Below are 72,089 nucleotides of genomic sequence, written 5' to 3'. Positions count from 1 at the left end.
GTTTAGTAAAGCCCATAAACATCCAAAACAGATGATATAATAGCATGAATACTTCATAAATTATAGATACGTTGGAGACGTATCAAGCGTCGGCCTAATAGCGCAAGAGGAGAACATCAGGAAGAAGCGACTGAACCAGGAGCAAGAACAAAGTCAGGGCGAGGTGCTTACTGGTCAACGACGGTGTAGTCCCGCGGCCTCTTCACAAGCACGGAGCCTAGGGGCCTCGCAGCCTGGGGCGCTGGTGCGTGAGTCCCCGGAGCAGATGAGGTCGCGGCAGCCGGCCCGGTGGCAGCACCTGGCGGGGACAGAGCAGGGGCCTCGCCTCGGGAGATCAGCGCTGATCTGCTCTTTGTCGGGACCCCAGGCGGCGGCTTCTTCGAGGGGGTGAACTTGGACCTCGTGGTGACCCCAGCAGGGGGCAGGACCTCCCTCACCAGGTGGTCGCCGGTGTCGTCGTCGTTGGGTAGGGTGCAGAGGAGATCGGCCTTACGCGAAGGGGAGGTCTCCCCAGCCCCCTCCCAGGTCGCCTCCGAGTCCTGCTCCTCCTCCTCATCGGAGTCATCGGAGGACACCATCACCGGAGCCGTCACCACCGGGTCCTCGAATGGCGCAGGCGGCACAAGCCCTTGCCCGTCAAAGGCGGGCATGGCGGCAGCAACCTTCGCCCCATCGGGGCGGCGGTACAGGGGAACGTGCGTGTTAGGCGGATACCCCAGATCGTCCCCTACCAAGAGGCCGATAGCCGCGGCCAGATCCTCCTCCGACAAGGCATCCGGGCGCAGGCGGAGGTCGTCCTCCTCGTCCCCGAGCTTTCACAGGGGACGCGAGCACGCCTGGAGTGGAGCTACAAGCTGTGCCAGGAATTCCTTGACGATCATGGCCCCCATCAGCTTTGCCACCTTCGGGTCATCAGGCTTCAGGTCGGCATTCATCTTCTCTAGCACCTGCTCCACCTCGGGGTCGGTGAGCCTCGCGCGGAACCACCCGTCGTGAGGCATGGGCATCTCTGTCGGTAGCACCAACCGAGGGTGGGAGCACTTGGCGTCCATGAGGACCCACTTGCTCCTGAAGCCCTCGGCCTTCTTCCCGGCCTTCGAGATCGCGTTGCTCCCGGTGGCCGCGACGATGTTGGCGCACCCCAAGCAATGACCGTCCTTGTTCCGGAGGAAGAAGAAGTGGCGAAGCAACGCCACGGACAGCATCACCCCCACGAATGCCTCACAATAGAAGGCGAAGATGGACAAGAGGAGGGCGGAGTTGGGATGAAGATGAAGGGCATGCAGCTTGTAGTGGCTAAGGACGGCGTAGAAGAAATCGGAGAAGGGGGGAACCAGCCCTGCGACAACACTACTCACAAAGAAGGGATAGAAGGTGCTGCTTGGGGCTTCCGGCTCGGCGGAGCCAACCCGGAGCATGGTCTTTCCCTTCTCGTTTCTGCCCTCTGCCGTCATCAGGAGCATGGCGGCGAGGTTCTTCTCCGAAACGTTGGGCGCCTTCAGAGCCGGCTCGTGCCAGGCAGGCGGAAGAGTGGACTCTGCCTTGCCGGACGCCATCGATAGCAGGCTCGAAGGGGAGTTGGCGCAGATCTGGAGTCTTTCGGAGCAAGGAGCAAGAAAGGGGATCTGGAGCAAGACGAAGAGAGGCAATGAAGGGACTGCGGCGCGCGCCAGCCTTTTGTTAGTCAGGGGCAGTTGCCGAGGCGGCATGAGGAAACGGAGACGCTCATGTCCTGTCAACCGCCACGCGTCAATCAAGGCCGCAGGCGGTTGGGGCCCGTGGCGCTCCGCACTTGCCCTTTGGCTTCGCCTCGAAGCCAAGTACGAGTGTGCCTTGGGCCCGGGGGCTACTATCGGCGTTCTGGGAATGGGGGTCCCTAGACTTGCCTGCCTGCGGCCCACGGTGTGGCTCCACCAACGGCCTGGTACGGCCCATCTTCATCGACAACCACTCAACGACACAAGACCTCCTCAGGGGCAGCCTCACTAGGCTGGCTCGCAAGGAGCGGAGCTATCAAGGCAGGGGGCACCTCGCGAGGTCCACGTGATGTGAGCCATGACGACTGAAGCCAGGCGGGCGCCGGCGGGTGCAGAGCACCTGTTTCCTCTTTGGTGCTAAAGGGGCAAGCGTAGGCAAGGAGTCCCGAGGCATCAGGCAAAGGTTTCCATATCGTTGCAACAAGACCAAGACCAGCAGGACGGCAGGACAGAGGTCACCGCGGAGCCCACGGTGGCGTCACCACCAGAGCCTTTGGCAGACGAAGACCACCTTTTGTCAGGATAACTTGTACTAGTTGTCTCCCTTCAAAATTGTCCGTTGTGGGATCCCTTCCCACCTACTATTTGGGAATAGGACTGGGGACTCTATAAATAGGACTAGCCACCACCGTAGGAGGCAACTCGTCTTGGACGGATCATTCAGATCATCCACACACACACCCAAGCTCACCGAGCTCAAGAACACCTCTCCTCAGGAGGTTGTTCTTCCCTTGTACTTGTTCATCCCCAGCCTACAAGGCAATCCACCACACCACACTGGAGTAGGGTATTACACCACAACGCTGGCCCGAACCAGTATAAACTCTTGTGTCCCTTGTTCTTTGGGTTCGGCGAGCTAGGCCTTGAGATCATTGTGCGAGCGGGCTAGGGAGAGAGAGATCTTCATGCGCACCTAGTGTTCGAACCTCAAGGGTTTGCTGAAACCCACAATCCAACAAGCAAGGCTAAATGAAGATAGTCAACATAGCTCTCTAGTTGATGACCGCAATTCCCCCACACCACCATCACAGGTGCTTGCTCTTACTTGGCAGTGTGATATGTGGTTGCATGTTCCATATGGTGTCTACCTTGTAATGCTTCTAATTAGGGTAAATTGCATCTACTTAGTTAACACATTATACTTGTGAATATGACATGCCTTCCTGTTTTTGGTACATACTACATCTGCCTATCACACCATGTTCTTACATCAAACTACTTTTCTTGTGTATCCTGCATCTATCGCTTATGATGAGACAGTCATGCCCGTGGGTTAGTATGAGACGCGCTAATCTTATAAAGAGTGCAGTTTCATCCTCTCCACATGATTCTCAAGAAACAGCAAGCCTAAATGAAGATATTGAATGTAGCTCTGTACTTGAAGACCGCAGTTCCCCTACACCACCATCGCAGGTGCTTTCTCTAACTTCGCGGTGTGATATGTGGTTGCATGTTGCATACGGTGTCTAGCTTGTAATGCTTCTAATTAGGGTAAATTGCATCTGCTTACTTTACACATTATACTTGTGAATATGACATGCCTTCCTATTTTTGGTACACACTACATCTATGTGTTAACCATGTTCTTACATGAAACTACCTCTCTTCTGTATCCTGCATCAATCACTTACGATGAGACACCTTTATTCGTTGCATGTTGCATATTATTTCTAGCCTGTTGCCATGTATTGCTTCTAATTTGGTCAAATACATTTGTTAGCCCACCCTTTTAATTTTGGGTTAATTAGATTTATGCCCCTACTTGTGTCCCACTCGTCTGTTTTACCCCTAATTCCCAAAAGTCACCAGTTCTGTCCAAGTCACTTTGATCCTCTTATGCTTTTGCCCTTTGACCGTTTGACCGTCAGTTTGAAAATTTCATAACTAATTCATATAAAATAAAAAAAATGCAAATAAGATACCAAAATGTTCAGAAAAACATCACCTATATGTCAGTGTCATTTGCATTCATGAAAAAAGTGTTGGAAAGTGCACATCCTAGTTTTAGCGCTTTTGATACCACCATGAATAGTAAACTCTAAAAAAATTCAAAAAAATTCAAAAAAAATATGGTGGCAAAGAACGACAAGTGATTTAAGTGCTTGCCAAGTTTCATTAGGGAACGACATTCGTGGAAGTCGTGGCAAAAAAAATCTATTTTGGATTGTTGATTGTTTTTTTTTGCCGCGGCACCCACGAATGTTATTCCCTGATGAAACTTGGCAGGAACTTAAAACATTTGTCATTCTTTGCCACCAAATTATTTTTGAAATTTTTTAGTTTTTACTATTCATGGTGGTAGCATAAGAGCTAAAACTCGGATGGGCACTTTCCAACACTTTTTTCATGAATGCAAATGACACTGACATATAGGTGATCTTTTTCTGAACATTTTGGTATCTTATTTGCATTTTTCTTATTTAGTATGAATTAGTTATGAAGTTTTCAAATTGACGGTCAAACGGTCAAAAGGAAAAAGCATAAGAGGAGCAAAGTGATTTGGACAGAACTGGTGACTTTTGGGAATTAGGGGTAAAACAGACGAGTGGGACACAACTAGGGACATAAATCTAATTATCCCTTTTAATTTGGCAGAGTGATATTGGTTTCATCTTTCATATGGTTTCTAGCTTGCATTGCTTCTAACAAGTTCAAACACCTTGTGCTTAGTTTACACTTTATACATCATACATGTCAATATGTCATGACGTCCTGTTTTTCATACATATTCCATCCTCCTATCATGCGGCTGCCTTACATGAAAGTAGTGTTCGTCAGTATCATGCATCAATGAGTTCTGAAAAGCAAATTTTATTCCTTTTTCTTGTGGATTTGACTTGACAAGGCAAAATGAAAAAAGAGGAAGCAGAAGAGTAAGGAAGGCGATGATGGTGGTCCTCTGCAGCAACGTAAACGGAGCATCTGTACGGATTCTCTCCTTGTACTACTAGTGCATTACAAGTTCCAAGTCTCCGCTCCCCTACTCCACCATCCAAGGTGCTTTCTCTAACTTGGCAGTGTGATATCTGGTTGCATGTTGCATATGGTGTCTAGCTTGTATTGCTCCTAATTAGTGTAAACTGCATCTGCTTAGGTTACACATGATACGTGTGAATATGACACGCTTTCCTGTTTTTGGTACATACTATATCTGTCTATCACACCATGTTCTTACATGAAACTACTCTTCTTGTGTATCCTACATCAGTCACTTATGATGGGACACCTTTAAGTTGGCAGTGTGATATTGGTTTCACATGTAGTGCTTCTAGTTTGATGAATGACACCTATGACGAGACATATTTAACTTGGCAGAGTGATATTGATTGCACCTTCCATATGGTGTCTAGCTTGCAGTGCTTCTAATTCGTTGAAGTGCCTTCTGCTTAGTTACCGCATCATAGGTGTGAATATGTCAAGCTGTCCAATTTTTCGTACATATTCCATCCTCGTATCATGACTTTGCCTTTCATCAGAGTAGTGTTCGTCAGTATCATGCATGAATGAGTTCTGAAGAGCGAATTTTATTCCTTTTTCTTGTCGGTTTGACCTCACAATGCAAAATCAATAAAGCGGAAGGAAATTGGTAAGGCATTGGATGATGGTGGTCCTTCCGAGCAACTGAAATGGAGGGTCTCTACAGATTCTACTCCGCCATCCTCCAACAATATTTGCAAGACAACGCAAGGCTAGACAGTCAACGTAGCTGTGTAGATGATGAGCACATCTCCCCTACTCCACCATCACCGGTGCTTGCTCTAACTTGGCACTATTATATGTGGTTGCATGTTGCGTATGATGTCTAGCTTGTATTGCTTCTAACTTTGTTGAATTGCATCTGCTTATTTTACACATAATGCCTGTGAATATGACACGTGTTCCTGTTTCTAGAACATACGTGTACATGATGAGCAGATCTCCCCTACTCCACCATCACAGGTGCTTGCTCTAACTTGGAACTGTTATATGTGGTTGCGTGTTCCGTATGATGTCTAGTTTGTATTGCTTCTGATTATGTTGAATTGCATCTGCGTAGCATACAACTTATACCTGCAACGATCACTTACCAATAAGACACATTTAACTTGGGACTGTGATGTAGGTTGCATCTTGCATTGTCTTCTAGCTTGTACTGCTTCTAATTTATTGAAATGGCACTTACGACGAGACACTTTTTACCTGATAGAGTGATATTGGTTGCATGTTCATATGGTGCCTAGCTTTCATTTCTTCTAATTTTGTTGAAATGCCTTCTGCTTACAGTTTTTCATACATATTCCATCCTCCTATAGTACGTGTGAATATGCAATGCTGTCTTTTTTGTATATATTCCATCCTCCTATCCTGCGCTTGCCTTACATCAAAGTAGTGTTCGTCTGTATCATGCATCAACCAATTACGCAGAGCTAGTTTTATTCATCTTCTGGTGGTTTTGACTTCATAAGGCAATATCAGAAAATAGGAAGGAAAAGAGAAAGTTAGGGGATGTTGGTGGTCCTCCTCACCGACGCAAATAGAGGCTCTCTAGATTTGCCACTGCTACTACTAATGAAGTTGAAGTCCCAAGTCTACATGATGAGTTCATCTCCCATACTACACCATCACAGGTGCTTGCTCTAAGTTGACAGTGTGATAATTGGTTTCATGTTGAATATGTTGTCTAGCCTGTATTTCCTCTATTTTGATTAAGGTGCACCTGCTGATTTTATACGTTATACATGTGCATATGACATGCCTTTCTGTGTCTAGAATACACTTCATCTATCTATCATACCACGTTCTTACATCAAAGTACTGATGTTGTGTATCCCGCATCAGTCACTCATGATTGGACGCTTTTAACATGGCAGTTTGATAGTGGTTGTATCTTGCATTGATTTCTACGTTGTACTACTTCTAATTTTTTGAATTGCCACTTATGACAAGACACTTTTAACTTGGCAGAGTGATATTGGTTGCATCTTTCATATGGTATCTAGCTTGCATTACTTCTATTTTCTTGAAAATCCTTCTGCTTAGTTTACACATCATAGTTGTGAATATGTCACGTCGTCCTGTTTTTCTTACATATTCCATCCTCATACGGTTGTCTTACATCAAAGTATTGCTTGTCTGTATCATGCATCAATGAGTTCTGAAGAGCAATTTTATTCTTTTGTGTTGTGGGTACGGCTTCACATGGCAAAGTTAAAAAAGAGCAAGGAAAATAATATAGTAGGGAATGGTGTTACTCATCGGGTGAAACGGAAAAGGATCTGCCCTCGAGATTCTACTGGTACTTATAGTGCAGTACAAGGTCCAAGTCGACCGGCTAAATCTACAAACACGGTATCACTTGTTCCACCAGCTGCAACATCCACTTCAACTCTACCAGCATATCAACGAGTTACTCATTCGTTTGCTCCGGAACTGGCCAGTTCCCAAGCTGCCTTCACACCTAACACTACTTCCGAAGCACTGCTGACACAACAGGACTTGGCAAGATCAGATGAACCTCATGAGCATCAACACCAAGACGGTACCTGACCGAGTCAAGTTGCAGTTGCATGCTCCTTTATATGTACTCTCACAGTATGATGTGCACTAACACTTTCCATATTCGTTATTGAACTAGCACCACGGCACAAGCGGAAATAGACATCAGAGATAGTGCTTGACAGATTAACAAAATATAAAGGAGGAGGAATGGAGATCCATTTTGAGGCAGGTTTAAAAAGGCCACGTGATGCTACAAAGTCAGCCAAGTTAGTATCAGAGGCAGCCGTTGCCATTAGGTGTCATGCACGTAGCCTCCCAACATGGATCCAGTACAGGAATGAGAAAGACAATACCCAGTTTAATACCTTCCTTGACCATTTATCCGTAAGTAATGCTATTCATCGCAATTAGTAATATTGTCTTGCTCTGTCCCATACTTTCTAGCTTCCTCCCAAGACTCACATTCTTTTTTCAACAGATGAGGTTCAAGTTGGATCCGAAAGATGATGCAACTAAACAAGCATGCACTCATGTTTTTCAGTCTGCTCTGCGACAGTATCGGTACCACCTTAGAAAATCGCACTTTGAAAGCAAGGCTAACAATGAAATCGCCCAAACATCTCTAGTGGAATATATTACAGATGAAGACTGGACAACCCTTGTTGAACACTGGTCTGATCCAAAGTATCAGGTAGGGTATATGTATTTGATCAGACCAAATATTGAACTTGTATTTATGTATGTGCCTTACAAGTGTATCTTCTTCTAGGCTAACTGTTTGAAGAACAAGACCAACCGTTCTAAAGTGAAATTCCAACAGACAACAAGATCTCGTAGCTATATTGCACACTGCGAGGCTCTTGTAAATAGCTGCCACTTCCTTATTTTATTGTGCCATATTATCGTATCTATATTGACTTGTTCCAAACACAGAGGAAAGCCCATGCGGACCAAAAAGAATCTGAACCGAATGCTGTGCAAATCTTCAAGGATTGCTACACCAGCAAGATGAAGGGCATGAGCACACCAGTTCAAGCCGCTGTTGTAAGTCCTTACTCCTCCTGCCTTTGAACTGATTGGTACTGTGATGTGTTCATTTAACTGCTTGGTTTGCAGCCAATGTCAGTTACTCTGTTCACTTTTATACACAGTTGTCTTAACGTATCATTTCACATTACATGGTTTAAAAGAGATGAAGGATATTCTTTTGGTCTTGATCTGTAATCTAGTTGTGATGTTCACGTGCGCACACAATGATAAAATAACCTGTTTGTTTTCTATCTGTTTGCCCATGATATGAATGATGTCATACTATGTTCATCCTACTTTAAACCATGTCTCTTTATCCTTAGATGTCAATGAATGTGAGGAAATAGACAATACAGTAGGCATGCTACATGGACATATGTTCCGAAAGTGATCTTATTATGTAGTTGGCACTACAATACATGCTAATGTATTACAGTAGTTCACCAAAATAAGTTATGTATAAACATGAAACCTACTTTGTTTGTTTTTATCTCATTAGTAACTTATCTGGTACACTAATCTACAAGTTCAAACTTTTAGCAAGCTATGGAACAAATGACTGAACAGCCACAACCACTTGAAGGTGACGAGGCTACCAAAGGCACAATGTCACCTCTTGCTGCAGTTCGTCAGTATCTCTCCACTAACAGTGCAAAAAGCACCTTCCTACGTAATTCTGGGTTGGTTGTCAAGGTAACCTCGTCCGAATTGCCTACTGAACAAAATCTTTCGGCTAGACAGAGTGATATATCTGTGCTCCAGACACAAGTCCAATCCCTAATGGGCGTCGTTTCAAAAGAATAGTGGTTGACAAATGTCGTCAAGATATGAATGGTTTTGAAACCAGAGTATCAGACATTTTCTTCGTTGTTCAAGAGCAATGGCGGAAAAAAGGGGAAGATCGTGCTGCTCCATCAGATTCTAGAGCCTAAAACATTAGCACTCAGGTCAAATGATTTGTGCTTCTATACATCTAATGGTGCTTTTATCTGCAAGGACTGTAAACTTTATGCCAACAGGCCTTTTGTTGTATGGTTGGAATTTGTTTTGTTGTGATACAACATTTATGATGCTGCCAAAGGCTGCAGTAATTACGACACTATTTTTGTATAGTGTAGGTTTATCTTAGTAATGTATTCGGCCGAAAGCTTCGTAGGAGCCCAACATGCCAACATTCGTCGGGCCCATTCCAATTGGGCTAAAAACGATTATGGGCCGAAATTTGCATGTAGCCCACTAAAAATATTTGTGCCTAAATCAGCATAAGCTTTCATATTTTTCTGGTAGGCATGTGCCCATAGTGGGCCTTTAACAGGCCTAAACATAATTTGGGCCCTCGGTAACAATAGGTCGTTTACAGGTGTAAATATCTCAAGCCCATAAAAAACATGGGCCTTTAATAGGACGAAAGTGAGATTGGGCCCTGATTGTGCCAAATAACCCACTGGTCTTAGCAGGCCAAAATGGTGGCCCATTTACAATGCGGATCGTTCACAGGCCAAAATTCGGACGGGCCGTAAATGCGCCGACCTACTACACGGGCCTTTAACAGGCCGGAAGTTCGGTCGGGCTTGATTAGTGTCATTTTTTTACGGGCCATTAATAGGCCCGATGTGACGTTGGGACACATATGGCCCATGGATTTCGTCCGACGTTAACAGGCCAAAAATCACAACAGGCTGAAAGTGGCCCAAATCTATAGTGGGCCTCTAACAGGCCGAATGTCAGACATGCCCAAATATGACCCAAATCCTTCATGGTCGTTTATGGGCTGAAAGTTTCAATGGCCTATAAATGGGTCCAAATGAAGCACGACCTTTAACAGGCCGGAAATACACCGGGCCGTAATTCGGCCCAAATACTTAACAAACTGTTAACGGGCCAGAAGTGACCATGGGCCGCGATGATGACAAGTTTAGGACGGGTCGTTGACGGACCGATTTGACACTAGCCGTACAGGCCTTAACTGAGAATGTTGGGCCTTTAGCTGGGCCAGCCCATTATGGTCTGCAAAATCTTGTGGGCCTTTAGCTAGGCCGGCCCATTATGGTCTGCTAAATCTTGTGGGCCTTTAGTTGGACCGGCCCGTTTAATCTTTATGGGCCACTTTTGGGCCCGTCCACGTGTCAACACATCATAGGCGCATCTCGACCATTGGATGAGTGACACCTGTGCCAACGTAGAGCTGGCACGTGGTTCTGTCAGTCAATCAGAATTTTACACGTGGAAAATTGGCATTGGTCGTGGCTGTTAGCGGGTTATCGGATCCAAAACCGGACCCGATAGCTTAACGGCGAGCCGTTACGGTGGATGCCACGTGCCGGTCACCCTTGATGAAAGCACTTCCATGGCGCGACATTTATCGTAATGGAAGTGGACACTTCCATGATGGTAATTTTGGTAATGTCATGGAACACTTCTACGACAGCACAGGTATGACTATCTTGATTCTGTCATAAAATCGTCATGGATGTACATGCATGACAGAAAATGTGACCTATTGTGACAAACACGTATCATCACGGAAGTGTATTTTTTTGTAGTGCAAGATTATGCCGCAGATCCAAATCTTTCCAATACTCCAAGTCCCACAAAGTGGACCTGCAGGTAAACCATAATCTCTCTTCTGCCCTGCCATGCTTCCTTTTCCCGCTACCATTACCAGGATGGTTTCCTGGTGTAATATGCCTGACCTTCTCTAATTCCACTTGCAACTCATTGGCGGTGAGCCTCTTTGGCGCATCACGGTTTTCATGCTTTGCATTGAACACATGTCTTCGGTATTTCGTAGGACGCGGCTTGTCCTTGGCAAGGAAACGACGGTGTCCAATGTAACAGATCTTGCTAAGTATTGCGTATGACAGTGGATTCCTGTCACAGCGAACACATGCATTGTAACCATGTGTCGTTCGCCCTGACATAGTGCACAAAGCCGGATAATCATGGATGCACCAAATTATAACAGCACACAGAAAGAAATCAGCTGGTGGGTTGCTATACAGGTCTCGAGTGAGAACACCCCTCCATAGTTGTTGAAGTTCCTCCACAAGAGGCTCCATGAATAAATCAAAATCCATTCCAGGACTTTTTGAACCTGGGATGAGCAAGGCCATCATGTAGTTTGATTCTTCAGTGCAGAGGCATGTTGTAAGGGATAACAAGCACTGGCCACATGCTATATGTGGCGCTCTGGTGGCCAAATGGGTTAAATCCATCTGAAGCTAAGCCAAGTCTAATATTTCTCGGGTCAGCAGCAAACTTTTTGTGTTTCTGATTGAAGCTTTTCCAGTCAATACCATGAGATGGATGGCTCATTACATTCTGATCTCTGTACTCTTGGTTCCTAGAATGCCACAGTATATCCTCTCTTGTTTCAGCATCATGAAACAACCTCTGCAATCTTTGTATAATTGGAAAATGTCTCAGAACATTATGAGGAATCCTCTTCACAGCATTGCCATCTTTCCATCTTGATGATTTGCATTTCGGGCATTCACTTAAGTTGGCATAATCCTTCCGGAATAGAACACAATTATTCATACAAACATGGATCATATCATATCCATATCCAACTGCACGAAGGAAATTCTTCATTTTACTATAGGTGTGTGGCAGCTCAGACGCATCTGGGAAAGATTTGCGGAAAGTAGCCAACATCGCATCGAATGATTTGTTGGTCATCCGCTCAGATGTCTTCACCTGAAGAAAGGTGACCATAGCTGAGAATACTGACAGCTTATTTCTTGGGGTGACAGCCACGTTGCATTGTTCCAACATGCGGGCCCATCGTTTTTCTTCTACAGGTGAAAGTTCTTGAAATGCACGAGCATTTCGTAGCATTGTTTCAATGTTGGTCAAACTCACTGGCTCCGCTACCACCACCACCTCCTCCTCTTGCACCTAAGCATCAGGCAGATCAAGATGGTGATCTGCTGCTTCCACATAGTTAGTAACATTGACGTTCACAGCTTCACCATGATGAACCCACCTAGTATATTTGACCGACATCCCATACAAGTGTAGATGATTTTGCACAGTTGACTGGTGTCTTGTAACTGAATTCATACAATTGCTACACAGGCAGAGCACATCTGATTTCAGACCACCGTACTCAGCTCTGATAAAGTTCATGAAGTTTTCAACCCCCTCGACATATGCAGTGGAGAATCTTCGAGCAGAAGTTATCCAAGTCCTGTCCATCTGTTAGACATAGAAATTAGTTCTTCTACTAGATATTACAGGAAAAACATATATGCTTTTTTATGAAGTCCAGAAAAAAATACCTAGGTCGATGTCTAAAGCTATGGCAAGATATTTGGACGAGTAGATCTAAATAACAAAAATATATGTAAAGCTAATTCAGCGAACAGATTTGAGTGCTAGATGATGCCAGGCTGTTTCAGCAGTCAATGAGGCTGAGCACACAGCCATCGAACTATCGAAGGCCATCTCAGCAACAAAGAGCGAGTATAAAATGGTGTAGAGCTATTTCACCTAACAGATTGGCTACTAGACATGGCAATCTATGTCACAATAAATATATGGCATGATATTTTAGAAACAAATCATGCTTGGCATGCCATCTCAACTAAGTAGATTGAGTGCAGAATAGGGCAAGAAAGTTTCTTAAGCAGAGCATATTGACTGTAAACTACTTCGGCTAACAGTGAGATTAACAACGTCTATCAGCTAACATTCAGCAGTACACCGACATGCACGGGGCCTCAGTCTAGAATGTGCGTACCGTGGGAGAAGCTGACCGCCGTTCGTCTCCACACGAACGTCGCCGGTGGTGGCGGCGCTGACCGCCGTGCGTCTCCACAAGAACGTCGCCAGCGGTGGCGACGCGGCTAGAGCACGGCAGTCTACGAGAGCATACTGTGGGAGAGAGAGGATCGCCATGCGCCCCCTTGATGAACCGCGGCGCCGACGTATCGGCACGGTGGGGAGGGCGGCTTTGGCGGAGCGAATGGAGTGGAGGGGGCCGGGGGGAGGGGGTTTGGGGAATATTATTGGCTAGTTGGCCGAAGGGCGGTTGAATTTGGGATTTGAGGGGAATTTTGGGGGGGGGGGGATTTTCGCGCGGTGGGCGGGGGGAGTTTGGCGCATGGTTGGTTTCTCCAGGTGCTGTCCCACGTGTCAGTGAAGAGGCAAGCCGAAGCACGTTCCGTTTGCGTGAGCTGTGTGCGGGACCGAACGTGTGTGGGGTGCAATGCGACCGCGACATGGGTGTTGTGAGTGTACCGCCTTTTTTCCTTTTAAACTTTTGCTTCGCCAGCTAAAAAAAACTTGGTGCTTCGCGCTATCCATCGATACTACTACTACTAATCCGGTAATCCTGACTAAAATGGCACAGACGAGTCTTTTCCCGCGCAATATGCTGGGAGGTTGGCTTAGTTGGGTTTTTAGGACGAGTAATGCTACACCTACGTAATCCCAGTTACGTAATTAACGTAATGTGAAACATGTGAGCTGTTGATTGTAGATTGGGGGGAAGGAGGGGCCCACCACCATGAAAATCAGGGAGGAGAGAGAGAGGCAATTTACGTTAACCCTTTCGTAGGTTCCCGTAGATGTAGAAAGATGTGAAATGCGTGAATGTGTAGTGAACGTACTATTGGAATGCCTAAGATAAATTGTGTATGTAGACCCTATATGTTTATTTACTTCGCATGTTAGCTTTGTCTCGATTCAAACCTTCTAAGTTTGTACAGACAAAAATGAATCATCATTCCATATCTATCTACTCTTATCTATCTATCTATCTACTCTTTTAAAAAGCAGAGTTGGTGATGATGGTATGGTTGCCATCCTGCAATATAGGCCGTCCAATCTATATCTAATGGATAGGAAGGAAACTATGATAATTTACCCGCACTCCTCTCCACATTTGCAGATAAGTCCTTCCCTCGTTCATCCTTTTCTCCCACAAAATCTTGATGTTCCGTGCAATGCACGGGCATCTTGCTAGTACTCCTACAATATACTATATTACTATGAAAGTTCATATACACCGGCCAAGGTTAATGCACACACGGCAGCTTTTCATTACATTTAGAACTTTTATAGGACAAAAAAATAAAAGAAACCCGGCCCTAAACCTATTCTACGGCGGCGACCGACGTCCTCCATCTGTGATCTCCATGTACGGGGGCGGGGTTCAAGACCCGTGAAGTGAAGGTGCGGTCTCCGGCGAGGAAGGGTAGAACACGGGAGACGGACCGGCCAGTTGGCACACCATGCCCAGCCGCCTCCCATGCCCTACTCATCCTCGGAGGAGTCCCCGACCTCGGCGGTGCCGGACGTTGGACAACGGCAAGTAGGACGCGTGGCTGACGGTGCTCCCGTCATCGGCCGCCAGCGTGGCCACCGCTTGTGCGGTCGTGTCCGTGTCCGGCTACGCCGCTATTACGTCGCGAGCGACGACATGAGCGAGGGCGGCGACCTCGAGATTCATCACCGAAGAGAAGCTCCCCCGCAGAGCGTTCGCGCTTGCGGTCATGGCGGATGTGGTGCCAGGTAGCAGGAGGATACGCTATGGTGTGGAGGTTAGCTGGGCGTTGCCGCTTTAAGTAGCGCATTCTGGTGAGGCCAAGCATCCGGGTGCGTCATTAAGTCGCCGGAGTTGGTTCCTCGGGCACCGAGCCTCTTAACTACGGCATACAAACGGACGACATGAATGCGGGCAGCTGGCGCCGGCTGGGAACGCATCGTGCAACGGCGCGAGGGATGAGGGTTTTTGGTGTGTCAGGGTAGTCAGCTGCGGTTGTGGCAACGTTGGAGATGCCCATTGCTCACATGCGATCCCCACATGTCATTGAAAAAGCAAGACGACCCGGCATGGTCTCAGGTCCTGGGGATGCACTTGGCCGCGCTACACCACTCCGCGGACGCGTCGCGGCGTGCGTGCACTTCGGCGCCCCGTGCATCCTCGACGAGCTGGGTGTTGATCTGCTGGTCGTGCCACAACGCTAACGCCACCCTCGGCACACTGAAGCCGACCGTGTCCAGCGACGATGAGTGTGTCGCTCACCACGGTCGCCGTGTCCAGAGGCGGTGCTGGAGCTGTGCCACGTTGTTGGCCCCCACGACCCACATGAACGTTTGCCGGTGGCGAGGAGGTCATGGGCCAGCTCCTCCATTGGACTAGTCTGCACCACGCCGTCCCGACAGGTGTACCCCACATGTCGGTTTCCCTTTTTTCTCGGCCAAATTCGAGCGTCAGTGCTCTGCGTTGCGCATTAGGCGCGGAACAAGTGGTTTTTGTGCCCTGGTTCAAATGTGGTACAGTACCAAGTTGTTACCCTAGCCCCAAGTGTGGTGGTTTTGGGTACGGTACCACCCTTTTCCTTTTCAAGTAGTGAAGCGTAACACTTGATTAAGTAGATGGATGGTGTGCTAAATGTAGGTGTCTGACTGTTTGAAGGAATAATTGAGGTGTGCACGGTCCGTGCCCGCATTTAGGGGTCCAACTTACCATGTTCCGGCAGTAGTAACTATACTAGTCCCTGCGTACTCCCACTGTTTTTATTTACTCCGCATTTTAGCTTTGCTCAAAGTCAAACGTTGTAAACTTTGACAAATTTTATAGACAGAAATAATAACATATACAATAACAAATCAATACCCTTAGATTCATTATTGAATATACTTTCACATCATATAGGAAGGAAACTATGACAATTTACCCGCACTCCTCTCCACATTCGCAGATAAGGCCTTCCCTTGTTCATCCTTTTCTCCCACAAGATCTTGATGTTCCGTGCAATGCACGGGCATCTTGCTAGTTTTCTATACATTTGGTCAAATTTTATGAAGTTTGACTTCAGTTAAACCTATATGCAGAGTAAATAAAAACAGAGGGAGTATCTTACTCCGTGACCAAGACAGAAGGGAAAACGAGACAACTTATTGTTTATTTGAGCTGTTCAAGTATAATCATGTGGCGTTGCATATTTCTCATTCCTCTCCAACCCTCTTCTCCATCGATCATGCCACCCTCTGGTCTAGTCCATCCTCCCGCATGCCTCATTTGAACATTCTGCCGAGTATCATTCTCATGTGGGCCTAGTCCATGCTTGTATTTCCAATGTTGTAATTTGTCCGACATGCATACAAACAAACGGTTCGTTTAAAGTTTCACTTTGTCTCCACTACGTGTCGCTTCCCGTCTTAGTTTTGACATCCCATTCGGTTCATGCCCCAACACATCTTGAAGAGATCGATTGATGTTGAGAGATCAATTGTGTGTCGTGCAAGGAGATAAAGGTTTGGTCTGTTTCTATGATAGAAATGACCCGCAGGGGGGTCTGTGGGGATCAGAGGGAGTATATTGTACGTTCATAAGTGAAACGAATGTATTGTACCCACCCTAGTCCTCTTTCAATCGATCTTCGGATCCTGAGATGAAACCAAGAGAGAACGAGTGGGTGCATGTGTGATACCTATGGCGGATTCAAAATTTTGAACCGGTGATCATAGCATCCGCAAATCATATATAAAGGGTATTCAATGTTCGTTTTGCTTTTGAACATACAATATACTCCCTCCGATCCTTTCTAGTTTACATATAAGTTTTATGTGTAGTCAAAGTATCTCTACTTTGATCAAACTTACAGAAAAAGTATCAACATTCAAGAACGGCCAATCAATATTGTTAGATTCGTACGTACTCCTAGATTTGTATTCAAACAGAGATGGTTTCCAATTTGTTTTCAAACACATGAATGTGCTTGCGCATGCTCTTCCTACTAGGATTTCGCCACGTATAGCCAGTCCAATAGTAACCTTTTTAAGCTCCCTGTCCAATAGTACTAGTGGAGTAGTGACAACATCTGTATGCAGTGCTCATAGTACTCCCTCCTTCCATTTATATAGGGCCTAAGAGCAAGTCTAATAAGGCCTAGTTAGCAGGCTATAAGACTTGTCATGTCATTAAAATCCTACTTGGAGGAGTGAGAAGAGAGGAGAGAGAGTGAAGCGGGCTCTTATTCTACAGCCCGGCTATAACACATAGATCAAGAAAAATAGTATGCATGCAACTCTCTTCCAATCATATACCTTGCTCATGCAAATATTAAATGCTTAGAGCCAACCTATTACTTATATGAGTATTTTTTTATGATGGCTCTAAGTGAGGTGGCATCTCTTTATAGCCAACAGCCGGCTACATTATTAACCATGCTCTAATGCGTTTTTCAAAACCGCCTTTGACTATTGACAAGATTAATAGTACATGAGATGTATAATGTGAAAATTATATCATTGGAAGCTCCTTTCACATATGAATTTACCGTATGCTTTGTGTAAGTTGCATGTCATATATTATTACTCTAACATTTGGTCAAAGTTAGCCTCGAAAAACGCATGGCCTTGTATAGATGGAAGGAGGGAGTACTAGTGGAAGTGGATCCTCTGACGTAGGTATCCCTGGCTTACCCTCCCTTTCGGTCACTTACTTGCGGGCCCCATCCTCATCCGTAGTATACTCCCTCTGTTTTTAATTACTCCGCATAAAACGGAGGGAGTAGTAGTATAAATGACGCGGGCGGGGGAGGGGGTGGGACGTCGGTTTGCTCTCAACTGTGGTCCCACAAGCGAGCGAAAACGCAAGACGAAGCACGTTCCATTCGGTGAGCGATGTGGAGGGTCCAGCGTGCCGGGGTGCAACGCGAACGTGACCAGAGCGATGTACAGTCAAAACCGATTGATCGGTCGTCACCGGAACCACTATTCACACCAGAACCTTCGCTGCTCGGCCTACGCCAGCCACTGCCCCAAATCCACACCTCCTCGGAAGCCCATTCCTCCACCTTTCGATCCCCTAGCCCGCATCAAGCGTCCCCTAGTTCACCGGAAAGCCATGGTGCGCCGCAAGATCACGTACTACAAGATGTTGGCGCCAGAGCACCGCGCAAAAATTGCGGCGGCGATCGGCGCCACAGACCTCCATTCCCAAGCTCGCTTTGCGGCGAGCCAATCCCCGAGTTCTCTGGAGCCAAGCTACGAGGAGGAGGAAGCCGATCCAATGTTCATGGCGGAGGTCGCGGCGCAGAAGGCCCCCGATGCGTATGAGACGATGGATGTCGACTTCGTGCCGACGTCCGGGTCCCCCATGGTGCACGCGGACCAACGGTTCAACCTGGCAATACTAAAGGATGACCGGGAGGCAGAGGCTCAACTCGACGTGGAGCGCGCGCATGCTGCTACCATCGAGGCTCTCCTGCAGGCGGAACCGGATGTCGTGGATGTGAACCGGGCGGCGGAGGCTCAACTTGACGCGGAGGGCACGGATGTCGCTGCCATCTAGGCCCTCCTGCAGGCGGAACCGGACGTCCTGGACTTGAATCGGGCGGCGAAGGCTCAACTCGACGCGGAGCGCACAGATGCTGCTGCCATCGAGGCCCTCCTGCAGGCGGAACCGGACGACCTCAACTTGAACCGGGCATCGGAGGCTCAACTTGATGCAGAGCGCGCGGATGCCGCTGCCATCGAGGCCCTCCTAGAGGCGGAACCGGATGTCCTGGACTTGAACTGCGTGGCAGAGGCTCAACTCGACGCGGAGGGCGCGGATGTCGCTGCCATCTAGGCCCTCCTGCAGGCGGAACCGGACGTCCTGGACTTGAACCGGGCGGCGAAGGCTCAACTCGACGCGGAGCGCACAGATGCTGCTGCCATCGAGGCCCTCCTGCAGGCGGAACCGGACGACCTCAACTTGAACCGGGCATCGGAGGCTCAACTTGATGCAGAGCGCGCGGATGCCGCTGCCATCGAGGCCCTCCTAGAGGCGGAACCGGACGTCCTGGACTTGAACTGCGTGGCAGAGGCTCAACTCGACGCGGAGCACGCGGATGCCGCTGCCATCGAGGCCCTCCTACAGGCGGAACCAGACGTCATAGACTTGAACCGGGCGGTGCTCTCGTCCATGCAGAGCGCCCGCACGCTTCGTGTGAACGAGTAGCTGGAGGCCGAGGACAACCACGGTGCACAGACACACGTCGGCAGCTACGGCTGGTTCACGCCGGCAGCCAAAGACGACGAGGTCGTCTCGTTCCACGAGCAACAATAGTTTTTCTTTATGTTTTTGTTTTTAGGGATCTTTTGCTGTGTAAAAACATATATTTATGCAAGTCGCTTGACTTTCATCATTTGGGTTAGTCTACCATTTCAGGCGGTTGGATGAATATCCTACGTCTCCTAAACCTTCTTCCTCACCTCTTCTTCTTCCCCAGCAGACCACTGCACGGGTCGTACGGATCTTCCCCAACATGCGGTTGGATAAACATACTGTATGAACGAAAATTATGTGTCAGCAGTAGGATGGCTGAGTTTGGTTTGATCACATGCGGTAGCACGTGTGAGCGAGGGTGCGTTCCCTTGGTTGGGTTTGCAGCGTGTAGGAGCGACTGTGTGCGGTTGTGGTGCGACCGCGGCATGCAGGAGCGACTGTATGAGGGTGCGGTGCGACCACGACAGCCGTGCGCAAGTGTACCTCCTTTTCATTTTGAAAACTTTAGGCAAGCTTGGAAAAAATGTGTGGCAAAGTATGGCAATGCAAGGCCTAGACCCAAACAGGATACAAGTATGTACGTAGGAGTCCTAGTGTTAAAAAAGAAAGGCGGGGTTTTCCTTCACGGGATTAATCGATACAAATCCTCGTTTGACATGTCAATTAATGCGTATTTATTTCTCGAAAGCCCAAAGAGCTAACCATCTCACTCCTCATTACTTGATTAATGCAACGCCATGCAAACCAACCTTCTCACTTCCTCATGCATGCAAGGGTATATTAATGTCCTTGGTTGCTAGTACGAGGCAAACCCCATCAATTTTTCCTCGATTAGTGTTAGTGGCCTTCTACAAATTGTAATTTTGATATACTGGCCTTGTGTACAAAAAATGGAGGTAGTAACTATTTGACTTCCTTCCCCATTGCGGTGACGTCGACGATATCTCGAACGTTGTGGTTTGGCGAAGTGTGTTCGATGGAGAACACCATTGAGGGAGACCACGGTAAGTCATTCGCAAGTGCCACCTGCAAGCCGAGACAACCGCCTTATTTGCACCCAGGAAGTCCGTTGAACCAAAGGACACATAAATATACTAGTACTAGTACACAATAGCGTCGTCCGTCTAGCTTAGTGCGGTGAGGTGGTTTCTCGAAGAAGACGATGGAGAAAGCGGAGTCGCTGAAGAGTGAAATGATGGTTTCTTCATCCGTGCTTTGTGATTTGACGCCTCATTGCTTTGTGATTTGACGCCTCACTGCTTTGTGATTTGTGATAGAAGGGACAGGGGAATAGACTCTATGCTCTATACTGTACATGCGTCCAAGCACGGGAGAAAGAGGAGAGACATTGCATTTTTCTATTCCTTCAATCAATCAATCAGGGAGCTTCGGTTCCATCTTTTTGGCTTTGGCAGCACTGTCCACAATGGTTCCCATCCATGCCAAAAGCTATTTTCACATTTGGCTACACATTGTGGATGCCCTTAACCGTACCACTTGGTTTTGCTCCTGTGTGCTATCTATAAAAATCTCAATTATATTGATCTAAAAAATTATAGAATCAAGATTAGTAAAAAGGAGGTGATTTTGCCGCGCGGATGGTGGGGGAGGTTTCTTATTTTTAGAGGACGTTGGCCTGGCGGTTTGCTAACATGCGGTCCCACATGTCAGTGCTTTACCAAGCTGATATGTGTTCCACATGAGGCAGAACAACGGCAGAAGCAACACGTGGTTAACTTGAAGAAGATGAGGGAGAAGCAGATTCAGCAACGAGTGAAATGATGGTTGCTTCGTCCCTCCAACTTCTTTTTCTAGCATTATTACTTCGTCCCTCCAACTTAACCGCAGGAAAGGTGCAGCTTTGCTATTTGATGCCTCATTGCTCATTACTACGCCGGCGCCATGACTGGGGTGCTTCACCCCTCCTGCTCTGCACTGTATTTTGGTATGGCACGTGGACCCGGTAGCTTGATGTCTGATGTCTACTATGCAACTTTATTCTTGTAGACTCGTGTTGGGCCTCCAAGCACAGAGTTTTGTAGGACAGTAGCAATTTTCCCTCAAGTGGATGACCTAAGGTTTATCAGTCCGTGGGAGGTGTAGGATGAAGATGGTCTCTCTCGAACAACCCTGCAACCAAATACAAGAAATCTCTTGTGTCCCCAACACACCCAATACAATGACAAATTGTATAGGTGCACTAGTTCGGCGAAGAGATGGTGATAAAAGTGTAATAATGATGGTAGCAATATAATTTTATAATCTGAATAAATAAAAACAGCAAGGTAGCAAGTAGTAAACGGGCACAAAAACGGTATTGCAATGCTTAGAAACAAGGCCTAGGGTCCGTACTTTCGCTAGTGCAATCTCTCAACAATGCTAATATAATTGGATCATATAACCATCCCTCAAAGTGCGATGAAGAATCACTCCAAAGTTCCTATCTAGCGGAGAACATAAGAACAAATTGTTTGTAGGGTACGAAACCACCTCAAAGCTATTCTTTCCGTTCGATCTAATCAAGAGTTCGTACTAAAATAACACAAAGCTATTCTTTCCATTCGATCTATCCTAGAGTTCGTACTAAAATAACACCAAAGCAACATATTCGTAATACTCAATCCAACACAAAGAACTTCAAAGAGTGCCCCAGGATTTCTACCGGAGAAACAAAGACAAGAACGTGCATCAACCCCTATGCATAGATTACCCCCAATGTCACCTCAGGAATCCGCAAGTTGAGTGGCAAAACATATATCAAGTGAATCAATACGATACCCCATTCTCACCACGAGTATTCAATTCCAGGACATATATCAAGTGTTCTCAAATCCATAAAAGTATTCAATCCGATAACAACGAAATCTCAAAGGGAAAACTCAATTCATCACAACGAGATAGAGAGGGGAAAACATCATATGATCCGACTATACTAACAAAGCCCGGGATACATCAAGATCGTGACATCTCAAGAACACGAGAGAGAGAGAGAGATTAAACACATAGCTACTGGTACGAACCCTCAGCCCCGAGGGTGGATTACTCCCTCATCATTGTGGTGGCCACCGGGATGATGAAGATGGCCACCGGTGATGATCTCACCCTCCGGCAGGGTGCCGGAACGGGGTCTAGATTGGTTTTCGGTGGCTACAGAGCCTTGCGGCGGCAGAACATCTGATCTAGGTCTACCCCGAAGGGTTTTGGAATATTTGGAATTTTATAGGGCAAAGAGGGGGTGCGGGAGGCCACCGAGGTGGGCACAACCCACCTGGGCGCGCCTGGGGGCCCAGTCGCGCCCTGGTGGGTTGTGACCCCCTTGGGGCACCCCCCAGGTGCTGCCCTGGCCCATCCTGGGTGTTCTGGTCCATAAAATTCTCCAAAAAGTTTTGTTGCATTTGGACTTCGTTTGATATTGATTTTCTGCGATGTAAAAAACAAGTAGAAAACAGAAACTGGCACTTGGCACAATGTCAATAGGTTAGTCCCCAAAAATGATATAAAGTTGCTATAAAATGATTGTAAAACATCCAAGAATGATAATATAACAACATGAATACTTCACAAATTATAGATACGTTGGAGACATATCAATGTCCCACATGTCGGCGAAAGGGACTAGAACATTTATGGAAGCGAGCGCTCCACTCTTACGGCGGAGGAGTACATGACACGGCGGCCCAGTGAACTGTTACTTGTACTGTAGTACTATAGTTTTGTTGTTTCTCATGATCCATCGATACAAACCCGATTAAACAGGAAAGGGCGGGATTTTCCCCGCGCGGTAGATGATACTGGCCATACATTTCAAAGGCAATTCTATTGTATGCAAACTGAATAATTAAGTAACAATATGACATCTAGTAAAACTAAAAACACATATGATTTATTGTGTTAGATTGTAGTAGTAGTGTTGTATTGCATAGTAGTTAGATGTAACATGCGAGAACGTGTAGAGATGTAGTTTTGTAGGGCCTACAGAGAGAAAAGCGTAATACGGTCACCGGACTTCAGAATACGCTCATTACGGTCACTATATATGTTTTGCGGTGATTATACGGTCACTTGCTCACCGTTCAGCATCAGATTGCACTATGTTGACCGACCAAATAGTCTGCGTGGCACCATGTTGACTAGTTAAATTGACCATGTTCCTTGTGGGTGCCACCTGTCAGTTCGCATAGGGAAAAGGTCAGATAAACACAAATTTACGCAGGCGCGATAAGACTCCAACCCGTGCGCGGGAACCACCTGGTTGTGTATGTGTCTATCGGGGCCTCATGTGTGCACATGCACGTGTAGGTTGAGCACTTGAGCGTGAGAGTGTGTGTTGGTCATGTGGTGTGTGCATGCATGCGTGCGTGTGAGTGTAGCGTGCGTGCGTGGCTGCGTGTGTACGTGTGACTGTTGCGTGCGTGCATGGTTGCATGTGTTCGTGTGAGTGTTGCGTGCATGCAGTTCATGTGCATGCGTGCGTGTGTGTATAATCACCACACCGGCTCCTGTCATGTGTGTTAAAATAGACGGCTCAGCATACCAATACAAGGCCACCTTGTCCGCTGTGCCCGCGGTAATGACTTCGAACCACCGTCCAATTTTTTTATCGTTTGTTTTCATTCTTACTAGCAAGATGCTCGTGCGTTGCAGGTAACATCAAGATGCATTTGTATGAGTAGTTTATCATGTGAGATAAAAGGATGAACGAGGGAAGGCCTTATTTGCAAATGTGGAGAGGTGTGTGGGTACCTTTTTGCAAAATTGCCATAGTTTCCTTCCTATCCGTCAGATATAAATCGGACGGCCTATATTGCAGGACGGCAAGCACACCATCATCACCAACTCTGTTTTTTATAAGAGTGTAGAGTAGATACATGCCGACAGGTGGGCCCAATGGTAGTGAGATAATGTGATGCAACACTAGATGTGCCACGTGGAGCGTTTAACTGGTCAACTAGTCGTGTCTTGAGCAAATACAGAGTTGTACGGTGAGCCCATGACTGTATAATAACCACAAAATGTAAATGGTGACCGTAATGAGTGGATTCTAAAGTCCAATGTACATCTCGTGCTTACGCTTCAAATACAATGATCGTCACTGTATACATCGCGAGAGAAAGATGAAACATGCGTGAATGTGCTGGGGGCATACTTTTAGAGGACCTGGAGATAGTTTGTGTGCGTACATGAAAGGGGCATAGAGGGGGTGTATGTGATGGAGAGAGAGATGCTCTTCGTTTCTCTTTATTATGACTAACTTTATATATAGTATAGAAATATAAAAATTCACAGTGCGAAATAAATATCATTGTGGGCACCATGCAATGCAAATTAACGTTCATACTCCTCCATATAACTTTGTAATGTTGTATATATGTAGAAATTCTAAAATAATTTTTTGGCCACACTTTATTCAAAAGGAATGTTGTATACGAAATAAACGTGAAGAGAGGGCTTTTTAGATCAATGGGGTACGTGATGTAACATGTGTGAATGTGTAGTTGATGTATTTGGTAGGGCCTAGATAGGTATTTGTGTGTATTACGTATTCGAGAGAGGCATGGATAGAGGGGCCGGCGGGGGGAGGGGCGTGGGAGAGATAGCACGAGAAATGAGAGAGGTCTAGAGAGAGAGAGACGAATATGATGTCACGGCGAGAGATGCCCTTGAGTGTGTATATGCAAGGGGGGATAGAGGCACGAGGAGAATTTTTTTTGTGGTGTCTGTGTTGGTATGTGTGGGTGTGAGAAGATAACGAGACCTGGGGCAGAAGGTGTGTCACCACGTGAAGTCCAGTGGGCCGAGGTGAGGCCCTTGGTTCGGTTCCATCCTGCGCCACATTGGTCGACCCGTGACGCATTTAGGGAGACCCATGGATGACTAGCCATACAAGACAAAGATAGCAGTATCGTGAAGACTCTGTGTCCACTGACAAAGCCGGCTAGGATTTGTAACCCTAGGTCCTCGGACTAAGGTAACCCCTTATCTCTGATATTACTATTCATCCAACCTAACTTTAAGGGGCATCCTACAGAATGCTCTGCTAGAATCATACTCGTCGATTAGGAAGAGAGGTGTGAGACAATGCGTGACAGACAGGCCTAAAGATAATGTGCGTATGGGCGAGTAGAGGCTCTTTTGGCAGGTCTATATATATAGAAAGGGTTGATGGAGATTGTGCGTGTGTAGGCTTATGAGAGGAAGAGTGCTTGTTATAAAGGTTAGTGAAAACTGTCGTAAATGGTTACGAGAGGGAGGGAGGGTTATATCGAGAACATGTCTGCAAGAAAGACACCTCGAGAGAGAGTGTGTGAGCATGTGTGAGAGACCACCGATGGAGAGTGAAACTACACGTAAAAGACTGATGTACACATTGATTAAAAATATAAATTGTATCCAATACTAGGAAGGGATCATGATATTTGCAATTCGCGTAAGGAACGGTCATTGATCCATCAGACATCTAGATTCTATCAAATTTGAGCATGCCTATGTTATTATTCGACATAATTGATCCACATAGTTAGTATTTTTAACTCCAAACAATGCATCGTTTTAGCAATCGAATATAAATGTGATTATAGTTCATGTTGTGTGTGTAAAGCACATTATACACACGAAAGTTACACAATGAACATTATAAATAGCTAGCTATGAACTAGCATATCAATTCAACATAAGGTGGTTTAAAAATTCGAATTCAACATGAAGTACATTCAATTATTTGAATTTGATATCATGGCATTTGTAAATCATACCTAAATTATGGGGCCACCAATCTTTGCTCTACTTTTGTACGTAATAGCATATATAGTCGTGTACAAAATAGATTCAAATTTAGCTCCTCCATTCCAAAATATTCGTAGTTATAGGATTTTCAAGTGTCAAAATTTCAAAAAGAAGCGGATAATTTAATGAGGTTTTCAAACATACAAGGTCAAATTTAACGTTGTCTATTTAGGTCAATCCTCAAAGTTCAAGAGTACTCTAAACGTGAATGCTTCTGTTTCAAAATTTCGAACGAAGCGCCAAAAGAGCCTCTACTCGCCCGAAACCATGTGAGACCAATGTTTGGTAGTAGAAGGAAATTACTTTTCTAACTCCGACCCGTGTAACCTACCGGCCCGACGTCCAAAGGTCTAAAACGGGGTAGGTTTGTAGCTTCATCTAGACGCCATGCAACCGCCTCCGAAAAACATTCATACACAATGGCCGCCTAAGCACACATGCGCGTGGCCGAAATCGCTCCCGCCCACTATTTGGGACACCTGGGATTACCATCCTACCCCCGACCCGCAGTAGGTCCGAAATTTAAGAGGGGGGCAAAGTTTGTACTTTCCCCAAATTTCAAACAAGTGCGTCCCATCTGTTCAAAAAAGCCAAAAACAAGCGTGTCCCAAACCGAAACATGGTTCTCCCTTAGCTCCCCTGCCCCCTCCCCCCACCCCCCCTCCCGTCCGATTCCCCATTCGTACTCTGTGGGCACCAAAACTACCTCTCCACCAGCCGCGAAACCCCGGCATCCTCCGTCCGCCACCCCATCCCACCCATCAACCGCCGCCCTCCTCCATCACACCGGAGCCGATACCCCGACTGCGTCGTCCACCGCAACCTCAACCGCAACACCCTCCATGGCTAGTAGTTGAAGTCGAGGCCGAGCTATCCGTACCCGAGCCAGTTCAACCACGCCGTCCTGCGCCTCACCGCTGCCGCTCCAACTTCGCCACAGTCCACCGCACCGGAGTTGTTCCTGCTACGCCGCCCTTCGCCACCTCGGATCTCTTCCCCTCCGCCGAAATACGGCCACGGCAACACAATCAACAATTTGGCCATGGGTTCGTCCAAGGCTGCACCCTCCTCCAAAACATCGGTTCCCCCGGCAAAAAGAAAAAAATCGCCGCGACATATGGAGGACACAACACTGGCAACCGGAAATGGTACTCCTCTTCCCTTATTCATGCAAATCTTATGTGTCTGCTTGCATGGTATTCATCCCACAGAAGACACTAGTTGACCGCTTCTTCTTGATACTAGATGTTCCTAGTAACTCGCGATGCACAAGGTTTATCCTCATATACTATTTCACCTTACCTAGAGGTCCGTCGCCCCCCTGGATTTCAATTCCTGGTCAGTTGATTCCCAATTAAAGGAAGCATTCCCCGGCGTAACAGGCGCTACTCCGCCTATTACACCGGGGAAGCAGCGCTTCGGTGTTTTATCTTAGGGGTGTGTGGGGCCTAGAGCTGCTGGCGCCCGATTTGGAGGTCGGCCGGGATTAAAGGGATGGCCAGGGGGTGCAGCCAAGCACGGCGGTGGTGTGAGGTTGAGGGGAGGGCGGGGCGGCGGAGGTAGGGCTCCGGGCCGGTGGTCGCTGGCGGTTCAAGAAAGATCGTCAACAGTGACTGACGAGAGGTAGACGAAGGCCATCTGCACGTTCCTTATAGATCGGACGGTTCATAAAAAAATCGACTGGCCTATTTATTTTCAGTCGACTGTTATTTTGATAGGACCACATGTGGTGGTGTGCTGGAGGAGTACCTGCATTTCCCAGCCATCCCTGTGCTCATATATTACAAAATCATATGGAGTAGAATCTAATTTTGTTTGCCATGCAATGTTGTAGAGCTATCATATGTCTCTTGTCATTTATTTTTCAGCAAACTGAGACGTTAAACGTAGCTCCGGAGTTTATGATCTCGCTCGCAATGAACCACCATCCCAGGTGCCTGCTTTAACTTCGCGGTGTCATATGTGCTTGCATGTTGCATATGGTGTCTAGCTTGTATTCGAAAGGCCGAAGTTGGTCTTTATTAAGATAAGGAAAGATATTTTTACATGAACCACCATCCCGGGAGCACTAGAAGACAAATAGCTAGTCAGGGCACTAGCCGAGCCAGTGACAAGCCCAGCATAGACAGGCATCACCTGGAAGCCAACTAAAAAGCCACGATGGTGGCGAAGCAGCCCGCCTCCCACCAGGCTCTCAGGTCCTAGATGATCATGCTCACCACTCCAGCCGGATGCCTAGCTTGTATTGCTTCCAATTTGGTTAAATTGCATCTGCTTAGCTTACACATTATACCTTTGAATATGACATGCCTTCCTATTTTTGGTACATACTAATACATCTGTCTATTAACCATGTTCTTACATCAAACTAATGTTCTTGTGTATCCCTCATCAATCACTTATGATGAGGCAGTCAGGCCAGTGGACTACTGTGAGTAAAGATCCACGTTTAAAGAATGCAGTGTCAGCCTCCCCACATGATTATCAAAGAAACAGCAAGGCTAGATGAAGATAGTGAATGTAGCTCTGTAGTTGATTACCGCATTTCCCCTACACGACCATCGCAGGTGCTTGGTCTAACTTGGCAGCGTGATATGTGGTTGCATGTTGCATATGGTGTCTAGATTGTAATTCTTCCAATCTGGTTAAATTGCATGTGCTATTCTGCTTAGTTCATACATTATACCTTCTAATGTGACATGCCTTCCTGTTTTTAGTACATAGTACATCTGTCTATTAAGCATGTCCTTACATAAACTATTGTTTTTTTGTATCCCGCATCAATCAATATGACGAGACACCTTTAGAATATGCAGTGCGATATTAGTTGCATCTTTCATATGATTTATAGCATGCGCTGCTTCTAATTTGTTGAAATGTCATTTATGATGGGATGCTTTTAACTTGGTAGAGTCATATTGGTTGCATCTTTCATGTGGTGTCTAGCTTGCATTGCTTCTTATTTGTTGAAATGGCTTCTGCTTAGTTTACACAAACAGTTGTGAATATGCCATGCCGTCCTATTTTTTGTACATATTCCATCCTAGTATCATGTGTTTGCCTTACATCAAAGTAGTGATTGTCAGTATCATGCACGAATGAGTTCTGAAGAGTGAATTTTATTGCTTTTTCTTGTCGGTTTTACTTGACACTTCAAAATCAATAAAGCGGAAGGAAGTTAGCAAGGCAGCGGATAAAGGTGCTCCTTCCAAATAGAGGGCCTCTACAGATTCTACTCCTCCAACCCCCTGAGATGATTTGCAAGACAACACATGCATAGACACTCAACGTAGCTGTGTTAATGATGAGCTCGTCTCCCCTAGTGCACCATCACAGGTGCTCCCTCTAACTTGGCACTGTTATATGTGGTTGCATGTTATGTATGATGTCTAACTTGTATTGCTTCTAATTTTGTTGAATTCCATCTGCTTACTTTACACATTGTACTTGTGAATAAGACACGTGTTCCTGTTTCTAGAACATACAATATCTGTCTATCACACCATGTTCTTACATCAAAGTACTACTGTTGTGTAACATGCAACAATCATTTATCATAAGACACATTTGACTTGGGAGTGTGATATAGGTTACATCTCGCATTCTTTTCTAGCTTGTACTACTTCTAATTTGTTGAAATGGCACTTATGACGAGACAGCTTTAACTTAGTAGAGTGATATTCGTTGCATCCTTCATATGGTGTCTAGCTTTCATTGCTTCTAATTTGTTGAAATGCCTTCTCCTTAGTTTACACATCATAGCTGTGAATATGCAATGTTGTCCTTTTTTGTTACACATCCAATCGTCCTATCGTGCGGTCGCCTTACATTAAAGTAGTGCTCGTCAGCATCCTGCATCAATGAGTTCTGAAAAGCGGATTTTTATTCATTTTTCTTGTGGGTTTGAATTGACAAGGCAATAAACTAAGAAGCAGGAAGGAAAAAATAAGGCAGGGACTCATGGCGGTCTTCCGGCGAAACCGGCATCCCAGGTGGTTTCTCTAGCTTGGCAGTGTGATATTGTCTTGCATGTTGCATATGGTGTCTAGCTTGCATTGCTTCTTATTTGTTGAAATGGCTTCTGCTTAGTTTACACAAACAGTTGTGAGTATGCCATGTCGTCCTATTTTTCGTACATATTCCATCCTGGTATCATGTGTTGGCCTTACATCAAAGTAGTGATTGTCCGTATCATGCATGAATGAGTTCTGAAGAGTGAATTTTATTACTTTTTCTTGTTGGTTTTACTTGACAATTCAAAATCAATAAAGCAGAAGGAAGTTAGCAAGGCGGCGGATAAAGGTGCTCCTTCCAAACGGAGGGCCTCTACAGATTCTACTCCTCCAACCCCCCAAGATGATTTGTAAGACAACACATGCATAGACACTAAACGTAGCCGTGTTGATGACGAGCACGTCTCCCGTAGTGCACCATCACAGGTGCTCCCTCTAACTTGGCAATGTTATATGTGGTTGCATGTTATGTATGATGTCTACGCTAGAAAAAAAACACATCCGTGACATTTTGGGCCGAACGAATTTTTTTATGTTATGCTTATGACACTTCTATGACGATAATTGTGACAAAACCAGGTATCATCATAGATGTGGTGGGCTCCTACTTCTGTGACAAAAAATCATGACAGAAAATGGGCTTTTCGTCCTGGGCGGGCCGGAGACGCAGCTGCATGACATTCTTTGGGCCGTCCATGATGGGAAAAACCGTGGTCGAAGCGAGGGCGAGGAAAATATCGGGGAGTTCCCGGTTACGGTGGGTGGTCGGGGCCGAGCGATGCGCGTTTCTCTCGTACATGTATGCGCATGGGCGCGAGGCGTTGGGCTCTAACTGAACCCAAGAAAGGCGTTCGCCTAACAGAACCCGAGCGATTGCACTGCAGGCTACGCGTTACTGAACCCGAGCGATCAATCGATGGCTGTTAACTCGACCCGATCGTGCGATTCCTTCACTACTGCTGCTAACTGAAGTCGATCGATGCTGCCTTTGGATGAACAATGAGTGTTGTTGGGGGGGGGGGTTGGATGAACAATTCCCGGTTGGGGGTTGGATGAACAGGACCCCCTGGTAGTAGAGGTTGTTGCCGCTGGATGAACAGGACCCCGATCGAGCCGGTTGGGGTGGATGAAAAGGGCCCCGTGGAGGGCTGGATGAATAGGACCCTGTGGAGGGCTGGTTGAACAGTAGCCGGTGGAGGGCTGGATGAACAGTAGCCCGTGGAGGGGTGGTTGAACAGGACCCCGTGGAGAGGGCTGGTTGAACAGTAGCCGGTGGAGGAGCGCGCGGTGGAGGTTGGATGAACAGGAGCCCGTGGATGAACAGTCGCAGGTGGAGGCTGGAGGAGGTCGACGATGGATGAACAGTAGCCCGTGGAGGCTGGAGGAGGTCGACGATGGAGATGAACAGTATCCCGTGGAGTCCCGTTTTGCGGTACGCCACACCCCTCCCAATGAACAGGACCCACGTTACGACCGTAGCGCTCCAACACAAGTCTGTGTCCGTTTTGCGGTACGCCACACCCCTCCCGATCAACAGGACCCCGTTTCGACCATAGGAGGTCCAAGAGAAGTCCGTTTCCTCGGTTTTGCGGTACGCCAGACCCCTCCCGATGAACAGGATCCCGTTTCAACCGTGGCCGGTCGAACACAAGGTTGTTTCCTCTGTTCTGCGGTACGCCAGGCCTCGTTTCCATCGGTTGTTCCATCCAAGCCGGTTGGCTCCCGATGAACAGCACGCGTTCCGTTGCCTCCCGATGAACACGATGCATTCCGTTGCCTTCCCAAGAACACGCCAACGACGCAGTTTCTCCGTTCCGACCCACCATGTACACGAGCCCTGGTGGTACGTATGCGCGAGTAGGCGTTTGAGGCCCCGCCCGTATGTACGTACGTGGTCGTATTTACTTTCTTGCACCCTGGCCGTTGTACGTACGTGTACATGCTATGCGCGCGCCTCTACTACGACACGTGCCCTTCCTTACACGGCCACGGTTCATTACTGCAGCCTGCAGACAAACCGATCGTATGTACGTACACGTTCGCGACCAGAATGACAACGCTACGTACGGTTCGACCAGGTGGATCCCGACTGTCAGGCACTTCCTTGCGTGCGAAGATGTAGCTAGTGGGTCCCAGCAGTCAGGGGACCAATCATTTTTTGCCCGTAATATGGACGCACTTCCTTGCGTGCGAAGATGTAGCTGGTGGGTCCCAGCAGTCAGCGGGGAAACATTTTTTCACGAAATACAGTGGCCCGTCCGATGGGTCCCTGCTGTCAGGTGGAGGAATCATTATTTTCCGCATCATAAGGAGGCACTTCCTTGCTGCGGCCGTGGACCCAGCTGTCAGCCTCTCCACGTATAGTACTCTTCCGATGGAAGTCAGTCGTTGACCACATTGACCATGCCGCGCTGAGAGCACCAAGGCGGTGGACGACGGCGAGGCCTAGGAAGGGGACAACGCGGAGCCGGGGAATACGCGGCAGTGGATTCCACGCGGAGAGGAGTACGAGGGTTCACTGGTTCGGCTATGGTGTGAGGCTGCCGTCGCCGCAGGGCCTGGCCAGCGGTGGGAGTAGTAGGGGCGATGAGGCCTCCGCGGTAGCACAGCCGGCCACGGGAGGCAGGAGCAGGCGGCATGACCGGTGCTGCTTTGGGCGGCTGGAGCAAGAAGACCAGAGGTTGAAGAAGCACTCGGCCATTGGATGGACATCGTACGGTCACTGGAACTAGAATCGTTCATATTGACTAAGTTGACAAAGTCCTCTGTCCCCGTCAACTTACTAAGCCCACAAGTCAGCCTCCCACTATGCTGGGTCCCAGCTAGCAGGGGGAGTATTCATTTTTTATGGCGTAATAAGGAGGCACTTCCTTGCGTGCGAAGATATAGCTGGTGGGTCCAAGCTGTCAGCGGCGGGAACGTTTTTTTCATGAAATACAGAGGCCCTTTTGGTGGGTCCCAGATGTCAGGTGGAGGAATCATTATTTTGCGTGTAATAAGGAGGCATTTCCTTGCGTACGACCGTGGACCCAGCTGTCGGCCTCTCCACGTACAGTCCACTTCAGATGCATGTCGGTCGTTGACCATGTTGACCACGCCGCGCCGAGAGCACCAGGGCGGTGGACGACGATGAGGCCTAGGAAGGGAACGACACAGAGCCAGGGAAGACTCGGCAGTTGTTTCCCACGTGGAGGGGAGTACAAGGGTTTACTAGTTCGTCTTCCGTCGCCGGAGAATAACAGCACGTGTGGGTGAGTAGAGTGATGGCTAGGCCAGCGATGGGAGTACGGTGGGGCGGTGAGGCTTGCGCGGCAACACAGCCGGCCGCGGGACGAGGGAGCAGGCAGTCCCGCCGGCACTTGTTTGAGCGGCTGGAGCAGGAAGAGCAGATATTGAAGAAGCACGATGGCCGTTGGATGGACATCCAATAGTCACTGCTTGTGCGTCAACCTTTTTTTAGGAAAGCCTCAAATCTGTGGAAAACAGCATACAGCCCATCTGCCATTATTTCTAATAATTTACAGCCCATTTGCTAATTCTTAAGGTTTTTTGGAGCCCATATTCTTTTGTTAGCATTACAGCCCATATTGTGGCCACGGTTAAAAAATTATACGAAATTTTGCATATTTCGGTGCGGTCCGAACTGTTTTTAATCCCGAAATTTCGAGTCACATTCAAACTGATTTTAAAAATAAATGTATATCAATATAAAATCCAACAAATTGTCCACACATAAAAATCAATGCAATTTAAAATCTCGAAATGAAAAAAAAGAAATTTGAAACTAATTGCCGGTTTGATGTGTTTTAAAAATGTACAACCCATTTCTCATTACTGATAGGCCATTTTCTCGGCCAGCCGAATGAAGCTCTCCTCGTCTTGAAAGATTTGCAGCCCAACAGGCCTGACAAAGCGACTTACTTGACAAATCACAAAAAAACTGGGCTAGCCATTTTCAGAAAGAAAAAAAACTACTGGGCTGGTCTGTGGTAAACATAAAAGAAAAGGTTGTCTAGACAGGCCAGAGTGCCCCGCACAGCCCAGTTGACACCCTGCTTCCGTCTCAAAAACAAATTAGATAAATGCCACTCCAATTATGGCGATTCATAAAAATGCCACTTGCAATTTCCAAACTTTAAAAAATGCCACTGCAATTTTTGCAAACTTTGAAAAATGCCACTGCAATTTTTGCAAACTTTGAAAAACGCCACTCCAGACTTCGAAAAATGCCACTGGAAATGGCATGAAATGGCATTTTTCAAAGTTTGGAAATTGCAGTGGCATTTCTCGGAATCACCAGATTTGGAGTGGCATTTATCAAATTAACCCAAAACAAAAATAACTAGGCGAGCTGCTGGGTCCCTGGTGTCAGCTGCTCGTTGTGCAATTCTCTCGTATATTGACTACGTTAACAATGGCATGGGACCCAGATGTCAGAAATCCATTAGGAGGAGCCATTTTTTTGTTGGCTTGAAATAAGGAGGCACTTGCTTGCGTACTGCCATGACCTTGGTGGGTCCCTGCTATCATCCTCTCCACGTACAATCATCTCCTGATTGTGTACGCGTCAACCTGGTAGGCCCACAAGTTAGCCTCTAAACCCGTGGCGGACAAATAAAACCAATTTAAAAAATAACAGCCCATTCCATACGTTCAAACGGAGAGTTCAACATTCAGAGAAAATTAACAGGTCTGATCCAGATATAGAGTACTGAACTTCCACGTTAACAACCATCATAGCCAAGTTAACTATCTACTCCCACTAATACTCTAGTAGTGTACAAGTACTAACTTACTCTTAGCTAACTAGACGATGCCGGCCGCCATCTGCGGTACATGCTAAACGCCGGCACTGGCGTCCTTCGCCTCGCCTCGGACTTGCCAGAGGTGCGATAGGGCGCGTTGCTCGCGCGTGTTGGCCCTTTCCATGCCGGCAGGTCCACCGAAGCTTCGGCTTCTAAGCGGGAAACCCACTTGACGAGCTAATAGTAAAATTCGGCGTCGCGAACGTGTGCGTGCCTGGCAGCCTCCAGGGCTATTTGCCGGGCGCCAGCCTCCACGTAGTCGGCCCAGTTGTGGGCGCTCTGCTCGCGACTCAGAGTGTTGGTGCGTTGCTGCTCCATGTCCCGCTGGCGGCACAAATCGGCGATATGCTGCTCCTCCGCCAGGCGGTCGCGCTCCAACAACTCCTCATACTCCGCATTGCCATCTAAAGACCGATAGAATGCCTCCTCCCTCCGTCTTCCTTCTGGTGAAAAACTGAACACTAGTTCCGGCGGTGACCGCCTCCGATGTCGCCTATCGCGGACGGGTGGGGGCGTGGCGGACTTGGCGAGAGCGAGGATAAGTGGCGAGCGATGTCGGGCCGGTTGGGGCTTATGAGGACAGGGCGAGTTGGGTGATGGTGCCACCAGAGAAGGCCAGGAAACAGTAATTATATGCGGAAGGTAGGCGAACCAGTGTGTCACAGGAAACACGACGGTCATCGCGGTCATCAGAATTCAATGCATAAGCAGGCATGGCCTAGTGTGCTAGCTTGCCGTGGAAAACTAGAAAAACTGAAATTATGACTGTGCCGTCCCGTCCCGTCAGTGGTGCATCCCGTCCGTGCTAGGTCGCACGCCGGCATGACGGTCAAACGAGTGCACTCGAATCATCCAGATGAGGTACTCCCTCCTTGTCAAAAATGATTCCACCACTCATCATCTACCTTGGTTGGTGAGATTTTTGAATTAAGCCCTGCAAACCGAAAAGGAGGTTGTACGTGTGTGATCTGCTATTTATTCATGTAGGATCGAGTAGGTCGTTTTTGAATTGAGCCCTGCAAACCAGAAAGGAGGTAGTATGTGCGTGATCTGCTATTTATCCGTGTAGGATTGAGTAGGTCGGATAGTGTACGTGTAGGATCGAGTAGGTCGGATGGTGTACGCGTATGATCGCATTAGCTGATGAACGTTCGCTGGGAGATAAGGCATTTGCAAACGTTTTTGCTCGCAGTTTCTTCAGATTCGCATGGCATTTTCTTTAGTGCAGCTTGTCGGTTTCTTCAGAGGTAGGCATTTTTATTCAAAAAACTACCACTTCGGATCTTGCGTCGCAACTAAAACTGCCAGGAGCGCATTAGTAAGCTAGCTAGTGATCGATCAGTAACTTGTAAACACTGAGCGAACAGAAATAAGGAACTGTTAGTAACTTGTAAACACTGAGAACTCAGAAATAAGGATCATGTTGTGCACAGCAGTACGAGCCGATCCGTTCGAAATGTTCACACGAGACTCACAGGCCTGGCATTGTAATATGTTCACATTAATAGCCCAAATTCAAAACCAACTAGAACGATTCCCATACATAAGATCAACATGTTAATGCATCTCAATGATTCACAGATCATATACAAATATGTAGCTCCAAAGGCAAAGATCTAGAAAAAACATCTGTTCTTCCTACTAACATGGATGCTTCTCTTGGCCAACATTTAGTACAGAGTGAAAGACAAATTTGTTTGTGAATTCTACAATTCCTCTTGCAAACATAAGTGGTTTCACCAACAGCTGGAACCATGAGAATGAACCACACATGATGGAAGGACATCCACTGCAATATGATTTGGTCTTCTCTCGATCACACGGCGAGACTATTTTTGGAATACAAACTTTAACTTAGGCAAAATGATGCCCATTGTATAATCAGACCAAAGCAATGAAGCACCTAGTGTTGGCCAATAAATAGTACCGTACTACTTTTCTGCAGTCCATGAAGTGACTATCCAATCTTTCTGTGTCTATTTTCAAATGGCACTGCATGCAGTGACTATACTATTATCTTGTGCAGTTCAACCAAAATTGTGGTCACTTTGTTTGTTTGCCAAATAGCAACGGGCAGACATCTCTGTCTGCACATCAAGCAGCTAGTAAACATATACCCCCACCTTTATTTTTGGTTTAAACACGTCTCTTCTGCTTAGCATCTGTCATGTTTTGCACTGGACAATTTGATACAGTCATGTTTTGCCCTGGACAATTTCATACTGAATTGATTTGCTGGTTCAGAGCAGAAATATAGTGCCTATTCTTCATCAAGCCAAGGATATCCATGTTCGCAGTGATGGAAGAGGTGAAATCGATACAACCGAAATTGAGCATCCAATCATTGAATCCTGTCCTGCACCTCCAATGTAGGTCCACCCTGCCAATAAATTCACATGCAAACCACTAGTATTACTATCTAATGACAGTACAAAAAGAGTAGCAAGATAGTAGCAAACCATGTACCTTCGTAATGAACAGCTCATAGTGCCACCAATTGGATATAAAGGTTTGGAAGAAAACATGCTCCTAATGGTTAACCAGTTGGACTTTTTGTGCAGTTCCACTAAAATCGAGCATCCCTGTTTGCATAGATATTGAAAGTGTGATTACTATAAAAGTGGCACTAGTTGAAGCATAGACTCACAAATATAAGCATTCCAATTTCTTAATGGGAAAAGGTAGCAAGACTATTTCTAACCACCTATTTGAAGGAATAAATAAGGCAACAGCGGCTGATGTCAAGAAGGCATACATAGTTTTTTTCTGAAAATTGAGCCATTCCTTACCTTTCCTCTTCTTTTAAGCATATTTTGTGCAGTTCAACTAAAATAAAATGCCATCACCACCTTGACAATTCAGTGACACTGTACAAAAGGAAATGACTTAACATTACATCATGATGTCAGGTATGTAGTCGACAGGCATTAGAGACAAACATACAAACCTCCTCCGATAACATAATGAACATTAATTTTAACAAAGGTGTGACTAGCTTTACCCGGATAATTTGAGTGAACTCTACACCCTTTGTTCCTTAATATAAGACGTTTTCGCAGTTCAATTTAAAGTACCCAAACGTCTAGTATTTAGAAAAACAGGTAGTAGTTTTCTTGAGCACATATCTGGGAAAGCTTGCCACACTTTATATATGTCCATACGCTAATGAAACGCCATTCAAATAGTACAAATAAACAATAATCCAGTGGCTAGTGCAACAGTAGAGTAGTTATTTTATTACAGGTACAGTACAATGGTTTTACTGAACAGATTTCCATAAGCTCTAGCATTGGAAGATTTCTATAAGAATTAACAATACAAAATGTAAAGGTAACAAGTTTCAGCATTGGTATACTAGATGTGCAAGAGCATTAAACCAAATACAAAAGTCTGAAGGTAACTAGCATTATTAACTAATGGCAGTATAAAAAATTGCAAACCATGCACCTTCAAGGTAAATATCATTTCGAACTCGAGGGGACCTAAAAATTGCTATCCCAATCTTGATAATCGATCAAACATAAAAACTTGATCAAACGAATCAAGAGAATAGCCGGAGGAGGAGGTGCCCACTCTTGACCTTTCCTCTTGACACTATACAAAAAAAATTGACTTATCTCATGAAAGTGAGGTATGTAATCTATAAGCATTAACAATGCAAAAATCTGAAGGTACTAACAAGATTCATCGTTGGTATACTGGCTATGCAACAACATTAGAATGCCTTAGCTAAAAAATATTTAATACATCCACAATCAACAGCTAACCCTGAAATAATCCAATGACATTAAATGGCATTGCTTAAATTTATCGATGGCATTAGACTGAGTGCAGCATTAGTTAAATGTGGCATCACTTTAGCGGTAGCATTGCTTGACTTGACCGCTGGCGTTATACTAATAGAAAAAAGTGGCAATAAGAGCATGGGAGGCCCATTCGGACAGTGGGCGCACCAGTACGATGTACCTCCACGGACGCATAGTGTGGTGAGGGAGGCATGGTTGCCCAAAGCAACAAATATCTAGGCAGCATATGTGGATTACGTCCCATTTTTGTTCTCTTTAGCCACCTTTTTTCCTATGTGAGGACAACAAACCGATCGACCTGGTCATTCTCTATTGTGTTCTCATGCCTTTCTACCCTTCTTCAACCAAGAGACACGAGACTCGTTCCTTAGCTACTCATTTTCCCCTTTTCAACCTAGATGCAGGTTCGATGCCTACTCTCTTGGACAGTACAGTCTCCCTTCCTTTCCTTATTCCACCCAGACATGGATTAGTCTGCATGAAGTAGGGTTTCCTTTAATAGTGCAAATTAAGGTTTTTGTCTGCGTGACCAGCAGAGCAGAGGATAGCAAATTGGGAAGATGGTGGAGTGGAAAAAGATCCACATGCAGCGACGTGGCAGATAGGGCAATAGAACAAGGGTATGGTTCGAAAAAAGGTAGCATACCTGAGGGTCGGCGGGAAGTGGCTTCGCTCATGGTCGTCGTCCTCTGCACACACTACGGCAGCGAGCTTGGGGACGGAGGCCATCCGCGCGGGCGCTAGGTCTGAGAGGACGGCCTTGTCGTCAGTGCGTGACCTCGCTCACCGACGACGAGTAGTGCGTCAATGTTGCACGTCCTTTTCTTCCCCGGCGGATCTGTGACCATCGGTGAGGAGGGAGAGAGAGGCCGTCTTTGTTAGATCTGGAGAGAGGGTGATAGTGTGAGAAGCAAGTGGGCAGCCCTTAGCAAGAAAGCGCTGAAGCTCTAGCCTATATATCTTTTTATACTACTAGTACTAGAGGTGGAGTAGTGGTAGAGTAGTTTATATTTTTCTCTCCATACAGTACCAGTCATTCATGCTTCAAAACTAAACGGCACGCCATTAAAAAAATAAAGGTCGATAACTAATGCAGCACCTCGGGCCAACGCGGCCAGATCGCATTTTGCACGAGAAATTACACACCATGTTTCGTTGATATGTGGTCCCGTTCCAACATGTCAGTGAGACGACGGCGAGTCCTTTTGTACAATTTCCGTACGGATGTCTATGTAGGCCGGGGTGCCTCTTTGTGTACCGTGGCAACTGTCCATCGACTCTTTGCCTTTCCCTCTCGATTTGGAACTGCTGTCGCACGCACTTCCTCCCCCCTCCATTTGCCTGCACCCTTCCTTCTGCCATTGTTCGATTGTCTTCTCCATGGAGGGAACAGGCCGGAAACGACCCCGTTATTCTTGCCCCGATCTGAATGATGACGTGGTGGAGGAACTCATTGATCGGTGCGACGTCATCACCTCGGCTAGCATGGCTGGTTCGTTCAAGACCATTCTCGACTCAACTAATAACATCATTACAAGGAACCCAAGGGTCTAGGAGCGGTTTGATCTCCCCTATCTTCTTCGCCGTGACCCTGCTGACCGGCGAGCGGACGACGGAGGCCTCGCCTTGTGCAAGTTGATGCCGCTTGATAAAGATACGTGTGATGTTAAGATGCCATCGCATGAGGGTAAGGCTTGGGCAGGCGCAAATGGAGATTGGGTTGTTTATATTGGGTACAACTGCGAGTGGGAACTTGTGAATGTGTACACTCGTCACCGGGTTCCACTTCCAAAAATCTCAGACTGCCCAGAGGTTGAGCACACCGGTTTTCTACGTATGTTCAACTACGATCATGGTGACTGTCGTCTACGGAAGATAGCAATTTATCGAGTTCCCGACCGCTCTTGGGATTACACGAACTATGAAGTTGTTGCTATCTTCGACAAGCTTGTTGCCGTCCTTACTTCCACACCTCGATGGATATTGCTCAAAAATCAGTTTCTATACACGGATGAGTACTGTGATGCAATTCAATACGAGGTTTTTGTGTTTGCTGCCACCACTCGTGGCACTGTTTTTGCATGGAATCCTTATGATTTCGGTACCTTTGTCTTCCACTGTAATTATAATTCTTTCATCCACATGCATGCGGGTTAGCTAGTTTCCCTTTACTAATTAACCTTCTTGTGTTTCCAAGGTCCTGTGAACATTCCACCACTATCGGGGATATACCCCGCAGTGTAACCCGCTGGATGTATGACCGGCTGGAGCTTGACGACTCACTAGTGACCCGGCGGGCGGGTCAGACGGATGGCAAGGCACAAGGCCCAGAAGGCCGGCTCATGTTATCGTGGGCCGGCTTAAGAGGAAAGGCATGAGGAATATTTCCCTTACAAGGAATCAAGACCCGAACTTGTATCTAGCTTGTAATAGAAGATAGACTAGTCCTAATCCTATTAGGACTCCACATGTAACCCGCCCCTCCAACTTATATAAGGAGGGGCAGGGCACCCCAAGAAGGGGAAGCAATCTTTAAGGCTAGACACAATTAGGAGAGCCAGTTTATGCGGAGACTCCCTCATGAGCATCATGAGACCTAGCCACAAACAGCATGTAGGGCTATTACCCGATGATGTTTCCTGGGGCCCGAAGCTATCTAAATCCTTGTCTTGTGTGTTGATCCGCCTCACGTCTCTCATCCCGATCAACCCCTCTCAAGCTACCACATAGATGCGTTGGCCTCACAACTAAGTCCTCACACTAGGACATCTGCCGTGACAAATCCATGACAGTTGGCGCCCACCGTGGGGCATGCGCACAGTGGTGTTGAGTTCTTGAAGGGATCTTTTCTAGGGTTCGAGAAGTTCGCAATTTTTCGGCTCAACCCGGCGTGGAAAATTCACATCAACTATAAGTTCATCAGTCAAGATTGACGAAGTGTTCTGCGGCAGCGGGGCATGAGATTAAGACTGTTTTGGGTTATCTGTGCACGTCGCTGTCGCGCTGTACGATCCGCCGAGATCGACAGAGGTTCAAGAGAATTTCGACGGCTTGTTGTGTGTCGTATCCAGCGATCAGTCCAATCGCAATTTCCGCCAAGACGTCAAGTGCCACGAACGAAAGCCACTTCGAGTCACGGCGGCTTAAGTTTTTTCCCCGAAGATAGTTATGACCGGAAACAGACAGAGACACGGATTCGCCCTCATGTGAAAAAAGGGAGGAAATCAATCACGATCTGGAAGCGAAAACACTAACGCCCACACATGTGGGCGTTAGCCAACTCACCCACACGCCTCCATCGCTGTCTAGTCACTTCTGCACGAATCTTTACACGAGATGGGTGATTTTGTGTGCCACGTAGGACACCTCGCGTGTGTGGTGTGTGAGAGAGTTCGCCCACACGCCGGTTTCCTCTCCGCGGTCAACGGTTGCCACTCGGGGGCGTGTGGTGGAACTGCTTAGCGCCCGCACGACTCACCCGACTGCGGTTGCCGTCAACCACGTCTCGCACTTCGCCCCCCTCCCCTCGCGGTTCCATTTACTCGATCCACTTCATTACTCACCCAACCCACCCCGCGGTTCATTCGATTGGAAGAGAAGCCGAGCGGAGAAGGCGGCGGCGGAGGCGGAAGAGTCGACGGCATTTGCGGCTGTCGGTGCGACTCGCCGGACCGGAGCGTCTTCGCCGGAGTGCCTGCAGATTGAAGGTAACGCTCCTTCACACACTCACATTCCTTGCCTGCATCCCCCCTCTCGTCCGTGGACAATGTTTCGCTCGAGATTCATCGAGATTCCGACGGATTCGCGGTGCTCCGGCGTTCCCGTCGGCGGCGGAGTCCCGTGCTTGCCGGTTTGGGTGGCATTGCGTAGTTTCATCACCGCCGCGGTGGCAGTCATGCCGGTGTGGCTCGGCCTGTCCACAGCCACATCCTGGTTCTGCCTTGTGATTGAGCCGGCGTTTTTCTAGTTGCTAGTTATGTATTGCATCGAAATGCTATTTGCGATCAGTGGGGGAAGTTTTTCGTTGTTGAATTTGAGGTTATGATAGTTGCCAATGAACCCTAGATCTAGGTAGTTGTATTTCAAAGTGCAGTATAAAGGCAGCCATGGCAGTTTCAGCAACTATCTGCAATGGATGGCAACTAATTTCCTGATCAACTATGTCATTTGCCACAAATATGCTTTCCATGTGGCAACTATTTTTGTGAACACACTATGGCCGTTGCCATGCTGCAAAGTGTAGTATAAAGGCAGCCATGGCGGTTTCAGCAACTATCTGCAATGGATGGCAACTATTTCCTGATCAACTGTGTCAGTTGCCACAAATATGCTTTCCATGTGGCAACTATTTTTGTGAACACACTATGGCCGTTGCCATGTTGTAGGCAGGATAATGTGGCAACTTCACTGTACTACAGACTCAATTTGTGTTTAGCCATGCTGATTAGTGATATCTGAACATATTTGGCTGTATTACACGGCAACTCATTTTAATATGAGGCCAGTGTGTGAATTGCCGCATTACATGTTGTCTAGTGGATGTTTTCAGCACTTTTTGAATTGTCTTCCATTTTAACATGGCAATTTCAACCTAGTACATTTTCCTTTGAAAAATGGCAACTCATTTTTTATATGAGGACAGCGTGTGAGTTGCCACATTATATGTTTGTGCAGTGGAAGATGTGTTCCTTTCTTTGTACTGTCTTGTGCTAACATGGCAACTTGAACATTTGTGTAAGTGCCTTATGATCTGTACATTTTTTCAAATGAAGCCAATGTGTTTAGTTGCCACTTTTCTTGTTGGACAATCATAGGGGGTGTGGGTGTTCCTATGATATTGCCTAGTCTATTTGTCACTTTTCAATTTGAGCCATGTGGCAAGTACATTCTGTTAGGTGGCAACTGCTTCAATCATAAGTTCATTTCACCCAGACATTTTGATTTTGTTCTTATCTCAGCACAATGGCTCGCGGCGACCATCAAGACGATGATGATGATTTCATGGAGTTACCGCAACAGAATTGCGCAACTGGACGGACAAAAGATGGCGATGAGGTAACTTTTCCACCCCCCCATATGTTTTGAATGTCACATTTAGTTCGCAATCGTCTGTTAAGAACTAAATTTTCATGATACTGAAACATGGCAACAAATGATCATTTGTCTGTTTTGCAGAAGAAGAAACGTTATCGCAATAGGGCTTCACAGGAACGCCTGACTATATTGACCGAGGGATTTACCGATGATCAGAAGGGAGCTGCTGCTGAGATGGGAATGCAGGCTCTGATGGATGTTCGGTGCAAGAACCTAGTGAACCCTGTATGTGACTGGCTCGGTGAGACTTACGATACCGCCTCCAGGGAATTTGTGATTCCGGGACGTGGAAGACTCCCGTTGGACGAGGAATCTGTGTTCTGCACTTTGGGTGTGCCCCCTGGAGAAATCAAAGTCCCGTATGAGGTTAATAATAAGATTGAGGAAACATTATTTGCCCGTTTGTTTCCTGGGATGACATCCATGCGGAACACGACTTTGCTGGCAAATTCGCTGGAGGGCATGACAACCCATGGCGAGGTTTTTAAGATGAAGCTACTCATGCACCTGATCTCAGCTGTTTTTGCGCCTACCACATCTCTTCGCCCAAGCAACAAATGCTTCCCCATCCTGGTGAATGATCTATCTCTACTCCTTTATTCCTTCAATCTTTTGGCTCCAATGTCATCTATAAGCTAGTCACTGCCAGTTTTTTGATGTTTTTTCATTTGATTTCTCATGCGGCAACTTCTTGTCCTGAAATTTGTGTCACGTAGGTGAAGCTGAAAGATGTGAAGAACATGAATTGGTGTAAGTTCATCGTGGACTTCCTGCATGATGCATTCTCAAACAAGATGTACCAGAAGGGTTGTCGACTCCATTTAATGGTATTTTTTTCCTACTCCTTTGCAAACACTCTTACCACGTTGAATGTTTTCCCAAATCAACATGTCAGCTGTTGATAACTGTGAACCATACAAGATCATGCATGGCAACCCGTTTTGTTTTCATTTGTTTGTATTTTATTTTTGTTTACGTGTGAAGGCGAATTTCTGTTTAATCCATGGCATCCGTGGTTGCTGCCTACAAGGCAATATCATTTGTCAACAACATACAAAAAAATTCATTTCATACATCCACTCTCTGTTCATACAATATGCATGGAAACCATGATGTTGACCTTGTTGCAGCTGTCATCACAACAAGATGGCAACTGCCATCACATTTTTTGTTGCCATGTTGCATTTTTCATTCGGCAAGCACATGGCAACTGGAGTGGATACAACATGGCAACTGTAGTTCAACCCACATGGCAACTTCAGTTGTTGTCGCATGGCAACTACAGTGCATTACACCTGGCAACTGCAGTTGCCTCCACACGGCAACTCCTTAATTTTGCACCTACATTTCACATTCTACACTCTTTCTTTACACAGTTAACTTGATGGCAACTAACACATTGTACATCATGATGGCAACTAACACAGATAGATGGCAACTCTTTTTTTCTTCATCCCCATCAACTTGATGACTCAAGGAATATACAGTAGCTTCTTTTCAACATAGCATGATGGCAACTGACATATTTTTTCCTTTTTATTGTGTACACCAGCTGATGTACGTCGATCGTCTTGATCTGTCCACCGTTGACTTTACTGGGATAGGAGGTCCGCCACCTCCACATAAGTTTGTTGTCTCTACATGGACCTACGATGCTGTCAAGGCTGTGCTTGCCGTAGACAAGATAACTAATAAGAAATACGGGAAACTGCAGGTTAGTTCTGCCTCCTTTCTTTGCACGACATTCTTCAATTTCGATGTTGCATAACATATGAAAAAAAATCCCCATATGGCAACTGTCTGTGGCTAACAAGATATGAATACCCTTGTTAGCCATGGTTGTCTGTGCATGGCACCCATGTCTGACGCCACACGGCAACTCCGCCATCCGTGTTGAAACTTCCATTCTATCCCTCTTTTTTGCAATACATAAGCTGTTAGTTAGTGTTCCTTATTTTTTCTCTTACATCCCTAGCTGTTTTTGATAAATTTCCAGCTGATGGCCAAGCATGCTATAGACTACAGCGTGTTTGGTGGGCCTCGAAACTTTGGCAAGTGGATGGACGTGCACTCAGCTCCGTCTTGTCCTGCTGAGGTAATCGAGGATTTTTATTTTGTTTTCTCAAATTGTTTTTCTCTTCTTCTTCTTTTTTTGATATATCTCTATGGTTGTTTTGGTTTATTTTGATCTTGTGTGCATGACTCCAATATGGTTGGTTACTGTTGCTTCTTGTTTCGTGCACAGGCAAGGGCACCTGTTGAGCATTTAATTGGGTAGTTTGCTTCCGGAATGACCGGCTTGCTCGGGAAGTTGGTTGAGGGTTGGACGTCCCTTAATGGCTCTGACAGCGACGCGGTTGCGAGGTAGTTCACTCCATTTGTTGCAGAACGGACACATCGGCCAATTGGTTACCGTGGCCGGTACAACTACAACAGCTCCCAGGAGCTTCCTGACACGCAAGATGAACTAGATGGAGATGCTGCTCTCGACAAGGACGATGATGATGACATGGAGAACGTGCAACATGACACCGACGATGATGAACATGTTGAAGTTCGTGCAGGTGGTAAGAAGGGCAAGGCTGCACCAGATGTCCCCCCACTGGAGAAACTCAAAGAACAGACCGCTGCGAGAGAGAAGGGGGTGTCGCCCTCGAAGAGGGGGAGGGCTCTAGAGGATGTTGGGCAGGGCTCTCATGGCAAGAGGTCTAGGATCGATCCCTTAGCTTCTAAGAGGAGGTTCGACATCTATTTTAGTGTCTTGTTTGTCTCTCCTTTTGAACAGACCAACCCCTTTTCTCCATTTGTTTGCTAAGCGTGGCAATGATTTTCGTGTCTGACACTTGGTACCTTTTTTTGTCTTTTTTTACACGTGCAGTGAGGCGACAGCTGGTGGACGAGCAGTTATGAAGAAACAAGCACCAACGCCAACCCATGTTTCTGCTCGTTTGAACAATGGTGCCCCTATTGCTGGTGACACCCCTTCCACTAGGTCATCTCCTCGTACGTCGACGTCCAACACCGGGGATCCTGTCGTGTTGGTAGACTTGAGGAAGACAATCAAGAAGTAGGTTATCCATGTTCTTTCAATGTCATAGTGTTATATTTTTGCTTTTCAATGCAGCTGTCCAGCTTGCCGCATGGGCTACTACCATCAGTCCCACATGGCAACTGTTGTTTTCCCATGATCTCTTTTTTTTACTGCATGGCAACTCCTGCTTGTCCTGCATGGCAACTGCTAACTAGGCCACATGGCAATTCTTATTCCACCTATATGGCAACTACCAACTTTCCACTGGCTTCCAGCCCCCCTACATTGTCTTGTGTGCTCATCCCATACCTAGTTCTGAAATGGCAGCTCTGGCACATCACACATTTTTTCATTTTTCAAGATGGCTACCATGGCAACTATTTTGTTTAATTTTTAACACTGTTCATGTGCTTTTTTGCAGGGTGAAGAAGACTACCACACGCGTGACCAAGCAGAACCCCAGAGACCCACTCGAACGCATACACTCAAAGCTGCCGATAGGTGGCAACTCACATTCTCATGAGGCGCGAGTTGACAAAGCTGCTGTTGCAGCGTCCACTGTTCCCACTAGCTCTGATGCAAGCGGCCGACCATCTCCGCCGGTTGCAGATGTGCAGGCTGCAACAACAGGCATCCGTACATCTGGGAGTGATGAGTCAGTATCTGCCAGGACTGCTGAGATATTGCCCACTCTGCTGGCAATGAAGGATGTTGTTGTGAGCCATGCCACCCGATCAGCAAGTGTTGAAGTGGACGCCCCCGAGATCAACCTAAGCAAGGAAGATTCCCGCTCATCTGATACGGATTCCAAGCGCGTGGGTGGTGGCACTTCTGCATCCATGAAAGAAGGGGCTGAGGCGACAGTTCAGACTGATATGCCATCCACAGGTGAGAGTCTTGGCACAACAGCTCCAGCTTCTGGTGTTCCAGAGGTTGCTAAGGCAACTGTTTCGCGAGCTGGTCTTCCACCTAAGCGTCGTAGCCCCCGCAAGCAATCTGTAGATATACCCAACGCACCAGCTGTAGTTAGGAGCAGCAGAGATGACTCTGGTTACCTGCCTGCGTCCACACTGTTCCCACCACCTGCCAAAAGCAATGTTATGGAGAAAACGGAAGACTGGAGTACAACTGACCCAGGTGGCAAGTCGGGCACGACTGACGGAGGTGAACGTCCGGAGCAGACTGCGTCTTTACCCGCCGTGGAGAACCCCAACTTAAATTTGCGCACTTCTAAGCTCCCAGTCAACATTGGTGTCCCCTACAACCCAAACAAGAAGATTGGCAAGAAAGTTGCGACTGGTACCGCTGACCACACGCCCCGCCCTACTAATAAGCCTGATGATTCTGGAGCAGACGAGGCAGAAATGTTTGTTGATCTTTCACGCCTGGATTCTGCCCCGCAAGTTGTTCATGGTCCGGCTAGTAGGAGGAGAGGCACCCAATGGCCTTCACCCCACCGAGCTTTAGCCTTGGCATCAGTCAAGATCAACCAGTGGTGCACGATCCTATGCTAGTTGCCTTTGCTTTCCCAACAGGCATGGCCCCAATGATGGCGCAGCCAATGGCTGAGGGCAGGAAGGCTGTGAAGTTTGCAGAGCCGATTGTGGAAGGTACATTTTTTCTGCAATTATCATTTTGTTGTACACATTTTTTTAGTCTGAATTTTGTCCCAAGCTTTTTTTTGGCTTCTCACTGGTGATGGCAAATGTTATCTGATGAACATGGCAACTGGATTTTGCTGCACAATGTCACCTACATTTTGTTGCCATGTTGCATGTTCCACTCGGCAAGCACATGGCAACTGGAGTTGATACAACATGGCAACTATAGTTGTTTCCACATGGCAACTACAGCGCACTACACATGGAAACTGGAGTTGCCTCCACATGGCAACTCCCTATTTTATGCACATACATTTCACATTCTACACCATTTCTTTGCGCACTAAACTTGTTTTATTTCCCAGGTATCCTAACCCACTTTTTTTATCCTTGCAGCCACCCCTGAGGAGATTACGCCGTCACTTGATGAAGCTTATCGCAGGATTGAGGAGGCAGCATTGGAGAGGAGGTCCTCACGAGGTCAGGGGAAATCAAGTTCTAACGTGCCTGCTGAGTCGGTATCTGAGGATACTGTTAGAAGTGCCACCCCTGGTTCTGTGAGGCAGCATAGGGTAGTTCACGCACCACCCACGGATGACTATGAGCCAGAAGTCAAGGCCACAATGGATCAGAACCAGCTGTGCGATATTTTCAAGCGCTTTGGAAATGCGAAGTCCAACAGCAAGCACATGAAGGAGCTGAAAGCGTAATGACCACACCACATAACCTCTCATTTGCTTTCCTCTTTTTTCTTTTCTTCCTTTTGCTATCCTAGATATGCTCTGTTTACGTTTTATTTCTTTTTTTACTTAGTAGACATGATTCTTTCATGTTATATCATTTTCATACAGCTCATGTTTGGACAGAACCAAGATCATACAATGCGATGCGACGTACGTTGACCTGGGTGATCTTGCCGAGTCTGTGAGGCCACTCGGTAAAATGTCGAAGAATGTAGTTGCATGTGGGATTGACTTCATCAACAGGCATATGGATATGTCTCCCGACAAAACAATCATGCAGTACAGTGTGACCTGCAAAATATGGGATGGTGACTTCCACCACAAAATCTTGAGGAAGCATTTTGCTGCGCATGGTGATTTCAAGCTCACAATGAAGAAATGTGTGAGTATTCCTTCCTTTTTGCACATTTTTCCTCCCTTGGTATGTTTTTGCCAGTAGATATGCTTCACATGCGGGCTACACCCTGTTCTGTGACAGCTATTTCATGTGGTAACAGCTGCCATGTAAAATGAGTTTAATTTGCCTCTTAATGCAAGTTATGTGGCAACTCCAACTAAAATACTGGGCAACTTAGTCCATACATGGATGGCAACTTCTTTTAATTACACAGTGCAACTAAACATTTTCTATGATGGTGTATTTTTTTTGGACACATGTTGCTTTTATGTCATTCATGTGCCTCTTAGTGCAACCGGCGATATCCTTACACATCATTTTTCCAACTACATCATTTCTGTTTATGATGTGAACTCTGCTTTTTCTTTCCTTTTTTTACTTGCAGATCCTGTTCCCCATGTTCCAGGAACTTGCACCACACGACCCACACGACAAGTGTGGTCACCACTACGCGATTTGCCTTGACCTCAAGAACCAACGATTTGAGGTGCTTGATTCAGTGCGTTCAGAAGCTGATAAAGACCTTACTACGCATGCTGAATACTTCATCAACAACCTCAAAGAGACATGGAACCGTCACTACGAAAACTCAAAGGTCCAGATCAGACATTTTCTAATCGAGTACGTTGCGACTACGAAGCAAGGAAACGGGTAATTACTATCTTTTTTTCATGTGTCCTCTACAGCAATGCTAACCCTCGTGTCACATCTTCATTGAAGTTTATGATTTCTCTCTGTTTTCTTGAGTTCACCTGATTCTTTTGTTTTATAGGCACGACTGTGGCTTTCACACGTTGGAATACCTTGCTAAGTGGGAAGGTCGACGGGTCCCTATCGTCAAAGCTGCAATGGTCGTCGAGCTCCACGAAATTTACACATGGAACTGGTTGATGAACGAAGATTTCAACACGCGGTCCAACGCACGAGAGTTTATAGAGGAAGCTGTCAAGAAAGCCACCAAAAAGTACAAGTGATCACGTGGTGCTCCACACCGAACGCCTACCTTACATTCTGTTGTCGAGGAATGTAAGGTATTACCTTGTTCTTTTCAAAACTATGTCCGTGTAATATGCTATGACTGCATCTCCCCATAGACTAGTATATAGTGGTGGCGTGTGATCGACATTTGAATAGTTTGTAATATATGTGTGGATGTGAACCTACTTAGGTGTGACAGCAGACACGTTTATGTGTTTTTAGTACTTTTTATGCGTTTGTGGGTTGTTAGTACCAGTTTGGTGTTTCGAATGCGTCCTTCATGTCTGAAAACATGGCAAATGTAGTTGATCAGTCATGGTTAGCGAAAGTTATCGTTCTTTCTCGTTTGGCTTTTTGGGTTTTTTGCACTGCTAGCTGCATCAGATAGCATGGTAGTTTGTACGCAGCTGTAACCTTACGGTTTTTGCACGTGATCGTTTCAACTTGTTTTTCCATAGGTTGCACACAATACAATATGTGTGGACTACAATGTGTTGACTGAACACGGAAATATACGCGATGGCAGACTCAGTATAAATAGCATGTCATATTCAATAGAACTAACATGGCAGATTCAGTAGAAAAGGCATGGCAGATTCAGTAGAACATGCATGGCAGATTAAGTTGAAATAACATGGCAGATTCAGTAGAAAATACACGGCAGACTCAGAAGAAAAGACATGGCAATTCGGTACCACACATGTGGCAACTACAGTAATTGATTCATGGCATTTCCTTTCAGGTTCTGATTCCCCTCAAGAGTCATTCTCCCATTTTTACAAATTTAGAACATATAGCTTGCAAAAAAATGTCACCAACAACCAAGTAACAATGCTCCAATGTTGCTTACGGATTGCCCGTCCCTTTCTTTGTTTTCTTGTGCTTTGCTTGAATCTCCAATCCCGATTTGTATCTTATCTCTTTCGGACGCCCCTTTGTGATGGAACGGGGCGGGTTCCTGGCCTGGGTTTGTGTGCTTGCTGTTCCAGATCCTACCTCTGAGTTTTCAGATGATGGCCCCGTGGATGAAGGCACACTTGTGGTACGGGGGAACCTGTGTAAGGCTTCCTCAGCTTTCCTCTTCTTGATCTCATCAAGCTCTCTTTTCAGGGCCTTCCTGTGTTTTTCTGCGACCCTCGCTGTCTCATCACTCTTGCACGCTTCATCTATTAGTTCAGCATAGTTCTTTGTCAACACAACGTGCCTCACGACTTCCATGGTTGACTCTGGTCCCTCATCATGCACAGCCAAAACTGCATTTGATGTTTGCGGCCCCAATGCGTCGTCAGCGTCCCAAGTCCATCGTCGCTGTATGAAATGGCGGGGCATTCGTGTCACCACGTTCAAGTCCATTACTTTTAGTATGTGACAGCACACAATCCCGTCTCGTTCGAATTTGCAGCATTGGCAGTAGTATTCGCCTTCGCTTATCAAGGCCTTCACAAAGTAGTTCCTTCCTTTGTCTGGGTCTTTAGGTTCTGAATACGACATGCCCAAGAGAGAACACACCTTGAACGTATGTTCGTCCACCTGGTAAGCCGTGTACATGCTGGCATGCTTTATTTCTTCCTGGAATCTGCAAGTTTTGTGTGGTTTTGTTAAACTCTTGTGTGATGTTTTTTGTAGCACCTTCATGTTGATGTAGGCTGTAACGTAGGGAAGGCATCTAAAATGAATGATGGCTATGGCATCTGCATGATATTTTTCACATGGCAAATGCATAACATTTTTAATTGGCATGTGCATTGCATACCATCATGGCCAATGGAAGTACAGTTCATTAAACATGGCAACTACAGTTCATTAAACATGGCAACTGCAGTTGAGTAAACATGGCAACTGCAGTTCATTAAACATGGCAACTGCAGTTCATTAAACATGGCAACTGTAGTTGACTTCACATGGCAATTGCATAACATTTTTAATTGGCATGTGCATTCCATACCATCATGGCCAATGGAAGTACAGTTCATTAAACATGGCAACTGCAGTTCATTAAACATGGCAACTGCAGTTGGGTAAACATGGCAATTGCAGTTCATTAAACATGGAAACTGAAGTTCATTAAACATGGCAACTGTAGTTGACTTCACATGGCAACTACATATCATGGTTACTCTATACTCAATGGCTACTTTCAAAATATCATCATTTTCAAATAAGCTTTTCAACTGCATTGCATTCTACATGGCACCTACTACCTTCATGCTTGTGCAAAGAAGACTGTAACACAACTGACTTACTTGTTAAAAATCTTGTTGGTATATGTTTTGCTCATCTGCCTCTCCATTGGTAAATATGTTAGCAATTTAGGCTGCTTGAGCGCGGTGTTTGCTTCTTGCTGTAGCTCAGATCCCAGTATTTTCTGTTGCAAAGCTGTGTACTGCTTGGCAAACTGTAGCAATGAGTTGCTAGGGCTCACGTACCGCTTCAAAACAGCATTGAACCCCTCGCTACGCTGTGCAGTCTGCAGAAATGGGAAGAAGCACTGCATGAAGTAGGCTGGCACCCAGTACATTCGCTTCTCCCACAGGCTAGCTAGCGTCTCGTGGTCTTGGACTTGATATGTTTCAATCATAGCTGTCCAGCTCCGTTTAAACTCCTCCACCGTCAATCTGTGGTCCACGCACAGCTCGAATGCCTTGTGCAGATCTGGACCGTCAGCAAAGAACAGTCCTAGCGTCTCCTCATCCTTCTTTATAATGTGCCACCTGCAGTGCCTGTGCACTGCCAACGGAAAGACCTCCTCTATGCCTGCACGCATGCTAAAATCCTGGTCTGTTATTATGTTCATCGGAGCAAGTCCACCCATGCACTCCAAGAAGGTCTTGAACAGCCAAGTGTACCCATCTGTGTCTTTGTTCCGAACGAGCCCGTATCCGAACTGCAATGACTGATTGTGGTTATTTATTCCTATGAATGGAGCGCATGGCCTCTTGTACATATTAGTGAGATATGTCGCGTCAAACGAAATGCAATCTCGGAAATGTTTCTAGGATCTTCGTGCAGCACCATCCACCCAATACATGTTCCTGACACGGTCCTCATCGTCCAATCTTATCTTATAGAAGAAATCTGGATCTTCCTTCGCTTTCTCATCGAAGTAGGCTATCATGTCTTCTATGTCAGCCAACCTGCTCTCTCTACGGTACTTTGCCTTTAGGTTTGTGACGTCTGCTGGTATGTAGGGCATGCTACTCAGAGTCCCATTTTTGCTGTGGATGAGGGACGGTATCTGGACCATTCTTGATGGACCGACGTTACAATCATGTAGCAGCTTTATGAATTTCTTCTCAAGGGGGGTGAATCCTCTGTGGGCGGTCAGAAATTTTACCAGGTCAAACTTCTTTATGAGTTTGTGGTTGTGCTCGTCAAAATATTCAGTGACCACCCACCATGCTCCATCTACGTTCAGCTTACACCGAACATGGCATTCCGTCTTGACAATGATACCTCTCTTTCATTCCTGAACGACAGTCGCAACACCTTTACCCTTCTTGTTCCTTTGTGCCCTGTAGCACCTCATCTCACCTCTGCTGTACTCGTTAGTTTTTTTAATTTTTCTATGGTATTCGGTGTTGACCGCAAACCCATGGAACTTTGCATATGTCTGGTAGAATTCCTTTGCATCTTCAAATGAATCAAATCTCTGCCCAACATACGGTGGCTTAGGTACCATGATTTCTGATTGCCCATCTTCTGCATCCCCTTGTGCTTTGTCATCATTTTCATCATTCACTTCAGTATCGGCGGCTGTTTCATCTGCTTGAGTGTTGCTTGTGCTGGTGTGCAAAGGTGTGCTTGTCGGCATTGCTGGAACGATTGCCATTTCTAACACTGACTCTGCGTTGTTTGTGGCATGATTGTTGGCTGGCTGGTGGACGCTTCTTCCGTGCGCTCAGAGCTTCCCACAGTATATGTTCCCGCGCCGCTGTTGATTGTAGTTGAAGGTCCTGCAATAAAAAAAACAGTTACGAGCGTAAGCATTTTTGCTTGGATGGCATGTTTATCGTAACGAAATATAGGAACTGCATGTGATTTGGCATTACATCATTCACACAGCAAGCCGTGGAATCTGCATATGGCCATGCATGGCAACTGTAGTTCTCCAGTCATGGCAGCTACAGTCCAACAAACATGGCAACCACTATTGCCAAGACATGGCAACCAGCATCTTCTAGCATCAAAACTTGGGTTCTATAGCCATGGTAGCTACAGTCCAACATACATGGCAACTACTGTAAGACATTGCAACCAGTATCTTCTAGCATCAAAACTTGTATTCTAGGTTGGAGCTCACTAGGCAAATGCGATCAATCATGAATGTTGCACACACTCTTATATCAATTGGCAAAACCCGAAGACAATAGATGACTCTTTTGCACGCGACCACTTGGTAGCATTTTTTGTTTGTATTTTTCCACCACCACCATTACAAATCTACTTTTCCTCACATGCTATTCCCACAAAAGCAAATGCAGTACAGTATTCTGGTTCACATTTTTTTACCTTGTTGTGTTGCATGTGCTGATCTTATGTGGTCTGTCATTCCAATTTGATGCAACTGTGAAGCTTGCCATGAGACGTTTGCCGATATGGTTCCACCGTAACAACCTATGATCATGTTAGCAGCTGGTAAATGCATGGCAACTGTAGTTTTTTCAACATGGCACATGTAGCGGTGCATCCATGCCACACATTGTTTGTTCACCTGTGTCGTCCACAGTTGTTTTAGACATTTGCAATCACATTTTATGACACATGGAAACTGCAGTTGTCCAGGCATGGCAACTGCAGTTGTCTAGGCATGGCAACTGCAGTTGTCGACGCATGGCAACTGCATTTGTCAGCTATGCTGATTCTCCTAATTCACTGTCCACAACTTTACTTCATGGACTCACCTGTGTATGACGTCGATGGCAGGAACATGGTTGCCGCCTGATGCCACGTGTTGCATGAAGGTCCTACATTTTTTCCGATATAACTCGTGAGTCTTTTGCCATCCTTTGCAAGTTTAATTTTCATGTCCACACCAGTATGTTTCTTTTTCGTATGCGTTACCTTGATTTGCCACATTAGCTACTTAAAGTTGGTTGCCCGTACATTTGTCAGTGTTAGGGCCCTGTGACTAAACTTGCCATGGTGCCCCCTGAATGTGTTTTGCTTATAAGAACCTGCGAAAAATAACAATGTAGGACATAAGTAGAATGACATCTTCATCGTCGCGAATATGGCAAATGTTCTTTTTTTGTTATCATGCATCGTACCGATGCCCGCGTACTGCTCTAGTAGTGGCAGCAACGGCCATGCAGAAATGAGTTGACTGTACTCTGCTGCATCCCAAGGGGGCGTTTCCGGCCTTTGGGAAAACCAAGGATCAGTGTCGTCTTATGATTCATTCTTCCCAGTTTTGTTTCTGCCAATGTGTTTTCAGTCACTGCATGAACAAGAACGCATCAACAATCCGCAAAAAATGCATTCTTGTTGTTTGCATGTAGAAGATAACACGACAATCTTATCACATTTCCTGCGTTGAAAACCAACACATCATGGCAAGTAGGACATGCACATCCACTCTCTTTTCTAAAATGGGTGCCAGCTATCATTTTGAAGCGATGGCAACAGCCAATAAAATAGGATGGCAAGCAACAAGATAACATGGTGGCAGTTAACGGCAGCGATAGGTGGCAACTGATGTTAGACACAAGTGGCAATTATTTTTCCTACCTCCCTATGCCAAATTTCTCCTTTCTCTCCCTATTTTTGGTGATTCCTACGCATCCTTCATTACCAACTACTCGCACCAAGCCAACCGAGAATCTTAGCTCAACTCTAGCATAGTACATGGCAGATCTGGCGTATGTTGGTTGGCAAATGCGAATACACACAAATCCGTGGGGTGTTTTGCCCTGATAGTGTGGATCCAGTCGCCATCTTCGTTGGCAAATTTGCAATTTCAAATTTCTGGCGAGAAGAAGGACGAGAAACAGAAGGAGATCGGAGATTCACCTATTTTAGCTGGTTGTCTTGGGAGGGCAGGGTTGGTTAGCAGTGGGAAGGCGCTATGGATCTGCTCTGGTTGCCATGGCAACCAGAGAAGGAAGGCGATGGAGGTAGGGGATCGAGAGGTAGGAGAAGACGGTGGCGGGTCGGAATGGGGATCGAACGGAGGCCGGGATGACTGGCGTGCTGGGTCGTGCGGGCAGCGCGGTCGTTTGCCCAGACGTGTGGGCAATTTTGCCACACACCTGACGTGCGACCTGTGGCTGCACCTGCCCGGACGCGGTCGTGCGGGCGGGGTCGTCTCCGTACCACACAGGGCATGCTGCACAACCACCCGATACACCACACGTGTGGTAGTTGTCGGCGTCCTTAACTTTTCCAGCCTGCAGCAATAGAGCCTGTTTTTGCTACTGCAACTCCACAACGCGAAGAGCCTGCAGGGGCGCAGCGTAGGGCATCAGGCAGCCGACTCAGGCGGCTCGGATGGCAGCAGAGGCGAGCGGATGGTTGTGCGTACACACGCGCGCGCAGCAGCAGCAGAGGCGGACGGCTGTGGAGGTCGGCCATCACGCCGGTGAGTCACTGAGGTGGGTCACACCATTCTCCTCCAGATCGTGGCGATTTTGACTAATCCATATTCAAGTCTTCCAAATCACGGTGGATTTAACAAAACTATCTCACAGTTGCTCATGTGATGTCGTACTCAAGTAGTACTTTCCAAATAACGTACTTAGTAGTTCTTTGTTAAAGGGTCTGACTAGGCATCAGTCGACTGAGACTTGGTGAAGTCTCAGTCGGCTAACGTCATGCATGTGGGCTTTTTTTTCTTTTGAGCAAATCATGCATGTGGGTGTGGGGCTGTACGTTTTCCTTCGGCCGGCTCGTCATTCGGCTAGGAATTAGCGTTGTTTTTCTCTTTTCTTGCTATACGCCTTTGTCTAGTCGCTCATGGGAATTAGCCCATTTTTCTTTTATTCTTCCCTTCGGCAGAGCATCACTACACCTTCTATTTCGGTCCATTTTCCTACCATTATATAGATTATTATTTTTACATTTAAAAAATTAGATTTTATTGTTAATATAAAATAAAAAATAAAAATAAAAAATCGATCCGCACAAATTGCAGTTGCAGGCGGGTTGTGACACATGCAGTTGCAACTCTAGTGAGGACATGCAACTGACAAACATCCCTCCCCATCTAGTTGTAGTCGCGTTGTACCACTTGCAGTTGCTAGAGGGTTTCGACACATGCAGTTGCAACTCTATTGATGGACATGCAACCGGCCGACACATCTCCCCCTCCAATTGCAGTCGTGTTGTACGCCTTGCAGCTGCATGCATGTTGCAACACGTGCAGTTGCAACTCTAGTGATGGACATGCAACTAGCCGACATCCCTCCCCTCCGGTTGCAGTTGTGTTGTACCCCTTGGAGTTGCAGGCGGATTGCGACACGTGCAGTTGCAACTCTAGTGATGGACATGCAACTGGCCGACATCTCTCCCCTCCACTTTCAGCCGTGTTGTAGCACTTGCAGTTGCAGGCGTGGTACGACAAGTGCAGTTGCAACTCTAGTGATGGACATGCAATTGATCAGCAATTCTCCCCTTTAGTTGTAGTCGCGTTGTACCACTTGCAGTTGTAGACGTGTCGTGACACATGTAGTTGCAAGTTGCGTTATGGGCATTCACACACCTCAAGGTACATACACAGTAAGGCAGTGCAACAGAATGTGTGCTAAGAACAACAAAATAAAATAGAGAAAAAAAGGAAAATAAATTAAAAATGAAAAACAAAAATGTAACGAAGAAAATATAACTAAAAATAAATGATACAAAAGCACAAAAATACATGTAGAAAAATGAATATAAGAAGGAAAACAAACATATACAAAAGAATAAATGAAAAATATAGGAGAAAATAAAAATAAATCTAACAGACCAACAAAAAAAGAAAAGGCCAACTAACAACGGAGAAGACCATCCCGTGGCCAGCCCCTCGTGCAAACCACAGCCTGATAGAAAAAACAAAAGACAAAAGAGAGCCCATCTCGAAGCATGGATCCTACCTGGGCTGCACACACGAAACGCTAAAAACGAAACAGCAAAGAAATCTAACGGTCAGTTCGGTCGACTGAGACTTCATAAAAAAATCAGTCGACTGATTTTTAGCCCAACCGTTTGTTAAATAATACTCCAACCTGGCAGATCGCTTCTTTTCCTTTGGACTGTTTTGACGTGGATGTAGCATGCAACAACGATGGTTAATCCCCTCCAAATATTGTAACAGCCAAACAGACTTTAGGCACAGCATTTCAGACTTGTACTGTGAAAAAAGGTTCTTTCTCCCAGGTTCTTTCATCCAGAGGAGGCGACAGGGGAACGAGGCAACTTGGCCGCGGTAGGTGCAGCGGGTCCACGTGCGGCGTCTTGGAAGTGACACGGCGAGACAAATAGTAAACATGACGGCTCACGAAAAACATGGTCACAGAAACATGCCGGAGCTGCGGCTTGCTGACGGTGGTCGTGGCCGGGTCACGCAGTTTTGAGGCCGCAGTCGAGGGCGGCTCGCAGGCTTCGCTGATCTGGCAGGAAGGTGATCTGATCTGTGTTATCAATTGCAGATGATGCCGTGGCCACAACAGGAAATCGTGCAGTCGGAGCTGGACAATCTTCGTCGTCTATCCTTTGTTATGAAAGGTAGTACAATGAAACTAGTACACTGGCATAGACACATTTGTTGGGTTGATCTGGACGCTGGTCTATGCAATTAGTAGTAGCTGTATTTGTGCATCTCCTAATCTGCCTCTAATTCCATGTAGTACTAGGAGTAGCATCTTTGGTTGATTGATGTGATCGGACAACCTCGGTACGCGTGTAGATTTAGCTCTTCCCGTGATGCCAGGCAAGAGACTTTTCGCCCCCAATTGTTTTTCGTCTGGTTAGCTTGGCCGCTCCTTCTTCCCCCTTCTTTTTTTTGCTATAATTTTTCGGGGCAAGCAAACTCAAACCATGGCGATGCTTCTCGTGAAAAAAGTGCCACAACTTGTACTTCCATACTATTCAACCTAATCATCTGCGGACTTCAATCCGAACCGGCTCACACTTGAACTCCAGTCGGCCTCGGAGTAGTAACGTGGCAGACTAATCACCTCATGCAGAAGATCTCGTCTCGGACTGGACGGATTGAGACGACGCGACGGCGACGCGCATAGATGGAACCCTAACTCTTTCTTTTTAAACCCAGAATCATATATACTGCCTCCACCTCTCGCCATAGAGATAATGTTGATCCTTCCGCACCGGAACTTTATTCATCTAGTTAATCGTGAACTTCTCGATCCCTAAAGAAATCCTTTCAAGAACTCAAAACACCACCGTGCGCCAGCCCCACGGTGGGCGCCAACTGTCGTGGATTTGCCACGGCAGATGTCCTTAGTGTCAGGACTTAGTCGTGAGGCCAACACATCTATGTGGTAGCTTGAAGGGGTTGGTCGGAACCGAGAGACGCGAGGTTTTACCCAGGTTCGGCCCCTCACGGTGGAGGTAAAAGCCTACATCCTGCTTCATTGATATTGAAGATGATGATCACAATTACAAGGGTGCTCTATCTCGAGAGCTATTGACTTGTCTGTCTAAACCTAACTTGTGAAAAACTTGTCCCTCTTGGGGTGCCCTGTCCCTCCTTATATAAGTTGGAGGGGTGGGTTATATGTGGAGTCCTAGTAGGATTAGGACTATCTATTACAAGTGGAATCTTCGTCTTGCTTCCTTTGTAAGGGAATATTCCTTATGCTTTCCTCTTTAAGCCGACATAACATAACGTGAGCCGGCCTTCCATGAACCGCCTTCTGGGCCACCGAGTCTTGTCGCTCCTCTGACCCGCTAGCCGGGTCACCCATGAGTCGCCAGGCTCGGGCGGGTCACTTAGTGAGTCGTCTAGTCAGGGCGGGTCATTAGTGAGTCGCCAAGTCCGGCCGGGTTATACTTCCGGCTGGGTTACACCGCTGGGTATATCCCCGATACCTTCGGATCTGTGATAGAAGGTGTACCCAACAGTCTCCTTTGGGTATCCTATGAAGACACATTTCTCTGATTTGGGTTCGAGCTTATCAGGTTGAAGCTTTTTCACATAAGCATCGCAGCCCCAAACTTTAAGAAATGACAACTTGGGTTTCTTGCCAAACCACAGTTCATAAGATGTCGTCTCAATGGATTTATAAGGTGCCCTATTTAATGTGAATGCAGCCGTCTCTAAAGCATAACCCCAAAACGATATCGGTAAATCAGTAAGAGACATCATAGATCGCACCATATCTAGTAAAGTACGATTACGACGTTCGGACACACCATTACGCTGTGGTGTTCCGGGTGGCGTGAGTTGCGAAACTATTCCGCATTGTTTTAAATGAAGACCAAACTCATAACTCAAATATTCTCCTCCACGATCAGATCGTAGAAACTTTAGTTTCTTGTTATGATGATTTTCCACTTCACTTTGAAATTCTTTGAACTTTTCAAATGTTTCAGACTTATGTTTCATTAAGTAGATATACCCATATCTGCTCAAATCATCTGTGAAGGTGAGAAAATAACGATACCCGCCGCTAGCCTCAATATTCATCGGACGACATACATCAGTATGTATGATTTCCAACAAATCTGTTGCTCGCTCCATTGTTCCGGAGAACGGAGTTTTTGTCATCTTGCCCATGAGGCATGGTTCGCAAGTACCAAGTGATTCCAAGTCCATTAGAATGGAGTTTCTTCATGCTCTTTACACCAATATGACCTAAACGGCAGTGCCACAAATAAGTTGCACTATCATTATCAACTCTGCATCTTTTGACTTCAGTATTATGAATATGTGTGTCACTACTATCAAGATTCAATAAAAATAGACCATTCTTCAAAGGTGCATGACCATAAAAGATATTACTCATATAAATAGAACAACCATTATTCACTGATTTAAATGAATAACAGTCTCGCATTAAACAAGATCTAGATATAATATTCATGCTTAACACTGGCACCAAATAACAATTATTCAGGTCTAAAACTAATCCCGAAGGTAGATGTAGAGGTAGCGTGCCGACGGCGATCACATCAACTTTGGAACCATTTTCCACGCGCATCATCACCTCGTCCTTAGCCAATCTTCGCTTAATCCGCAGTCCCTATTTCGAGTTGCAAATATTAGCAACAGAACCAGTATCAAATAACCAGGCACTACTACGAGCATTAGTAAGGTACACATCAATAACATGTATATCACATATACCTTTGTTCACCTTGACATCCTTCTTATCCGCCATGGGGCAGTTCTGCTTCCAGTGACTAGTTCCTTTGCAGTAGAAGCACTCAGTCTCAGGTTTAGGTCCAGACTTGGGCTTCTTCACTTGAGCAGCAACTTGCTTGCCATTCTTCTTGAAGTTCCCCTTCTTCCCTTTACCCCTTTTCTTGAAACCGGTAGTCTTGTTGACCATCAACACTTGATGCTCTTTCTTGATTTCTACCTCCGCAGCCTTTAGCATTGCGAAGAGCTCGGGAATTGTCTTATCCATCCCTTGCATATTATAGTTCATCACGAAGCTCTTGTAGCTTGGTGGCAGTGATTGAAGAATTCTGTCAATGACATAATCATCAGGAAGGTTAACTCCCAGTTGAATCAAGTGATTGTTATACCCAGACATTTTGAGTATATGCTCACTGACAGAACTATTCTCCTCCATTTTGCAACTTTAGAACTTATCGGAGACTTCATATCTCTCAATCTGGGCATTTGCTTGAAATATTAACTTCAACTCCTGGAACATCTCATATGCTCCATGACGTTCAAAACGTCGTTGATGCCCGGTTCTAAGCCATAAAGCATGGCACACTGAACTATCGAGTAGTCATCAGATTTGCTCTGCCAGACATTCATAACATCTGGCGTTGCTCCTGCATCGGGTTTGGCACCTAGCGGTGCTTTCAGGATGTAATTCTTCTGTGCAGCAATGAGGATAATACTCAAGTTACGGACCAAGTCCGTGTAGTTGCTACCATCATATTTCAACTTAGATTTCTCTAGGAACGCATTGAAATTCAACGGAACAACTGCACGGGCCATCTATCTACAACAATATAGACATGCAAAATACTATCAGGTACTAAGTTCATGATAAATTATAGTTCAATTAATCATATTACTAAAGAACTCACACTTAGATAGACATCCCTCTAATCATCTAAGTGATCACGTGATCCAAATCAACTAAACCATGTCCGATCATCACGTGAGATGAAGTAGTTTTCAATGAACATCACTATGTTGATCATATATACTATATGATTCACGCTCGACCTTTCGGTCTCAGTGTTCCGAGGCCATATCTGCATATGCTAGGCTCGTCAAGTTTAACCCGAGTATTCTGCGTGTGCAAAACTGGCTTGCACCCGTTGTATGTGAACGTAGAGCTTATCACACCCGATCATCACGTGGTGTCTCGGCACGACGAACTTTCGCAACAGTGCATACTCAGTTGCCGATAATTCTGTTACAAAACATGATCATCTCATACAATAAAATTTAGCATCATGTCTTGACCATATCACATCACAACATGCCCTGCAAAAACAAGTTAGACGTCCTCAACTTTGTTGTTGCAAGTTTTACGTGGCTGCTACGGGCTGAGCAAGAACCGTTCTTACCTACGCATCAAAACCACAATGATTTTTCGTCAAGTGTATTGTTTTAACCTTCAACAAGGACCGGGCGTAGCCACACTCCATTCAACTAAAGTTGGAGAAACTGACACCCGCCAGCCACCTGTGTGTGAAGCACGTCGGTAGAACCAGTCTCGCGTAAGCGTACGCGTAATGTCGGTCCGGGCCGCTTCATCCAACAATACCGCTGAATCAAAGTATGACATGCTGGTAAGCAGTATGACTATTATCGCCCACAACTCATTTTTGTTCTACTCGTGCATATAACATCTACGCATAAACCTGGCTCGGATGCCACTGTTGGGGAACGCGGTAATTTCAAAAAAATTCCTACGCACACGCAAGATCCATCTAGGTGATGCATAGCAAAGTGAGGGGAGAGTGTTGTCTACGTACCCTCGTACACCGAAAGCGGAAGCGTTATGACAACGCGGTTGATGTAGTCGTACGTCTTCATGATCCGACCGATCCTAGTACCGAAAGTACGGCACCTCCGCGATCTGCACATGTTCAGCTTGGTGACGTCCCGTGAACTCTCGATCCAGCTGAGTGTCGAGGGAGACCTTCGTCAGCACGATAGCATGATGACGGTGATGATGAAGTTACCGGCGCAGGGCTTCGCCTAAGCACTGCAACGATATGACCGAGGTGGATTATGGTGGAGGGGGGAACCGCACACGGCTAAGACAATGTTTGTTGTTGTGTTCTAGGGTGCCCCCTGCCCCCGTATATAAAGGAGCAAGGGGGAGGCCGGCCGGACCTAGGGCGCACCAAGGAGGGGAGGAATCCTCCTCCTAGTAGGAGTAGGATTCCTCCTTTCCTAGTCCTACTAGGAGGGGATGAGGGAGTCCTGGATTAGGGGGTCCTCGGACGGCCGGACTATATACTTTAGTCGGACTATTGGACTATGAAGATACAAGATTGAAGACTTCGTCCCGTGTCTGGATGGGACTCTCCTTGGCGTGGAAGGCAAGCTTGGCGATACGGATATGTAGATCTCCTCCCTTGTAACCGACTCTGTGTAACCCTAGCCCCCTCCGGTGTCTATATAAACCGGAGGGTTTAGTCCGTAGGACAACAACAATCATACCATAGGCTAGCTTCTAGGGTTTAGCCTCTACGATCTCGTGGTAGATCAACTCTTGTAATACTCATATCATCAAGATCAATCAAGCAGGAAGTAGGGTATTACCTCCATCGAGAGGGCCCGAACCTGGGTAAACATTGTGTCCCCCGCCTCCTGTTACCATCCGCCTTAGACGCACAGTTCGGGACCCCCTACCCGAGATCCGCCGGTTTTGACACCGACATTGGTGCTTTCATTGAGAGTTCCACTGTGCCGTCACCGTAAGGCTTGATGGCTCCTTCAATCATTGCCAACGATGCGATCCAGGGTGAGGTTTTCCTCCCCGGACAGATCTTCGTATTCGGCGGCTTCGCACTGCGGGCCAACTCGCTTGGCCACCTGGAGCAGATCGAGAGCTACGCCCCTGGCCATCAGGTCAGGTTCAGAAACTTGAACTATACTGCCGACATCCGCGGAGACTTGATCTTCGACGGATTCAAACCCATGTCGGGTGCGCCGCACAATCACGACGAGCATGACGTAACTCTGCTGTCGGACAGTGTTCGGGAGATCACACCTGCAACTACTCCGGCCCTCATTCCGGAGCAAATTGCGCCATCCGAGGACGGGTGGATAGACCCCACCTTGGAGGCCGCACTCTCAGTGGCGATAGAGCCGAATACTGACCACACCCCTTACGAGAGCCGTGTTGCCGAACCATTGGATTCGTCCCTGGCCACGGGCTCTGAGCCGCCTGCATCCGTGCCTATCGAATCCGATTGGGCACCGATCATGGAGTTTACCTCCGCGGATATCTTTCAGCACTCGCCTTTTGGTGATGTGCTAAATTCATTAAGGTCTCTCTCCTTGTCAGGAGAACCTTGGCTGAACTATGTGCGGCTAGAATGGGATGCGGACGACGAAGAAATTCGCTCCCCACCCACCACCCACTTAGTAGCCATTGTCGACGATTTAACCGACATGCTCGACTTCGACTCCGAAGACATCGACGGTATGGACGACGATGCAGGAGACGAAAAGGAACCACCGCCCACAGGGTGCTGGACCGCCACCTCATCATATGATATATACATGGTGGATACCCCCAAAGAAGGCAATGGCGATAAGACAGCGGAGGATGACCCCTCCAAGAAGCAACCCAAGCATCGACGTCAACGGCGCCGCTCTAAGTCCCGCCATAGCAAAAGTAGTGATACCGGCACAAGAGACAATAACACTCCGGATAGTGCCGAAGACGACGACAATCCCCTCCAGCCAGATTTAGAGCGGGAGGATGAACAAGCTAGCCCTGCAGAACAGGCAGCAGATGGAGAAACGGAGGATAATTACATGCCTCTCTCCGAAGACGAGGTGAGCCTCGGCGACGAAGAATTTATCGTGCCTGAGGATCCCATCGAGCAGGAGCGCTTCAAGCGCCGGCTTATAGCCACAGCAAATAGCCTGAAGAAAAAGCAACAATAGCTTCGAGCTGATCAAGATTTGCTAGCAGACAGATGGACCGAAGTCCTTGCGGCCGAGGAATACGAACTCGAACGCCCCTCCAGGAGTTACCCAAAGTGCAGGTTGCTACCCTGACTCGAGGAGGAAGCATTGAAACCTACATCACCAGCATACGATGCGGCTGATCGGCCACCTTGTGGCCGAGATAGAGAGGCATTTCAGCCTGAAGTTCAGCCTGCACCCCGCCGGCACTCAAACAAAAATACCAAGGCCCGGGGCAATACGCGGGACCTGCGAGGCATATTGGAAAACAAGGCAAAACATGCAAGATCGATCTACGGATCACGGGGGCGTGCACCAACGCGGGACGATGACCGTCACGCCGGATACACTAAAAGTAAATCCGGCCGGGCCGAATACAGCAGACAAGATTCATACGAACTGCATCGTGATATAGCCCGGCACAGAGGCGCCGCACACCCCCTATGCTTCACTGATGAAGTAATGGATCACGAATTCCCAGAGGGTTTTAAACCCGTAAATATTGAATCATATGATGGTACAACAGATCCCGCGGTATGGATCGAGGATTTCCTCCTCCACATCCACATGGCTCGCGGTGATGATCTACATGCCATCAAGTACCTCCCACTAAAACTCAAAGGACCAGCTCGGCATTGGCTGAATAGCTTGCCAGCAGACTCCGTTGGCAGTTGGGAGGATTTGGAAGATGCATTCCTTGTCAACTTCCAGGGCACTTATGTGCGACCACCGGATGCTGATGACTTGAGCCATATAACTCAGCAGCCAGGGGAATCGGCCAGGCAATTCTGGACACGGTTCCTAACTAAGAAAAACCAAATTGTCGACTGTCCGGATGCAGAGGCCTTAGCGGCATTTAAGCATAACATCCGTGAAGAGTGGCTTGCCCGGCACCTCGGCCAGGAGAAGCCGAAGTCTATGGCAGCCCTCACGACACTCATGACCCGCTTTTGCGCGGGCGAGGATAGCTGGCTGGCTCGCAGCAACAACACATCAAGGAATCTTGGCACTTCAGATACCAAAGATACTAACGGCAGACCACGTCGTAATAGACATAAGCGCCGCAACAACGGCGATAACGCCGAAGATATGGCAGTCAATGCCGGATTCAGTGGCTCTAAACCCGGTCAGCGGAAAATGCCATTCAAAAGAAGTACTCCGGGCCCGTCCAGTTTGGACCGCATACTCGATCGCTCGTGTCAAATCCACGGCACCCCCGATAAGACAGCCAATCACACCAACAGAGAATGCTGGGTGTTCAAGCAGGCCGGCAAGTTGAATGCCGAAAACAAGGACAAGGGGCTGCATAGCGATGATGAGGAGGAGCCCCGGCCGCCGAACACGGGAGGACAGAAGAGGTTCCCCCCACAAGTAAAGACGGTGAACATGATATACGCAACCCACATTCCCAAGAGGGAACGGAAGCGTGCACTAAGGGACGTCTATGCGATGGAGCCCGTCGCCCCAAAGTTCAACCCATGGTCCTCTTGTCCGATCACCTTCGATCGCAGGGACCACCCCACTAGTATCCGTCATGGCGGGTCTGCAGCATTGGTCCTAGACCCCATCATTGACGGATTTCACCTCACTCGAGTCCTTATGGACGGCGGCAGCAGCCTGAACCTGCTCTATTAGGATACAGTGCGCAAAATGGGTATAGACCCCTCGAGGATCAAACCCACCAAAACCACCTTTAAAGGCGTCATCCCAGGTGTAGAGGCCCATTGCACGGGCTCAATCACACTGGAAGTGGTCTTCGGATCTCCGGACAACTTCCGAAGCGAGGAGTTAATCTTCAATATCGTCCCGTTCTGCAGTGGCTATCACGCACTGCTCGGGCGAACCGCATTTGCAAGATTCAATGCGGTACCGCATTACACATACCTCAAGCTCAAGATGCCAGGACCTAGGGGGGTTATAACAGTCAATGGAAACACAGAACGCTCGCTCCGCACGGAGGAGCACACCGCAGCCCTCGCAGTAGAAGCACAAAGCAGTCTTTTAAGGCAAACCGCCAATTCGGCGATAAAGCCCCCGGACACCGTCAAGCGAGTCCGGAGTAACCTGCAACAGGATCGCCTGGCACGTTCAGAGTTCGCCTAGCAATTCGGCCCCTGTCCTAGTCCCAGTCAAGCGACAAAATCCGTGCCGCGCGTACATAATTACGCACTAAAAATACCATGGGCATAGGCGGGGGCACGACCATGGCATGTCCCACAATGCGGATCAACCGCCCCAGGGGCTGTATACCTTTATCATTTTCTCTCTTTCAGGACCTTACTCTCTGGAAGCCCTTTCCGGCAGTATGATTGTTGGACACATTACGGGAAGGAACAACCAAGGAGGCAAGAAGCTAAGACGTACAAGGGAATCCCCAGGTGGTCTCTGATAACAATCGAAGTACCCATTTTTAATACCCATACGTAGCTTACCCTTGGATAGGACATGTCAAATAGTCCTATTTTTTGCTCATTGCACTACTTGTATCAGTACGCTTTGACGTATTATTTAAATAACAATGCATAGCATTAGTCTATTATTGCATTACCCTTCTTTTTTCTTGTCTGTTTATTTACGACAACTTGCACTCGTACATTCTGGTACGACCAGTACGCCAGGGGCCTCAGTATACCCCATAATACGGCGTGAGAAGTCCGAACACTTTCGACAGTGCGGCACCCCGAACTTATAGCATTATATGCATCAGCTCCGAATCATGTCTTGGGTCAATAGTTGGGTTTGCCCGGCTCCCATGTTTTGGTACCTTACGTTCCGCAATCTCGGCTAAGGTAGCGCTGGGAGAACTACTGCGATTGTGTCCCAGTTCTTCCGGACGAACACCTCAATAGAGAAAGCCGAAAACTGACTGTCATGATAAGGCGAGAGCTGGTCGCTGTTCGAGAAGTCTCAAGTCCTTAAAGACTTTTTCCGCTTCGGGGAGTCGGCCTTGCCCGACTTAGGCGTATATAGCGCCCCAAATTCGGCCTTCCGAATACTAGGGGCTTCGCCAAAATTTAAAATTGTAGACTTCTATGGCTAAGTGAGAGTGATAAAGCCTTATAGTCCGATTGCCTGGTTCGTTGTGCTAAACACCTCCCTCGATGGACCCAAAATTGGGATAAAGAGTGCTCAGGTTTATCCCGAACACCCCAGTACTAGTTACATGGGGGCAGAAGCCGACGACTGGCCAACTCTCAGATTTTATAAACGGACGCACCAAAGGTAATATTTTAAATTCAAAAGCGTTGCATAGCGCAAATGAACTCGTTTCACATTACAGGATCACATGAGTACGTTCATTCAAATATTACATCTTTAGCACATTCCTCCGCCACAAGGCGGGAACCCTTCAGGACACTGTCATAATACATTTCGGGGTGGCGATGCTCCTTGTCTTCCGGCGGCCCCTCCTTTACCAGCTTTACGGCGTCCAGCTTCGCCCAGTGCACCTTCGCCCGGGCAAAAGCCCTGCGCGCACCCTCGATGCAGACGGACCGCTTTATGACTTCAAGCCGTGGGCAGGCATTCACAAGCAGCCTCACCAGACCGAAGTAGCTGTCAGGCAGGGGATCGCCAGGCCACATCCGGACTATAAGACCCTTCATGGCCTGTTCGGCCGCCTTGTGGAGCTCGACCAGTTGCTTCAGCTGGTCGCTCAAGGGCATTGGGTGTTCGGTCCTAGTATACTGAGACCAGAACAACTTCTCCGTCGAGCTCCCCTCCTCAGCCCGGTAAAACTCCGCGGCATCCAACGCACTGCGGGGAAGATCTGCGAACGCTCCTGGAGAGCTCCGAACTCGGGTAAGTAAAAGGAAAGTCTCCTTCACATGCTTGCTTTGCATAATGAATGCCTTACCCGCTGCTATCTTCTTCACCGCCTCAATCTCCTGGAGGGCCTTGTGGGCTTCAGCCTTGGCGTTTTGTGCGCTCTTGAGGGCCTTCGCAAGCTTGGACTCTCGCGTCTTAGAGTCAAGCTCCAAGGACTCGTGTTTTTTGGCGAGAGCCTGGACCTCTTGCTGCACCTCACCTACCCAGGCTTCTTGCTTTTCTCGCTCGATATGCTCCTGGGCCGCTTTGTCTTCGGCCTCGGACAGCGCCTTCTTCAGGGTCACCACTTCGGTCGTGGCCCCTGGCAAATTCATGATGATCCTATTATTTTACAAGCAAATTTCTTTTTAATACATAGACAGGGTATCGCTTACCTTTGTTCTCTTCGAGCTGCCTCTTGGTAAGGCCGAGCTCTTCCTTGGACCGCTCAAGGTCCTGCTTCAGTGCAGTGACCTCCGCAGTACGTGCGGCAGTGGCCAGCAGTGAAGCCTGCATATGCACATAGAAATATTCTGATTAGACTCCTGTGTCATTATTTGATTCTCTATTCGGCCTTTCTTCGCGAACACCAAATAGAGCATCAGGGGCTACTGTCTATGCGGTAATATTTCCCTATAATTGGATTACTTACCTGAAAGCCTGTTAGGAGGCTGGCACAAGCTTCAGTTAGTCCGCTTTTGGCGGACTGAACCTTCTCGATCACCGCACTCATGATAGTGCGGTGCACTTCGTCGATGGAAGCGCCGCGAAGCGCTTCCAGCAAGTTGTCCGGTGCCTCTGGATGGACAGAAGCCACCGGCACGGGCGGCTTGCCCCTCTTAACGCGGGGTCGCCTGACAGAGTCCGGAACCACTGGAGGTTCCGGCGCAGTGTTCGGCTGGAGGCCGAACTCGGAGCCCATGGGAGTCTTGCTCCCTTTGCACCCAGGGTCCGGAATATCGCCTCGAGGCGCCTCCAGGACTACCTCCCCTCGGCTCGGTGCCCTTTGATACAACACCTCGACGTTGTCCGTAGGGCGAGGGGTGGAGGCGGTCAGAAGTGAATCGCTATTCATATCCGATGGGTCCATAGAACTGTCCAACGAAGACACGTCGATACGGGCTCGGGGCGGACTGCATAATCATGTTCGGCGTGATGAGAAGCAGTTTAACAAAAACATACCTTGAATTACTATGGTAGCCGGATACTTATGACTTCGCCAGGGGCTTGTCCCTGGGCAACCACTCGTCGTCGCTGTAGGCAGCCGTCGTGGAGCGGTCCGGAAGGAGGGTCCTTCCTTCTTGGACCCTTCGGCCTCCCCGGTTGGGGCGACCTTCCTTTTCTTGTCTCCCTCGGCTGGGGGGGAGAACTTTCCTCTTCCTCCTCCTCGTTTTTGTGGGAGGAGTGCGCCTCGGAGTTTTCGGACGATGAGTCCGATACAACCTGGCGCTAGAGACCCTTTCGGGTCCCCGTGGCCTTCTTCTTGGCCTTCTTCACCGGCACCTCGTAAGGCGCCGGGACCAGCATCTTCGTTAGGAGAGCATTTGCTGGATCCTCGGGCAGGGGGGCTGGGCAATCAATCTGCTCCGCTGTCTCTACCCAGTCCTGTTAAGGGCATGGGAGCATAGATCCCGCACATGATTAAACTGGGGAAAATAAACATCCTGTGAGATATAAAAACTTAGGCTTTCTTTGGTTCATAGGATAGGATTATCACAGGAATAGGAAACTTGTAGGAAATGAGATGACATATATTTCAAATCCTATGAGTATGATTAGGAAAAGAGATGTCATTTGGTTCACATCATAGGAATTTTTCCATTGAGTCTAGGCTCATGTTTATTTTCCTTTAAAATGTGGAGGATAGGAACCAATCCTATGTAGCAATAGGAATCCATTCCTAAGAACCAAAGGGCTTTAAAGGAAAAACTCCTACAAGAATCCTATCCTATATAATTCCTTTGAAATTCCTCCAAACCAAAGGAAGCTTTACCGGATTGGCATGGCGCTTTGCGCTGAGTCCGCGGTCTTGGTAAGGGGAGGAGGTACCTCGGCGCCCTTAAATAGCACCTTCCAGACGTCCTTGTGTGTCGTGTCGAAGAGCTCTCGCAGCGTCTGGTACTCGGCCGGGTCGAACTCCCACAAATTGAATGCCCGTCGTTGACACGGGAGGATCCGGCGGAAGAGCATGACCTGGACCACGTTGACAAGCTTGATTTTCTTGCTCATCATGTTTCTGATGCATTTCTGGAGTCCGGTCAGCTCCACCGATGAACCCCAGGACAGGCCCTTCTCCTTCCAGGAGGTGAGCCGCGTGGGGATTCCGGATCAGAATTCGGGGGCCACCACCCAGTTGGTGTCGCGCGGCTCGGTGATGTAGAACCACCCTGACTGCCGCCCCTTTATGGTCTCCACAGAGGAGCCTTCGAGCCAGGTGACATTAGGCATTTTTCCCACCATGGCGTCTCCGCACTCCGCT

Source organism: Triticum aestivum, chromosome 2D (genome assembly GCF_018294505.1).
Source record: "Triticum aestivum cultivar Chinese Spring chromosome 2D, IWGSC CS RefSeq v2.1, whole genome shotgun sequence".
NCBI classification, from domain to species: Eukaryota; Viridiplantae; Streptophyta; class Magnoliopsida; order Poales; family Poaceae; genus Triticum; species Triticum aestivum.
This window is presented reverse-complemented; position numbering follows the sequence as displayed.